This window comes from Gadus morhua, chromosome 17, assembly GCF_902167405.1.
Source record: "Gadus morhua chromosome 17, gadMor3.0, whole genome shotgun sequence".
NCBI lineage: Eukaryota > Metazoa > Chordata > Actinopteri > Gadiformes > Gadidae > Gadus > Gadus morhua.
This window is the reverse complement of record NC_044064.1, coordinates 20563106-20633782: the sequence shown is the minus strand read 5'-3', so window position 1 is coordinate 20633782 and position 70677 is coordinate 20563106. Positions and strand designations below refer to the sequence as shown.

At 46.9% G+C, this 70677-nt stretch overlaps 2 protein-coding genes, 1 long non-coding RNA gene, 5 other non-coding genes and 2 pseudogenes across 8 annotated transcripts; 2 read left to right on the top strand and 8 right to left on the bottom strand.

The window, feature by feature from the left end:
* Window positions 1-6048: 6048 nt before the first annotated feature.
* On the bottom strand, window positions 6049-7834 carry LOC115529191 (uncharacterized). The gene is made up of 4 exons (XR_003973481.1): window positions 7663-7834; window positions 6908-7254; window positions 6475-6609; window positions 6049-6335 (listed from the first exon to the last, which is right to left on the bottom strand). It is a non-coding gene; the product is annotated as an uncharacterized LOC115529191 (long non-coding RNA).
* Window positions 7835-14250: 6416 nt separating this feature from the next.
* LOC115530084 (U6 spliceosomal RNA) lies at window positions 14251-14356 on the bottom strand. Its single transcript, XR_003973722.1, has one exon. It is a non-coding gene; the product is annotated as a U6 spliceosomal RNA (small nuclear RNA).
* A 1976-nt stretch (window positions 14357-16332) lies between these two features.
* Window positions 16333-16438, bottom strand: LOC115530083 (U6 spliceosomal RNA). The gene has a single exon (XR_003973721.1). It is a non-coding gene; the product is annotated as a U6 spliceosomal RNA (small nuclear RNA).
* A 1977-nt stretch (window positions 16439-18415) lies between these two features.
* Window positions 18416-18521, bottom strand: LOC115530081 (U6 spliceosomal RNA). The gene has a single exon (XR_003973719.1). It is a non-coding gene; the product is annotated as a U6 spliceosomal RNA (small nuclear RNA).
* A 1976-nt stretch (window positions 18522-20497) lies between these two features.
* LOC115530080 (U6 spliceosomal RNA) lies at window positions 20498-20603 on the bottom strand. Its single transcript, XR_003973718.1, has one exon. It is a non-coding gene; the product is annotated as a U6 spliceosomal RNA (small nuclear RNA).
* A 1976-nt stretch (window positions 20604-22579) lies between these two features.
* Window positions 22580-22685, bottom strand: LOC115530079 (U6 spliceosomal RNA). The gene has a single exon (XR_003973717.1). It is a non-coding gene; the product is annotated as a U6 spliceosomal RNA (small nuclear RNA).
* A 3508-nt stretch (window positions 22686-26193) lies between these two features.
* On the top strand, window positions 26194-32979 carry LOC115529290 (uncharacterized). The gene is made up of 15 exons (XM_030337899.1): window positions 26194-26825; window positions 26926-27059; window positions 27157-27222; window positions 27300-27400; window positions 27519-27964; window positions 28053-28377; window positions 28471-29239; window positions 29328-29540; window positions 29665-29948; window positions 30039-30292; window positions 30385-30636; window positions 30764-31334; window positions 32015-32117; window positions 32232-32781; window positions 32871-32979. The coding sequence occupies exons 1-15, from the start codon at window positions 26296-26298 to the stop codon at window positions 32953-32955; spliced, it is 4683 nt and encodes a 1560-aa protein (XP_030193759.1). The 5' UTR covers window positions 26194-26295; the 3' UTR covers window positions 32956-32979.
* A 1137-nt stretch (window positions 32980-34116) lies between these two features.
* Window positions 34117-34191, bottom strand: LOC115530086 (uncharacterized; annotated as a pseudogene).
* A 4875-nt stretch (window positions 34192-39066) lies between these two features.
* On the top strand, window positions 39067-43283 carry LOC115529289 (uncharacterized). The gene is made up of 8 exons (XM_030337898.1): window positions 39067-39619; window positions 39691-40015; window positions 40145-40946; window positions 41057-41266; window positions 41360-41670; window positions 41769-42028; window positions 42122-42373; window positions 42467-43283. Exons 1-8 carry the CDS (start codon window positions 39399-39401, stop codon window positions 43281-43283), a joined length of 3198 nt encoding a protein of 1065 aa, XP_030193758.1. The 5' UTR covers window positions 39067-39398.
* Window positions 43284-44126: 843 nt separating this feature from the next.
* On the bottom strand, window positions 44127-44223 carry LOC115530087 (uncharacterized; annotated as a pseudogene).
* Window positions 44224-70677: the final 26454 nt, after the last annotated feature.

Genomic DNA, 70677 nt, shown 5'->3' with positions numbered 1-70677 from the left:
TTCAAAAAGTGCACAATTTTCATGGTTATCCGCTGTACTAATAAAACTGGAGACAAACATGTACTCTCAAACTACAGACCGATTTCATTGCTTCCCCAGTTCTCCAAAATACTGGAAAAAATATTCTATACAAGAATTAATGAATTCATTACCAAACATAACATACTGTATGAACAACAATATGGTTTTAGAGCAAAGAGAACTACTTCATTTGCAATCATAGAATTTGTAGACAAAATCACTAAGGCAATAGAAAATAAAGAATATGCAGTGGGGGTATTTCTGGATTTAAAAAAAGCATTCGACACTGTTGATCATGAGCTGTTAATAAAAAAACTACAAAGATATGGCATTAGAGGCATTGCACTGGCATGGTTATCCAGCTACCTACAGATCAGGAAACAATATGTCGAAATTCAAAATCATAAATCACAATTGCAACAGGTTAAATGTGGGGTGCCCCAGGGCTCAGTTTTGGGCCATTATTATTCAATCTTTACATCAATAATATATGTGAAGCATCAAAAACTGTCAACACTGTTCTTTTTGCTGATGACACAAATTTACTCTGCTGTGGAGATAACTTGGAAAAACTTCTGGATACTGTGGAAAAGGAATTGAACAGTATGAAGATCTGGTTTGATGAAAATAAACTCACATTGAATCTAAGTAAAACTAAATGTATAATTTTTGGGAATAGACCAACCAACACAGAAAAGAAACTCATGATAAATGGCATAGAACTAGAAAGAGTATCTGAAATAAAGTTTCTGGGAGTATTAATTGACAACAAATTAAGTTGGAAACCACACATTAATTATATTAAAGCAAAAATATCTAAATCAATAGCAATACTCAATAAAACCAAATACCTACTGAATAAAACCTCCCTGTATACATTGTACTGCTCCTTCATACTTCCTTACATGACCTACTGTGTGGAGATATGGGGGAACACATACAAAACAAATATACACCCGATCTTCATCCTTCAAAAAAGAGCTATACGAATTATACATAAAACCGCTTACAGAGAACCAACAAATCCATTATTTGTTCAACTAAAAACACTTACATTTCTAGATTTGATTGACTACAAAACTATTCAAATAATATTTAAAGCAAATAATCATCAATTGCCTCATGGCATCCAGGAGTTGTTCCAACTGAGAGAGAGCAAATACAATTTAAGAGGAACATGTATATTCAACAAACCATCTATAAGAACCAATACAAAACTGCACTGTATAACGACAATGGCTGTAAGTCTGTGGAACAACTGCAATGATGAGCTGAAAAAATGTACAACTATATCAAAATTTCAAAAACTCTTCAGAAGAAAAACATTGAATTGTTATGAGCTGGAGCAGTGAATTTCTGTTATGCTGTTTTCAATTTGATGGTTTTCGTTCATCTGTTCCATTATTTTATTTTGATATTGTCTTGTCGAAAAGTTTTGATTTGTTTAACCCACGAGCTAAACATAATAGACACTTACTGATTCATATTGAAGATTTATTTTTTGGAAAACAATTATAAAAAATAAGAGGGGGTAGGACCAGAAAAGTTTTTTTTTAACTTCTTCCTATCCCTTTTGAACATGAACTATGTTATTTGAGCTATGTAATTGTTGCTTAGGATCCTGAGGATCCCATTTGTTTGTTTTTAATTTATTTCTTTCGTTTTTTACTGCTCAATTGTTTTTGTTTGTATTATTTTATTGATTTATTTTAACCATGTACAATAAAAGACTTAAATTAAAAATCGAACACACAAATTGCATAACCCTCACATAGCCACTAGGAAGCGGGATCAAACACCATTAAACAGGCGAGGAGGGAGGAACCATTACGTCACGTTGGCCACGCCCACTTGACCCTATAAAAGTCGACAGAGAGATTGGAGGGCAGAACACATAGCCAGACCCGCAGAGAGCCTGCATCTCTACTATATTTCTCTCACACACGTTAGATACTATTCCCTCCCTTCGACTTCATAGTTATCATACCAAAATGACCAACGAAGGCAAAGGACAAATCTGGGGCAAGTTTTTCTTGCTTTATTTAAAACTAAACAATATTAAATTACCTGATGCTATGCTATGTATGAGGTGCAGGTTATTTTGTAATTGTTTTAACATTTCCTGGGGTTATGTAGTGTATGGAACTATTTTCTTTAGACTTTATCCCTACCACTTATCTAAATCTAAATCCTAACCCTTAGCCTTATTCCCTAACCTTAACCCGAGTGGCTATCCCTACCACTTATCTAAATCCTTACCTTAAAGGCCCACTATGCAACTTCGGGAATTTCTTCGCTGTTTTCTTTGTTTTGGCACGCACATTTCTCTACACAGCGCCCCCTTCAGCTTCGTAGTAGATATTTTACAAAACTGTCGTAACAACTCGTTGACGACCCTTCCCCATGCACTTCTACGCGAGCCATGTGCATTTGTTTTCAAAGAAGCCGGCGAATGCGTGGAGCCATGTCCGAAGTAGATGTTCATAAAGTGTAGGCAAGGTTATGCATTTTTAAAATTGTGTATTTGTATTGCAATAAACAAAGCCATCCTTTTTTATAGTTGACGGGGAGAATTTATATCCTAGATTATAATTGTTTTATCTTATGTTGAACAGAACAATCAGTGTGAGAGTGTTGGCCAACATAATAATCTAAATAAACAAGAACCTGGATTCGGGGATTCAGTCTGTATCTGGGGGACGAGACAGACGAACAGCAATGGAAACAAAGGTGTTTATATGGTTGCAACCAACAAGCAAGCTAGAAACATACAGGGCTCACAACAAAACGGTCGAGAAAACAATTTTTACAGGGCTCACAACAAAATGGTTGAGCAAACACATTTGTACAGAGACTATCAACATCAAGTATACCACGAGGACAAAGTTCACCCAAGGGTACTTTCAATTTCAAAAGCAACACGGCCAAATCGGAGTCTGATTTGCAGTCTTCTTTTTCTTTCAGTTCACGCTATTCCTGAAAAGCTTGCCCAACGTTTACTCGTGTCTGGCCTCTCTGTCGGTCAGTCTCCCTTTTCTCTTCTGTTCCTCCGACATTGGGTTTCTCTGTCTCTTTTTAGTCGGCTGATCTATGATGAATGTAACAATCCCTTAGTTACTTGTGTTTATATCGAGCCGGTTCCGTGTTTGGGGGTCTGTGCCGTAAAGCAATTCGTTACTTCGCGAGACCCGAGACTCCCGCGAGAGTGGGCGGCGGGTCGCCGGCAGAATCATATTCCTTTTCTCCGCCAAGATGCGCAAGGGGGAGTCGAAACAACGAACAATCGAACAAAAATGTATAATGGAACCATCGCAATGACTCCTAGCCTGTTATATTAAGGTAAATCAGGCCAAAAAAGTTGCATAGTTCCCCTTTCACTCGTGTCTGATCTATTTTCTGGTCCATTCTTCTTTTGTTCCACCGACAGTCGCCTCTTGGGTCCCTTATCAGTCGATTGATCCATGATGAATGCAACAATTGCCTCGCAACTGGCTGTTTATATCTAGCCGGTGCCATGTTTGGGTGTGTGTCTGTGCCGTAAAGCATTTTCGAAACTACAATCTGACTACATTTTCGAGGATACTTCCGCTGCGTCACATCCGGAATGTCCCGGTCCGAGCAGATCAAGTTGCATATGCGCTTTTTCACTGTAGAGGCGACATGGGAAAATGACACACCCACCAATCGACCCAGAAATCGATGCAGAACCATCAGCATAACTCTCAACCTGCATACTTAATGTAATTTTGGCTAAAAAAGTTGCATAATGGGCCTTTAACCTTTAGCCTTATTCCCTAACCTTAACCCGAGTGGCTATCCCCACCACTTATCTAAATCCTAACCTTTAGCCTTATACCCTAACCTTAACCCAAGTGGCTATCCCTACCACTTATCTAAATCCTAACCTTAACCTTTAGCCTTATTCCCTAACCTTAACCCGAGTGGCTATCCCTACCACTTATCTAAATCCTAACCTTAACCTTTAGCCTTATTCCCTAACCTTAACCCGAGTGGCTATCCCGACCCCTAACCTTAATCTTTAGCCTTATGAGGCACCAAATGTGGAGCACTAACGAGAAAATCTTTCCCATCTTAACACCAAACGAACAACGAGAAATCTATCCTATCTTAAAACTAACTGAGGAGCACGAACGAAAAATCTATCCCATCTTAACACCAACCGAACAACGAGAAATCTATCCTATCTTAAAACTAACCGAGGAGCACTAAGGAAAAATCTTTCCCATCTTAACACCAACCGAAAACAACGAGAAATCTATCCTATCTTAAAACTAACCGAGGAGCACTAAGGAAAAAACTATCCAATCTTAACACCAAACGGACAAGGAGAAATCTATCCTATCCTAAAACCAACCGAGGAGCACTAAGGAAAAATCTATCCCATTTTAACACCAACCGAACGAGGAGAAATCTATCCTATCTTAAAACCAACCGAGGAGCACTAACGAAAAATCTATCCCATCTTAACACCAAAAAACAAAGAACAGTAAACAACAAAACGGTAATAATGACAATTACTTAAACAACTATACAGCTAAACCAACCATAGAAACCCTATAAAAGGAAATAGTTCTTGATGGATTGTGGGACATTCCCGAGAGTTGATTGACCTCGGGGGGGCCACCCTCGGGTGAGAGTGTCTTGTGATAACGGCCGAAACACTCTATGATCCCGGGGACCACAACTGATGACATGTCCTGCAGTTCTTGAAGAGATTTTTCAAAATAATATAAACCAAACTTTAAAAGAAAAAGTAAAATCTTTTGCACAAAAACATTGAATAAAACCAAAAACAAATGCCAACATTAAAGAACCGAACTACAATATGAATAACGTACCAACCTGAAAAAAATCCAAACTGGAAACGAAAACTACTTCATTCGAAAGAACGGGTCAAAGTACACGAGGACATTAAGACCAAGAATAACATGCGCCGGCCAGTGCCTTGCCTTGGACCTCTATCCTAACTGCGAAGTCGTCGGATGACGTGGGGAGATCCATGAGATATTTTAATTTACCTAACCCTAACCTATCAGGTGCCGGAGGAGTACATCTCTCGTGAGCTGTTCGACACTGTGCAGTGTCCAAGCCAGAACTACAAAACAAACTCATCACTGTCACACCAACTTACTACGTGCAAGGTTCACAGTGGGCAGCCGCAGCCATTAGCAGCACATTCTCATCCTCACATCTTTGATGTGAAATCTCCGGATAGTGCAATCTGTCCCACTGAGTCAGTAGAATGGGTCTCATTTTGTAACGTGTATATTGACACTGTAAAGCTCTGGGTCTGGCGTTATTTTTTCACTCCCTCTGCGGGTGAGGTCTAAGTTATAGGGGATTATCACGCTGATACGTAGTACTTCCGCATTCGGTGTTCATTGTGCACTGTGACATCCGGTGAACCACTCATCACTCTGGCGAACTGATGATGGAGGACCGGCAGTTCACTTTCACGACATCCCTGGTAAATGTACCCAAAGTCACGTTTTCTGAAGTTCACAGACTTACCGAACAACACTCCATAACAGCCCGCTCCAAACTGGACAAGGGATTGTTTATTTTTCGAGAAATATAACGACTACTAATGCGAGTGTCTGCTAGCTAGCTTACGCTAGGTAGGTTGGCTTATGCTAACGTCGGTTTGGCGTCAGCTCAGTCTGGAGGGATGAAAGGATAAGAGATGAAAAATAAGGTAGACTGGTACTTCTTTGGTACATATATGAATGTGTATCTTCAGCAGAAAGTGAAATGAATGTGAAATGAACTGAATGAATAAAGGAACTGAAAGAATAAAAGGATTTAATTCATTCTCTTTTCCTGAGTACATCATTTACTACATTATATATTAACCTTATTTTGAATACTTTCAGGATGGACTGACTGGACTTTAAAATTGATTATAGATGAAAGACTTCTCATTCAATTACATTACATGTCATTCAATATATACAATGTTTTCAGTGTACAAAATTACAGCTCTGGAAAAAATGAAGGGACCACTCCAAATGTTCAGTGCCTCTCGTTTTAATATTTATATATTATATTTAATATTTATAGGTACATGTTTGAGTAGAAACACTATTCAACAGGGATGTAGCCTTTTAAATCAAGTGGTCCCTGGAAGTTGGTCATCACACAGCAGACGGTCCACAGCTGATTGACTGTCGCAGACAAGGTGAAAGGACAGTGCGTTCCCAGATGCGGTATTCCTTGACTCTGCCTATTGCTCTTTCTACGAGGATTCGAAGTCGAGCGATTGCTTGTGTTTTCAGAGCATCCTCTTCAGTGAACTGCGCAGTGGTTAGAGATAAATTAATTAGTAATATTATTGTGAGTGCTTCAGTCCATCTTAAACATTTGTCTGCATATCTTAATGGTCACATTTGGGTCAAAGTTTTAATTTGAAATGTTCATTCCTTTCATGCCTACCTGTCATCTTGAAGGGTGGTATAATCAGCGTTGCCCCACGATCAGCTAGTGGCTTCTCGATGGTGAAACCCTTGTCTGCCATGCAGCCATCTCCTGGCTCCAGTAAATCCAGCAGTCCACTTCGTTCAGTCAGCTCTGGGTCGGAGATGGAGCCGGTAAAGAGACTTGACACAAAAGTCACAGCACTACAAGGGGCAATCCCAATCAAGGCCTTAAAGGTTGTTGTGTTCTTGTAAGATGATGTTCGGGTAATCATCGACTGCACCTCGGTGCAGTCGATGATTACCCGAACATCTGGACTGTACTGCACAAATTATCTTGGCATGGTGTTCTTGACTTGCAGTTTACTCATCCAGATGGGGAGGGAGCCAAGGAGCAGGTAACGGTAGTTGGCCCACGGTATAACAACATGGGAGACAGTGGACACACTGACCTGAAACATGTCAGCCAGCACCTTCTCTTGCAGGCCTGCAGCAACCCGGCAGCAGAAGAGAAAAAACTCAACCAGTTGCAGTCTACACGTTGGACTGGGAGAAATGGGTTCAAATGTTTGTTTCTTTTCTGAGCTTTCGACCAATAAACCAACATGGAGGCAGATGGTTGAATAACCTCCCAGAAGTCACAAAAAACATCTCTTGACGTGAATCTGGTGTAAAAAAGGATGTCCGCGTCTGAGACACAGAATCTGTGAAAATGCACTTTCAGCTGTGACAGCTCTCATCAGCGCCTTGACTGTTTCTTCCAATTGCTGTATGTTTACAGCAGCAGCATCCAGTGCACCTGTATGAGATGAAATTAAAACATCTAACCCAGATTTTGGCTGTGACTTGCATATTGGAAGCAGTTTGGACCTCTAAAGAAATTGCTTTTTGTAGCTCAATATTGCTTTTAAATTTTGCTTTTTATAGCTCAATATTCACCTTTACAATTAATTAAGTAAGATATAAAATGCAACATTTGTACTTGTGATGAAGCTTTTCACATTGTGGTTTGGTCAAATGCTGGGACATTAATAAGACTAAACATGTTGTGCCTGAGTTCTGAAAAGTTGACCTCCTCGGTATAACCTACTAATAGCCCATTCTGTGATTAAACCATAGGTAGTACATCCTGTCAGGTAGGTGGTTTAAGAACAGTATGGGGTAATAGTAAGCCAATATTTCAGAACACTAACAAACACTGACAAACCTGGTTTAGGAGCAGAACCGAAATCATGTTCTGTCATCACCACCGAAGCTGAGATCTCCTCCATCGGCTCTTATTCACAGGGCAGCGGTTGCTCCAGAGGAAGGGATGGGTGAACGTCATGGCCTAAGCGAGTTGATGCTCTTTTATAAACAGACCCCTTTCTTGGCAGTCTCCAGTTGTTCCACTGGAAACGGGAGGGTAAAGACCCGATTTTCAGTCACTTGGTGTGACCCCGGTTGGTTGCTAGCTGTAGCGTTTGTAGTCTGATTCACTAAAGTGCCGGCTACAAACAAACATGCTACCTTGTTTTATTTTAAAGTTTGGCCCTTCATCCCGGCGAACCGCTTGAATCCACTTCTTCCTTAGACTCATTTCAGTCGGGAATCCATGAAAACTTAAGTAGGGTTGGTGTTGTTTATTAGATGTACAAAGTGGAACAGAGAGCAGTGACATCTCGCCTTTGTTTCAGCCATGGTGGAAGTGCGCCGGAAGTGTTCATGCACAACGAAGACAAATCCCGCCACCGGAACCAGGAAGCGTGATAATCCCCTATTGTGTTATTTGAAATTACTTGAATATCTTATGGGAGTTTGGTTTGTTCTAGTTTTGAATCAGATTGGTGAATCAAGAGGAAGCATTGGGAGGCATTGGAGGAATAGGCTATTTGAATGGCAGGTATTCATTCCTTGGTGCCTCTTAACTGTTGGTTACGGGGGACGATGGTAACGACGACGATAGTCTTCAGCTCTAGGCTCCTGTATAAGAGGGGTGAATAGGCTATTTGAATGGCAGGTATTCATTCCTGCCATTCAAATATGGCAGGAATGAATACCTGCATGAATACCAATGTTGGTTACGGGGGACGATGGTAACAAATTTGATTCAGGGGTCTAGGGTGACTTTACTCAAAGTTTAATTGAATTGTCTGTTAAGAATGAGTACTTTGTCAAATGTAATTACAATTTGTAACCTCACTCTTCTTATTAAGTTGATGAAAAATAGTTTTATCAGTGCAATTTAAAGGTACATGTTTTCTGTGCATCCTTGTGTATTTTTATTTTATAGGCTGTTCCTTAATACAGTAGTTATTCTAGCTATGTGACGAGGCAGTTTTGTTCTTTCGACAGGTAAATCTCATTTTCCATGCTTTGTTAAGCAAGCCTTTTCCTGTTGGATTATGTTTCCCATCTTCTCTCAGAGCTCTGAATATCTATATGACTGCAAAACCTGTTATTACTGTTATTACAAGAAGGAAGCGGCCAAGAAGAGCCCCCAAGAAGGCACCCAAGCCTATGTTGTGTGCCCTATCTTTGCAGCCAATTACAAAAGATCATGACTGAAAAAAAAATCTGGATTTAGCAAAACAAAATGAACACTTTGACTGCAGGCAAACACAACGCAGATTCAGCCGGTCACACTTGGATCTATAAATGCCCGTAACACAAAGAAAGCCTTGTGTCCGTACCTAACCCTAACCCAGAGAACGAAGATCACGGCCGAACATCGCAATATGGACACCAACAAGGCCACTCCTGATTTGAAACCCAGTGCGCAACCACCAAGCCCTGAAGACTTGATGGAAGCCCGTCGAGTGGATGAAGAAGGGAGCAAGGTGCCTGCTCGGGAATCTATATATACAGCGTATGTTCAACGGTGAGTTTGTCAGTGTCACCCAGATTCAGCCAGAACTTGCACTGCCCAATTTGGAATTTTTGTCAGAGTGTCACCATTGAACATATTTCGAGTTGGAAGTTGGAATTTGTCAGTGTCACCATTGAACATGTGTCGATTTGGAAGTTGGAAGTATGACCATTGAACATGTGTGGATTTGGAAGTTGGAAGTTGGAATTTGTCAGTGTCACCCAGATTCAGCCAGACCTTACACTGCCCAATTTGGAATTTTTGTCAGAGTGTCACCATTGAACATGTGTCGATTTGGAAGTTGGAAGATGGAATTTGTCAGTGTCACCATTGAACATATGTAGATTTGGAAGTTGGGATTTGGAAGTATCACCATTGAACATATGTAGATTTGGAAGTTGGGATTTGGAAGTATCACCATTGAACATATGTCGATTTGGAAGTTGGAACCTTCCCAATTCCGACTTTCGACTTCCAAATCGAAGTCACAACATGTGATAGTCACAACATGTTGTACTTTTATCCCCAATAACACAGCTCCGGATGTGTTGGTGGCCAGGGCACTGGCACGATTACAATCCCTCAGGTTCGAATAGGCAGAGAACTCCGGCATTATGACCCTTTGACAGGATGGATGGAGAATATGTTTGGGAGGTGGAAAGGCATGATCCAGTCAGTGCCGGGAATAATGGCAGTAACCGTGTTAATTGTAGCCGGCTGCCGTTGTATTCCCTGCGCACGAGGGCTACTGCATCGGCTGATCACCACAGCAGTGGGCGCTACAGAAGCGCCAAGTGCCATTCAGGCTTACATGGGGATCAGATATGATCCGGGGAAAGTGGACGAGACATCACCTGAGGGGCCCGACCCTATCCAGCTGTAATATGTAGAATAGTCAACACCTATACTATTCTAGTAGAAGCGCCTGTATATAAGATAATCAATATCCCGGATTTATTTGAATAATTAATTATTGAACCACCAAGACGAGTTGTTTGTTATTATATAGTATTGTTTGGTTGCAAGTGCAACCCGTTATTTCTGTATCGCTGCATTGATAATGGTACTGTTGATCTTCTTTGAGACGGTTGTTTACAGGCCACCTGTTGCTGACACGACGACGATGGAGAACCTGTTTGGAAGCTCCCATGATGTAAAATAAACCTCTTTGTGAGCTGAGCCCTTGACAAGGAGGGACGAGTCTTGGGTTCATGAATTACAGGCCCGACGGCGACAGAAGAAACAATGGCTACGATAATAACAACGCCCAAAACGCCCACATGCAATACACGAAGATCACCTGAACCACCCATATCCATGCTAGCCTATCAATCATTTAGAATTTTTAAAATTGTATTATGACTACCAATTTTTACTTTACTTTTGCACATGTTGAAAATTGTATGACCTTGTAGCACATAACCAAAAGTGTTAGCTCAGGATTTCTATGGATACTTTTGTTTGAGTGCTGTTTGACCATATGATTGTATGATAACAAGATATATGTTCATTGTTGTATTGTTAAATAATGACCTGTATTTCCAATGAGACCCACAATGTGAATACCGTTTCAGTATTATCGGGAACGCGTAGTGGTTTTTCTCTATTCGGTAGAGTTTCTCCCACACGGTTGATGGTGTTGATGATTTTTCCTACTTTGATTATGTTTTCGGTGTGGTAAATGGTGTTTATGATTTAAAATATTATTGTATGGTCATCTGAGATGACCAAGGAGGGATTGTTACGTATTTTAAGAATCTAAGCTACCCACACATAGACCCAATGAAGCAGGACCAAACATATAAGCCGTAAATACTATACATAGCCACAAGGGGAGCAAGACCTTATTGGAGGCTGCTCCAGCCACAGATAGCAGCACCTTTATATATATATATTGCAATGTTCTTCAGGGAAAGAGGGGTCGAATCCAAAGGAATAGCTTTAAAGAGACTTTATTTGTATAAAGTATTTTCGGTATGGTAAACTGATGCTCTGAAGTAAAGAGAGATTGAAGATGTGTTCTAAGCACGTGCGAGCGTATTCTCCTAGCTGATCACAGGCATAAACCCACCTATGTCTAGTCGCTGCCGAGAGAGTTCTGATCTGCCTCCACGAGCTGGAGGCTTCTTATGGACTCAGCGAGGACCGGAAGACTTGGAGAGGAACCGGTGTGACGTAATCCTCGGTTTTCCTCGCCTGGTCTGTGGTGCTGCCCTCTGTGGCTAAAGTATCTATTGCAGCCTTCAGTAATGTCCTGCTTTCCCTTGTGGCTATGTATAGTATTTACGGCTTATATGTTTGGTCCTACCCCCTATTGGTTAAGTGAGGGAAATACAGCTTGTGTTCCTAAAATGCGTAACAATATGAAGAAGCAAAAGCCTTTACTTCGCCCCGGCCACGCCCACTTGACGGACTCTACTTGTGCACACGAGGCGAAGAGCTTTAGAGATTTTCAGCGACACCCGCGAGGGGACATGGGCCTCTGCCCATGTCCCGTAGTAGCCAGAGTTATTATCTCTCACACGTGTTCGACACGATTCCTAGACTTTCGTTCAATAGTCACTTACCATGCCGAAACATGCCTACTTTAACAATAAACTCTCTTAAAAGCTATCCCGGATTTGAACCCTTTCCTTGAAGAACTACTCAGCACATGTAATATGTCTCCAACACGGTACAAACATTAGATCTAGACGGGAGTGGATACCTTCTATCTACAGTCCCATAAAAAACACACTTCTGGCCCCTTGCTCCTTGAATATAAGGCAGCTATTGCAGCCTTCATTAAGGTCCTGCTCCCCTTGTGGCTGTGTATAGTATTTATGGCTTATATGTTTGGTCCTGCTTCCTAGTGGTTCTGTGAGGGTAATACAGCTTGTGTGTTTTAATCTGCTTCCTAGAGGCTATGTGGAGGCAGCTTATGTTCTTAAAATACGTAACAGACACCAGGACGGTCACCATCTGCAAGCAATGTAACACGGGTTACATCTTGCCTCATGACGGCCATTTTGTATTTGGTGACCATTTTGTATTTGTTTAGAATGATATTGTTACGTATTTTAAGCACATAAGCTGCCCCCACATAGCCGCTGGGAAGCAGGATCGAACACACAAGCTGCACAACCCTCACATAGCCACTAGGAAGCAGGATCGAACACATCAGCTGCAATAACTACTCCAGCCACAGATGGCAGCACCTTTAGACAAGCGTGGAGGGAGGAACTATTACGTCGCACCGGCCATGCCCACTTGACCCTATCAAGCTCGACAAAGAGATTGGAGTGCAGAGCTGATAGCCAGACCCGCAGAGAGCCTGGGGCTCGAAGTAGCTCTACGGTATTTCTCTCACACGCGTTAGATACAATTCCCTCCCTTCTGCTTCATAGTTACCGTACCAAAATGAACCAACGAAGACGGAGGACTACTCTATGGTAAGTTTTTTCCTTTAATCAAAACTAAACAATGTTAAAATACCTGGTACTATGCTGTGTATGAGGTGCAGGTAATTTTGTAATTGTTTTAGCATTTCCTGGGGTTGTGCGGTGTATGGAACACAGGAATTTGCCAATTTCAAAAATATCGCCCAAATTAGGGACTAGGGCATGTAGAGGGGCCCCAGGGCTACCACGGGCACTATTCAGAATTCCAACGCTCCGCTGTTCCTTTAAATCGCTTCACTTCAAATTTTTAAAATCAAGATTGCAGTACCCAAAAAAGTCCGCTGGGGCTAGAGCTATCCGAGGGTGGTCTCGGAATTCCCACGCCCCGCTGTTTGCCCGAGCTAGGTCCAAAAAAACGTTTTTGAAAGGTGGTAAGTTGCCCTTAACCTAACCCTAACCCATTAACAAACGACTCAAAATGGCCTAAAACGTGCTCCTAGACACTTTCTGTGTGAACTTTTTTGACTCCGCACTTGGTCAGATTTTCACAAAATTGTACATGGGGGGGGGGGTCAACGGCAGCTATATGAAGGAAGTTAGCTAGAACTCCAAAACTTCGCACACCTGTCTAAGGAGCCTAGAGCACCTTCCACACCAAATATCGTTAATACCCCTTTTTCCCTCGCCGAGTGGCACAAATTTTTCCCTTGCCGAGTGGCACAAATTTGAACATTTCAAATTCAATTTTCTATACCAAACCAAGCCACCAGGTGGCCAGAACTTGGCACAGACGTAGCCCTGATCCATAGCTACCACCCCATAGGGTTCATGTTCCCACGCCCCTCTCCCTGTTCCCATGGCAACGCTTTTAGGTGTTTTCCAATGTTAAAAAAAGTTGCCACTAGGGGCGCCAAATTCCCTCCCTTCTGCTTCATAGTTACCGTACCAAAATGAACCAACGAAGACGGAGGACTACTCTAAGGTAAGTTTTTTGCTTTATTCAAAACGAAACAATGTTAAAATACATGGTACTATGCTGTGTATGAGGTGCAGGTTATTTTGTAATTGTTTCAGCATTTCCTGGGGTTGTGCGGTGTATGGAACACAGGAATTTGCCAATTTCAAAAATATCGCCCACAATAGGGACTAGGGCATGTAGAGGGGCCCCAGAGCTACCACGGGCACTATTCAGAATTCCCACGCTCCGCTGTTCCTTTAAATCGCTTCACTTCAAATTTTTAAAATCAAGATTGCAGTACCCAAAAAACTCCGCTGGGGCTAGAGCTATCCGAGAGTGGTCTCGGAATTCCCACGCCCCGCTGTTTGCCCGAGCTAGGTCCAAAAAAACGTTTTTGAAAAGTGGTAAGTTGCCCTTAACCTAACCCTAACCCATTAGCAAACGACTCAAAATGGCCTAAAACGTGCTCCTAGACACTTTCTGTGTGAACTTTTTTGACTCCACACGTGCTCAAATTTTCACAAGATTTTACAATGGGGGGGGGGGGGGGGGTCAATGGCAGCTATATGAAGGAAGTTGGCTAGAACTCCAAAACTTTGAATTAAAACTTAAAAGATAGAACGCTTCACGAATTTGCGTGTCATCCTTGCGCAGGGGCCATGCTAATCTTCTCTGTATCGTTCCAATTTTAGTAGATGTGATACCGAAGTAACACAATTACTGCCTAATCCTCAGTTAGCTATGTACCTCTGCTCAGACACCAAACGCTATCTGCTGGTGGAGCTACAACAGACGATTCATACGTTGGGCGATTTGCGGTTGCTGAGAAACAGAAAGCTTCGATGGACCGATAGCGCAAAAGATAACGTGGCTGAGGAACGTTCTTCTCTTTATTTATCCGACAGAAAAGAGGAAAAAACCCACCTCACTCGTCGCGTCGATAAAGAACTTCTTTTTTTTTACGACCCAGCAATCAGCGAACGACAACAGAGACACCCATAGCGTCGGATCGAATCCCCGTGAAATCAACGCTTTTGACCGGCCGTTCTCGTCGTAAATGAAGACGAGAACCCTTTGTTATGTTATAATTATTATTACATTACAATATGCAAAATATGACAGACCAAAAGCCCTTATTGTGAATTTTATTTTCTTGTCTTGTTACTTATAGACCTGAATTGCATCCTTGTCCAATAGGTGGCGCTCTCGAATAATGTCTGTAGAGTGTGGTGTGGGGAGGGGGGTCTTGACCTTGGTAACCGTTTTGTATTTATTTAGAATGAGATCGTATTTACTTAACGGTTGCTAAGTTATACTTTATGTCCAATAGGGGGCGCTCTCGAATAATGTTTGTAGAGTGTGGTGTGGGGAGGGTGGCCTTGACCTTGGTGACCATTTTGTATTTGTTTAGAATGATATTGTTACGTATTTTAAAATCAAGATTGCAGTACCCAAAAAAGTCCGCTGGGGCTAGAGCTATCCGAGGGTGGTCTCGGAATTCCCACGCCCCGCTGTTTGCCCGAGCTAGGTCCAAAAAAACGTTTTTGAAAGGTGGTAAGTTGCCCTTAACCTAACCCTAACCCATTAACAAACGACTCAAAATGGCCTAAAACGTGCTCCTAGACACTTTCTGTGTGAACTTTTTTGACTCCGCACTTGGTCAGATTTTCACAAAATTGTACATGGGGGGGGGGGTCAACGGCAGCTATATGAAGGAAGTTAGCTAGAACTCCAAAACTTCGCACACCTGTCTAAGGAGCCTAGAGCACCTTCCACACCAAATATCGTTAATACCCCTTTTTCCCTCGCCGAGTGGCACAAATTTTTCCCTTGCCGAGTGGCACAAATTTGAACATTTCAAATTCAATTTTCTATACCAAACCAAGCCACCAGGTGGCCAGAACTTGGCACAGACGTAGCCCTGATCCATAGCTACCACCCCATAGGGTTCATGTTCCCACGCCCCTCTCCCTGTTCCCATGGCAACGCTTTTAGGTGTTTTCCAATGTTAAAAAAAGTTGCCACTAGGGGCGCCAAATTCCCTCCCTTCTGCTTCATAGTTACCGTACCAAAATGAACCAACGAAGACGGAGGACTACTCTAAGGTAAGTTTTTTGCTTTATTCAAAACGAAACAATGTTAAAATACATGGTACTATGCTGTGTATGAGGTGCAGGTTATTTTGTAATTGTTTCAGCATTTCCTGGGGTTGTGCGGTGTATGGAACACAGGAATTTGCCAATTTCAAAAATATCGCCCACAATAGGGACTAGGGCATGTAGAGGGGCCCCAGAGCTACCACGGGCACTATTCAGAATTCCCACGCTCCGCTGTTCCTTTAAATCGCTTCACTTCAAATTTTTAAAATCAAGATTGCAGTACCCAAAAAACTCCGCTGGGGCTAGAGCTATCCGAGAGTGGTCTCGGAATTCCCACGCCCCGCTGTTTGCCCGAGCTAGGTCCAAAAAAACGTTTTTGAAAAGTGGTAAGTTGCCCTTAACCTAACCCTAACCCATTAGCAAACGACTCAAAATGGCCTAAAACGTGCTCCTAGACACTTTCTGTGTGAACTTTTTTGACTCCACACGTGCTCAAATTTTCACAAGATTTTACAATGGGGGGGGGGGGGGGGGGTCAATGGCAGCTATATGAAGGAAGTTGGCTAGAACTCCAAAACTTTGAATTAAAACTTAAAAGATAGAACGCTTCACGAATTTGCGTGTCATCCTTGCGCAGGGGCCATGCTAATCTTCTCTGTATCGTTCCAATTTTAGTAGATGTGATACCGAAGTAACACAATTACTGCCTAATCCTCAGTTAGCTATGTACCTCTGCTCAGACACCAAACGCTATCTGCTGGTGGAGCTACAACAGACGATTCATACGTTGGGCGATTTGCGGTTGCTGAGAAACAGAAAGCTTCGATGGACCGATAGCGCAAAAGATAACGTGGCTGAGGAACGTTCTTCTCTTTATTTATCCGACAGAAAAGAGGAAAAAACCCACCTCACTCGTCGCGTCGATAAAGAACTTCTTTTTTTTACGACCCAGCAATCAGCGAACGACAACAGAGACACCCATAGCGTCGGATCGAATCCCCGTGAAATCAACGCTTTTGACCGGCCGTTCTCGTCGTAAATGAAGACGAGAACCCTTTGTTATGTTATAATTATTATTACATTACAATATGCAAAATATGACAGACCAAAAGCCCTTATTGTGAATTTTATTTTCTTGCCTTGTTACTTATAGACCTGAATTGCATCCTTGTCCAATAGGTGGCGCTCTCGAATAATGTCTGTAGAGTGTGGTGTGGGGAGGGGGGTCTTGACCTTGGTAACCGTTTTGTATTTATTTAGAATGAGATCGTATTTACTTAACGGTTGCTAAGTTATACTTTATGTCCAATAGGGGGCGCTCTCGAATAATGTTTGTAGAGTGTGGTGTGGGGAGGGTGGCCTTGACCTTGGTGACCATTTTGTATTTGTTTAGAATGATATTGTTACGTATTTTAAAATCAAGATTGCAGTACCCAAAAAAGTCCGCTGGGGCTAGAGCTATCCGAGGGTGGTCTCGGAATTCCCACGCCCCGCTGTTTGCCCGAGCTAGGTCCAAAAAAACGTTTTTGAAAGGTGGTAAGTTGCCCTTAACCTAACCCTAACCCATTAACAAACGACTCAAAATGGCCTAAAACGTGCTCCTAGACACTTTCTGTGTGAACTTTTTTGACTCCGCACTTGGTCAGATTTTCACAAAATTGTACATGGGGGGGGGGGTCAACGGCAGCTATATGAAGGAAGTTAGCTAGAACTCCAAAACTTCGCACACCTGTCTAAGGAGCCTAGAGCACCTTCCACACCAAATATCGTTAATACCCCTTTTTCCCTCGCCGAGTGGCACAAATTTTTCCCTTGCCGAGTGGCACAAATTTGAACATTTCAAATTCAATTTTCTATACCAAACCAAGCCACCAGGTGGCCAGAACTTGGCACAGACGTAGCCCTGATCCATAGCTACCACCCCATAGGGTTCATGTTCCCACGCCCCTCTCCCTGTTCCCATGGCAACGCTTTTAGGTGTTTTCCAATGTTAAAAAAAGTTGCCACTAGGGGCGCCAAATTCCCTCCCTTCTGCTTCATAGTTACCGTACCAAAATGAACCAACGAAGACGGAGGACTACTCTAAGGTAAGTTTTTTGCTTTATTCAAAACGAAACAATGTTAAAATACATGGTACTATGCTGTGTATGAGGTGCAGGTTATTTTGTAATTGTTTCAGCATTTCCTGGGGTTGTGCGGTGTATGGAACACAGGAATTTGCCAATTTCAAAAATATCGCCCACAATAGGGACTAGGGCATGTAGAGGGGCCCCAGAGCTACCACGGGCACTATTCAGAATTCCCACGCTCCGCTGTTCCTTTAAATCGCTTCACTTCAAATTTTTAAAATCAAGATTGCAGTACCCAAAAAACTCCGCTGGGGCTAGAGCTATCCGAGAGTGGTCTCGGAATTCCCACGCCCCGCTGTTTGCCCGAGCTAGGTCCAAAAAAACGTTTTTGAAAAGTGGTAAGTTGCCCTTAACCTAACCCTAACCCATTAGCAAACGACTCAAAATGGCCTAAAACGTGCTCCTAGACACTTTCTGTGTGAACTTTTTTGACTCCACACGTGCTCAAATTTTCACAAGATTTTACAATGGGGGGGGGGGGGGGGGGGGGCAATGGCAGCTATATGAAGGAAGTTGGCTAGAACTCCAAAACTTTGAATTAAAACTTAAAAGATAGAACGCTTCACGAATTTGCGTGTCATCCTTGCGCAGGGGCCATGCTAATCTTCTCTGTATCGTTCCAATTTTAGTAGATGTGATACCGAAGTAACACAATTACTGCCTAATCCTCAGTTAGCTATGTACCTCTGCTCAGACACCAAACGCTATCTGCTGGTGGAGCTACAACAGACGATTCATACGTTGGGCGATTTGCGGTTGCTGAGAAACAGAAAGCTTCGATGGACCGATAGCGCAAAAGATAACGTGGCTGAGGAACGTTCTTCTCTTTATTTATCCGACAGAAAAGAGGAAAAAACCCACCTCACTCGTCGCGTCGATAAAGAACTTCTTTTTTTTTACGACCCAGCAATCAGCGAACGACAACAGAGACACCCATAGCGTCGGATCGAATCCCCGTGAAATCAACGCTTTTGACCGGCCGTTCTCGTCGTAAATGAAGACGAGAACCCTTTGTTATGTTATAATTATTATTACATTACAATATGCAAAATATGACAGACCAAAAGCCCTTATTGTGAATTTTATTTTCTTGTCTTGTTACTTATAGACCTGAATTGCATCCTTGTCCAATAGGTGGCGCTCTCGAATAATGTCTGTAGAGTGTGGTGTGGGGAGGGGGGTCTTGACCTTGGTAACCGTTTTGTATTTATTTAGAATGAGATCGTATTTACTTAACGGTTGCTAAGTTATACTTTATGTCCAATAGGGGGCGCTCTCGAATAATGTTTGTAGAGTGTGGTGTGGGGAGGGTGGCCTTGACCTTGGTGACCATTTTGTATTTGTTTAGAATGATATTGTTACGTATTTTAAAATCAAGATTGCAGTACCCAAAAAAGTCCGCTGGGGCTAGAGCTATCCGAGGGTGGTCTCGGAATTCCCACGCCCCGCTGTTTGCCCGAGCTAGGTCCAAAAAAACGTTTTTGAAAGGTGGTAAGTTGCCCTTAACCTAACCCTAACCCATTAACAAACGACTCAAAATGGCCTAAAACGTGCTCCTAGACACTTTCTGTGTGAACTTTTTTGACTCCGCACTTGGTCAGATTTTCACAAAATTGTACATGGGGGGGGGGGTCAACGGCAGCTATATGAAGGAAGTTAGCTAGAACTCCAAAACTTCGCACACCTGTCTAAGGAGCCTAGAGCACCTTCCACACCAAATATCGTTAATACCCCTTTTTCCCTCGCCGAGTGGCACAAATTTTTCCCTTGCCGAGTGGCACAAATTTGAACATTTCAAATTCAATTTTCTATACCAAACCAAGCCACCAGGTGGCCAGAACTTGGCACAGACGTAGCCCTGATCCATAGCTACCACCCCATAGGGTTCATGTTCCCACGCCCCTCTCCCTGTTCCCATGGCAACGCTTTTAGGTGTTTTCCAATGTTAAAAAAAGTTGCCACTAGGGGCGCCAAATTCCCTCCCTTCTGCTTCATAGTTACCGTACCAAAATGAACCAACGAAGACGGAGGACTACTCTAAGGTAAGTTTTTTGCTTTATTCAAAACGAAACAATGTTAAAATACATGGTACTATGCTGTGTATGAGGTGCAGGTTATTTTGTAATTGTTTCAGCATTTCCTGGGGTTGTGCGGTGTATGGAACACAGGAATTTGCCAATTTCAAAAATATCGCCCACAATAGGGACTAGGGCATGTAGAGGGGCCCCAGAGCTACCACGGGCACTATTCAGAATTCCCACGCTCCGCTGTTCCTTTAAATCGCTTCACTTCAAATTTTTAAAATCAAGATTGCAGTACCCAAAAAACTCCGCTGGGGCTAGAGCTATCCGAGAGTGGTCTCGGAATTCCCACGCCCCGCTGTTTGCCCGAGCTAGGTCCAAAAAAACGTTTTTGAAAAGTGGTAAGTTGCCCTTAACCTAACCCTAACCCATTAGCAAACGACTCAAAATGGCCTAAAACGTGCTCCTAGACACTTTCTGTGTGAACTTTTTTGACTCCACACGTGCTCAAATTTTCACAAGATTTTACAATGGGGGGGGGGGGGGGGGGTCAATGGCAGCTATATGAAGGAAGTTGGCTAGAACTCCAAAACTTTGAATTAAAACTTAAAAGATAGAACGCTTCACGAATTTGCGTGTCATCCTTGCGCAGGGGCCATGCTAATCTTCTCTGTATCGTTCCAATTTTAGTAGATGTGATACCGAAGTAACACAATTACTGCCTAATCCTCAGTTAGCTATGTACCTCTGCTCAGACACCAAACGCTATCTGCTGGTGGAGCTACAACAGACGATTCATACGTTGGGCGATTTGCGGTTGCTGAGAAACAGAAAGCTTCGATGGACCGATAGCGCAAAAGATAACGTGGCTGAGGAACGTTCTTCTCTTTATTTATCCGACAGAAAAGAGGAAAAAACCCACCTCACTCGTCGCGTCGATAAAGAACTTCTTTTTTTACGACCCAGCAATCAGCGAACGACAACAGAGACACCCATAGCGTCGGATCGAATCCCCGTGAAATCAACGCTTTTGACCGGCCGTTCTCGTCGTAAATGAAGACGAGAACCCTTTGTTATGTTATAATTATTATTACATTACAATATGCAAAATATGACAGACCAAAAGCCCTTATTGTGAATTTTATTTTCTTGCCTTGTTACTTATAGACCTGAATTGCATCCTTGTCCAATAGGTGGCGCTCTCGAATAATGTCTGTAGAGTGTGGTGTGGGGAGGGGGGTCTTGACCTTGGTAACCGTTTTGTATTTATTTAGAATGAGATCGTATTTACTTAACGGTTGCTAAGTTATACTTTATGTCCAATAGGGGGCGCTCTCGAATAATGTTTGTAGAGTGTGGTGTGGGGAGGGTGGCCTTGACCTTGGTGACCATTTTGTATTTGTTTAGAATGATATTGTTACGTATTTTAAAATCAAGATTGCAGTACCCAAAAAAGTCCGCTGGGGCTAGAGCTATCCGAGGGTGGTCTCGGAATTCCCACGCCCCGCTGTTTGCCCGAGCTAGGTCCAAAAAAACGTTTTTGAAAGGTGGTAAGTTGCCCTTAACCTAACCCTAACCCATTAACAAACGACTCAAAATGGCCTAAAACGTGCTCCTAGACACTTTCTGTGTGAACTTTTTTGACTCCGCACTTGGTCAGATTTTCACAAAATTGTACATGGGGGGGGGGGTCAACGGCAGCTATATGAAGGAAGTTAGCTAGAACTCCAAAACTTCGCACACCTGTCTAAGGAGCCTAGAGCACCTTCCACACCAAATATCGTTAATACCCCTTTTTCCCTCGCCGAGTGGCACAAATTTTTCCCTTGCCGAGTGGCACAAATTTGAACATTTCAAATTCAATTTTCTATACCAAACCAAGCCACCAGGTGGCCAGAACTTGGCACAGACGTAGCCCTGATCCATAGCTACCACCCCATAGGGTTCATGTTCCCACGCCCCTCTCCCTGTTCCCATGGCAACGCTTTTAGGTGTTTTCCAATGTTAAAAAAAGTTGCCACTAGGGGCGCCAAATTCCCTCCCTTCTGCTTCATAGTTACCGTACCAAAATGAACCAACGAAGACGGAGGACTACTCTAAGGTAAGTTTTTTGCTTTATTCAAAACGAAACAATGTTAAAATACATGGTACTATGCTGTGTATGAGGTGCAGGTTATTTTGTAATTGTTTCAGCATTTCCTGGGGTTGTGCGGTGTATGGAACACAGGAATTTGCCAATTTCAAAAATATCGCCCACAATAGGGACTAGGGCATGTAGAGGGGCCCCAGAGCTACCACGGGCACTATTCAGAATTCCCACGCTCCGCTGTTCCTTTAAATCGCTTCACTTCAAATTTTTAAAATCAAGATTGCAGTACCCAAAAAACTCCGCTGGGGCTAGAGCTATCCGAGAGTGGTCTCGGAATTCCCACGCCCCGCTGTTTGCCCGAGCTAGGTCCAAAAAAACGTTTTTGAAAAGTGGTAAGTTGCCCTTAACCTAACCCTAACCCATTAGCAAACGACTCAAAATGGCCTAAAACGTGCTCCTAGACACTTTCTGTGTGAACTTTTTTGACTCCACACGTGCTCAAATTTTCACAAGATTTTACAATGGGGGGGGGGGGGGGGGGGGTCAATGGCAGCTATATGAAGGAAGTTGGCTAGAACTCCAAAACTTTGAATTAAAACTTAAAAGATAGAACGCTTCACGAATTTGCGTGTCATCCTTGCGCAGGGGCCATGCTAATCTTCTCTGTATCGTTCCAATTTTAGTAGATGTGATACCGAAGTAACACAATTACTGCCTAATCCTCAGTTAGCTATGTACCTCTGCTCAGACACCAAACGCTATCTGCTGGTGGAGCTACAACAGACGATTCATACGTTGGGCGATTTGCGGTTGCTGAGAAACAGAAAGCTTCGATGGACCGATAGCGCAAAAGATAACGTGGCTGAGGAACGTTCTTCTCTTTATTTATCCGACAGAAAAGAGGAAAAAACCCACCTCACTCGTCGCGTCGATAAAGAACTTCTTTTTTTTTTACGACCCAGCAATCAGCGAACGACAACAGAGACACCCATAGCGTCGGATCGAATCCCCGTGAAATCAACGCTTTTGACCGGCCGTTCTCGTCGTAAATGAAGACGAGAACCCTTTGTTATGTTATAATTATTATTACATTACAATATGCAAAATATGACAGACCAAAAGCCCTTATTGTGAATTTTATTTTCTTGTCTTGTTACTTATAGACCTGAATTGCATCCTTGTCCAATAGGTGGCGCTCTCGAATAATGTCTGTAGAGTGTGGTGTGGGGAGGGGGGTCTTGACCTTGGTAACCGTTTTGTATTTATTTAGAATGAGATCGTATTTACTTAACGGTTGCTAAGTTATACTTTATGTCCAATAGGGGGCGCTCTCGAATAATGTTTGTAGAGTGTGGTGTGGGGAGGGTGGCCTTGACCTTGGTGACCATTTTGTATTTGTTTAGAATGATATTGTTACGTATTTTAAAATCAAGATTGCAGTACCCAAAAAAGTCCGCTGGGGCTAGAGCTATCCGAGGGTGGTCTCGGAATTCCCACGCCCCGCTGTTTGCCCGAGCTAGGTCCAAAAAAACGTTTTTGAAAGGTGGTAAGTTGCCCTTAACCTAACCCTAACCCATTAACAAACGACTCAAAATGGCCTAAAACGTGCTCCTAGACACTTTCTGTGTGAACTTTTTTGACTCCGCACTTGGTCAGATTTTCACAAAATTGTACATGGGGGGGGGGGTCAACGGCAGCTATATGAAGGAAGTTAGCTAGAACTCCAAAACTTCGCACACCTGTCTAAGGAGCCTAGAGCACCTTCCACACCAAATATCGTTAATACCCCTTTTTCCCTCGCCGAGTGGCACAAATTTTTCCCTTGCCGAGTGGCACAAATTTGAACATTTCAAATTCAATTTTCTATACCAAACCAAGCCACCAGGTGGCCAGAACTTGGCACAGACGTAGCCCTGATCCATAGCTACCACCCCATAGGGTTCATGTTCCCACGCCCCTCTCCCTGTTCCCATGGCAACGCTTTTAGGTGTTTTCCAATGTTAAAAAAAGTTGCCACTAGGGGCGCCAAATTCCCTCCCTTCTGCTTCATAGTTACCGTACCAAAATGAACCAACGAAGACGGAGGACTACTCTAAGGTAAGTTTTTTGCTTTATTCAAAACGAAACAATGTTAAAATACATGGTACTATGCTGTGTATGAGGTGCAGGTTATTTTGTAATTGTTTCAGCATTTCCTGGGGTTGTGCGGTGTATGGAACACAGGAATTTGCCAATTTCAAAAATATCGCCCACAATAGGGACTAGGGCATGTAGAGGGGCCCCAGAGCTACCACGGGCACTATTCAGAATTCCCACGCTCCGCTGTTCCTTTAAATCGCTTCACTTCAAATTTTTAAAATCAAGATTGCAGTACCCAAAAAACTCCGCTGGGGCTAGAGCTATCCGAGAGTGGTCTCGGAATTCCCACGCCCCGCTGTTTGCCCGAGCTAGGTCCAAAAAAACGTTTTTGAAAAGTGGTAAGTTGCCCTTAACCTAACCCTAACCCATTAGCAAACGACTCAAAATGGCCTAAAACGTGCTCCTAGACACTTTCTGTGTGAACTTTTTTGACTCCACACGTGCTCAAATTTTCACAAGATTTTACAATGGGGGGGGGGGGGGGGGGGGTCAATGGCAGCTATATGAAGGAAGTTGGCTAGAACTCCAAAACTTTGAATTAAAACTTAAAAGATAGAACGCTTCACGAATTTGCGTGTCATCCTTGCGCCACCGGAATGTCGTTGTGCTCTACACTTGTGTTTCACTTGTTTCACTTGCTCCCCCGCCCTCCCCCGCCCTGGCGGAAAAACCACTCCTGTCTGATTGGTCTGTTTCATTTACTGGGCCAAAACCACGCATGGTTTGATTGGACTGTTTCATTTACGTCATGAGCCGTGATTGGCTGCCGGCGGGGAGCGCAAGTTATCATAAGCTCCTCCAGCCGAAAAAATGTCATTACTTTGACAGTTTTCAACCGTCACTAGTTTTCGTTCACTACCATCACGTAAGTAAATGACTAGAATCGTGGAAACTGCATTAAAACGTGAATAGACGACTCTGTTATATGTGGTATAAAGGCTGGGACTAATTCCGAATTATAAATATTGTTGAAAGTACGGTGCTTCGCGCTTCCCATTCAAACGAATGGCGCGGCGAATGCTTCTGGTAAATCGTGAAAAATGCATAAAAATGCGAACAGACGACTCGGTTATATTCTATAGACCATAGTGTGTATGTGGTATAAAGGCTGGGACGAATTTCGAATTATAAATGAGTAAAACGAATTGTTGAAAGTACGGAGCTTCCCGCTTCCCATTCAAACGCATTGCGCGACGGTTAGCCTTCTCAACGAGTGCTGCTGGTAAATCGTGAAAAATGCATAAAAATGCGAACAGACGACTCGGTTATATTCTATAGACCATAGTGTGTATGTGGTATAAAGGCTGGGACGAATTTCGAATTATAAATGAGTAAAACGAATTGTTGAAAGTACGGAGCTTCCCGCTTCCCATTCAAACGCATTGCGCGACGGTTAGCCTTCTCAACGAGTGCTGCTGGTAAATCGTGAAAAATGCATAAAAATGCGAACAGACGACTCGGTTATATGCTATAGAGTCCATAGTGTGTATGTGGTATAAAGGCTGGGACGAATTTCGAATTATAAATAAGTAAAACGGATTGTTGAAAGTAGGCCTACGGAGCTCGCGCTTCCCATTCAAACGCATTGCGAGTGCTGCTGGTAAATCGTGAAAAATGCATTAGTGTAATTGTGATATAAAGGCTGGCCTAAATGTGAAATTATTAATGTGTGATTTCGGTGTTTGAAACGCAACCGCGATTTGCATAGGAGAGGTGTTAATAGTGGGGGGGGAGAGCAACAGGTTAAAGGCTAAACCTAATGGTCTCTTGACATTAACGTTGACAGTATTAGCATAACACCCCTAATGGTTATAGGCCTCTTTTTGTATATTGGGTAAAAAAAACCTCTAATTTGCCAAAATTGAGTGATAGGTTATACAATTAAGAATAAACAACGGTGGGCCTCTTCATGACTAATTTATATATATTTTTAATTCAATAATGTAATTGTTATTATTTATTTATTTTAATAAACCTTAATTCTTGGCGCCGCCCCCCCCCCCAGGTACTTGGTCCGCTAAGCACTATGCGTACTATGCGTATAGGGAGCGGCGGGCCTGCCTAATGGGCTGATCTCCTGACATTAACATTGTTATCAACATTGTTATCTTAACACCCAATTAGTACATTGTAATACACTTCACTGACTTGTTTTGTTTCTTCTTGTCTTTCAGAAAATGTCTTTTGCTCCCCTTTTCCGGTTCGAACCCTCTTCCTCCGAGCTCACCCTTCGCCCCTCTGATGCCGCTGACGCAGTGGCAAGCAAACGCCAGGCCTCTACCACTGGGTCTCAGGTGAAGAGGGGTGATGTGGTTCGAGCCGAGGCGAGGGCCAGAGCCCTGCAGAAGGGTGGCATGTCGGGCGAGTTTGTGCTGGCGGAGAGCGAGGTGCAGTTTGGCCTGTACCGCGGCCAAACTTTCCAGTGGCTGCTGGGAAATGCGGTGGGGTACGCCGTCACCATCTTGGTGTCCCACCAGATGGAGAGAGAGGGAGGAGACACCAGCAAGTCGCCCCTCATGGAGAACAAGGACGCCCTCGCCTCCTACGCCGGGCTGTTCCCACCCATGGTGACGGCCGTCGCCAGGCGTAGGTTGTGCGAGGGCTCCGCGTCTTCCAGGGGGCTGGACGACGCGCTGGTGGGGTTCGGGGTGCATTCACACCGGACCTACAAGTCCCTGTATGGCGCGCGGGACCAAGAGAGTCGAACGTAAGTAGTGTGTGTGCGTGTTGATTTTATGTGTGTGTGTGTGTGTGTGTGTGTGTGTGTGTGTGCTGATTTTGTGTGTTTTTTCTTTGCTCTACTACAGCTATGTGGCTTGGGTCAGGACGCAGAAGGTGGGAGCTACTGCGTCAAGGATGGGAACCCTGAAGCAGTATGTGCTGGCCCGGGACGCTGAGCCCACAGCAGCACCGGAGCCAGGACATGTCCTCCCACGGCCAGGTAACTGCACCGTCTACAAAACAGCCTGGGAGGTGCTTTAAACAACACAACAGTGCTTCATCAGTTCATGTTGTCGTCTCGTTGTCGTTCTTTGCAGGAGTCTCCTACTCTGACCCGACCGACGCCGAACTGCTCGCCGCTGCCGACGAGGTCGACCCTCCCAGTGAGTATACGTTTTGATGTGAATACACTTGTACCACACGTGTAACGCACCGCCCTAACGCTCATATGGGTTCTCAGGCATGTCCAGGGACGCCCCGCCAGCCGCGGCCCCGCTGGAAGGACCAGCACCAGGTCCAGGACCAGGACCGATGGCCACGAGGCCTGCCTCCGGCAAAGAGGTTTGTATAATGTGTGTGTGTGTGTGTGTGTGTGTATATGATGTGTGTGTTTATGTGTGCCTGTCTGCTGAACATTCACACCCGCTAACTGTGTGTGTCTGCTGCGTGTGTGTTCCAGCTGCTTCCCCTCAGCTGGAGGAAGACGCTGCCTGTGGAGCAGCAGGAGTGGGTGGGCCGGGCGCTGTTCCGCAGGGACCCCAGCAGCGGGAAGGCTGTGCTCACCACACCGCCCCGACTGTGGTGGTACCCGCCAGGCGCCCGGCTCCTCTACACTCAGCCCCCCGCCACTGCCCACGCCTTCTTCCAGCGCCCCTTCTTCCTCTGGCTTCCGTATCGGATGTGGGCGTACCACCTCAAGTGCCCCGCCGATGGGGGTAAGCTGATGGGCGCTGGCCTATACAAGACCGTGCGGAGGGTCTTGGACAGGAGTGGGTGGTACTATATGGCCACAGAGTGCCTTCAGTGCCCCTCCTGCGGCAAGAAGGTGGCGGGCTGGTCCCAGGACATCCTGGAGCAGCTGGACGTTGCTCACCGTGAGGAATTCCCGGCCGTTCTTACCTACAAGTATGTCACTTTTAGTCATTCTGCGTTTACCCAGCGTATTGTCGCTCGTGGTTAACTACGGTTAACTGTCTGTGTTCTCTGTTTCCAGGTTGTCCTGCGACAGAGCGGTGATAGCCATGCTCAAGGAGCGCACCTTGGGCAACGGCGTCTCTCGCCTCCGTGCCTCCCTGGTGGAGCAGCACTCCAGGGACTGGATGCAGCGCTCCATCGCCTACCTCTCTGTGCTCCGCAAGCTGAGGGGACCCGGAGCGACCCAGAAGGACGACGTGTCCCTGCCGACCTTCGTCAAGGTGCCCGGGCTCACCTGGTTTGGTCGGGTGTACGTGCTGGAGGCCGTGACCAGGCTGGACGAGACCAAGGCCAGGGTGACGTCGATCTTCGGCGACATCCTAAAGATGGACTCCACCAAGAAGGTGAGGTTTCTCTCTCCGTGTGCCGTCGCCTCGTATGACGTCTGTGTGCCGTCCGTCCGTCCGTGTGTCTAAACGTGTGTTTGTGTCTTGCAGATCGCCAAAAAGCTCGCGGGCGCCGCCGCCGGGTCTGCCGCCTGGATGACCAACGTTGGCAACGAGTACGGGCAGGTGCTCGTGTCCGTTCTCACCTCGGCCGAGGGGGAGGGACTGACCAACATGGCGGTCGGCCTCATGCGGCGGTACCGTGATGCCGGGAAGGCCCCTCCGAGGGTCCTGTATGTCGACCGGGACTGCTGTGCCGCCGTGGGCAATTCTGCCACACACGGCATGTACCACGAGTGGCAAGAGCTGGTGGTGCGGCTGGACGTGTGGCACCTCATGCGGCGCTTCGCGAGGGGCGTCACCACCGACAGCCACCAGCTCTACGGCCTCTTCATGGCCAGGCTGTCCTTCGCCATCTTCGAGTGGGACGGCGAGGACGTGCGGCGCCTGAAGGAGGCCAAGCAGTCCTCGGAGGGGAGGGACGCCCAGGTCACGCTGTCCGCCAAGGAGCTGGCTCGCCACTGTCGCCGCCGTACGAGGGGTGTGGCGGAGACGGAGCGGCTCATCCAGGAGGTGCTGGACGCCTTCTGGCATGTGACGGACACCATGGGCGTCGCTTTGATTGACCGCGCCCGCATGGAGGACATCTGGGGCACGCAGCGCCGCCACCTCGACTGCGTCCAGGACCCAGAGGGGGTGGAGCTGTACACCAAGACGGGAGAGATCACCAAGGGTGGTGTGAGGCTCCCCGTCTTCCGGTGCGCTCGCGGCTCCACCTCCCTCGAGTCCTTCCACCTGCACCAGTGCCGCTTCGTTCCGGGTAAATCTATTTCCACCGCGTTGACAAAGTTCTGCTTGTTTGTTTTCCTTTTTCACTAACTCTTCTCCCCCTCGTGTTTTATGTACAGGTACCACCTCGAGTGACGTCCACTATCAGGTGTACCTGCTGGAGGGCCTGGCTCGGTGGAACGAGGACCGCGGCAGGGCGGCAGTCGAGGGAGGACCGCGAGAGGCGCTGCGGTGCTACAGCGCCCGGCTGCAGCACAGCTTCAACGAGCTGGCCTCTGAGGTCAACGGGGTCCAGCCGGTCGACGACTTCACCCAGCCCAGAGAGTACACAGGTACATGGAGATTAGCGACAGAGAGTGTTTGCTGCGGCTGTTCTTGTGGCATCTGCTAATGTGTGTGTGTGTGTGTGTGTGTGTGTGTGTGTGTGTGTGTGTGTGTGTCTCTCTCTCTCTGCAGGGGAACTCTTAGGGGTGGAGTACTTGTACTCCCAGTCGGGCGCTGTGCTGCAGCCGGATCCCGAACCTCTGGATGGGGCAGAGGAGGAGGAAGAGGCCGCCGCCGATGACGGCTTCGAGGAGGAGGAGGAGCACCCGGAGGAGGAGCCAGAGGAGATCCGTCTCCTGGCACACCACAGCGCCCTGCTCCAGGAGCCCTGCGGTGTGCTCCAGGTCGATGCCACCTTGGGATCGCCCCATTCCGAGGTGGAGGAGGAGATGGAGGAGGAGGAGGAGGAGGAGGAAGTGAGTGGCAGTCGCCTGTCCACATTTCATATCGGCCGCGGTGTTTGCGTGCGGCGTCTCATCGTGTGCCGTGTGTGCGTTTTCTTTCAGGACGTCGTCGGGCCGGACGGTCAGCCCGGGTACCACCACGCGGTGGCCCTGGCCCACGGCCTCGTGGAGCTGCGTCACCACGCCTTCGTCACCGCCCGTCAGACCAGAGGCATCATCGCTCTCTGGGAGAGGCTGACGGAGCGGGACAAGGCGCCGGTGACCTTCACCCCCCGCCACCAGGACCGGCTGGCTAAAGGGCGGTTCAAGACCAGCAACCGCCACGCCCACATCCCGGGAGTGGACAGTGTGAAGCGGTAAGCAGTGCATTAACAATTTCCTTCAATCTTTTTTTTTTTAACAGCCCCCTATAATCAGTAACTAACACGCTCTCTCTCTCTCTCTACAGTGTCGTCGTGGGTAAGGGTGCGGGAGCGGCACAGTACCCAAGCCTCAGCAGGGTCGTCGAGGCCATCATGTTGGAGCTGTGCCGCGTCCACAGCGGCGACGCCAAGACCATCGCCGGGGCACGCCTCAACCGCTGGGGTGCCGTCATGAGGGATTACAAATTGATCCAGGACAACGTGGTCAACTGTCCTGCCCTCATGGCGAGCACCCGCATCATGCTGTTTGACGTGAACCAGCGGACCCTGTCCATGTGGTAAGTCCATATACTTTGGCTCGCAGAACTGAGTGTGTGTGTGTGTGTGTGTGTGTGTGTGTGTGTTTGTCGTCGTGATTGATATCTTTGTCGTCATAATTAACACATTGTTTCTATTTCTTGAAAGGCAAAACACCAGGGAAAAAAATAAGATGAGGGACACCCTCTCCCTCGCAGTCCCGGGGCCCAGCGCTCCCCAGACTGCAGCGGAGCCCCTGTCGGCCCCACGGACTCTGCTGCAGCAGCCCCAGCAGCCAGACCAGCCCCTCCAGCACCACCTGCCCGCGGATGCCTCTGGTCTGGCGGCAACGATCAGAGGGCCGCTGGCCCCGGAGCTCTACGACCTCGTGGTGAAGCAGCAGAGTGCCGCCGCCGCCACCCCCCCGGACCTCAGCCCGCTCTCAGCCGCGGCCACCGCTCCAGCCATTGCCGCTCCGGCCGTCGCCATTGCTGGAGCCATGCCCCGCTCCACTGTCTGGAGGCACAGGGTCCAGGAGGAGAAGGAGCGTCGTGCCCGGGAGCTAGGGGTCTACCTCAAGCCCCCTAAAAAGGTCTCGGGCTTTACCTGCAGCCGCTGTGGCCAGCACAAGACCAGGGAGAACGGCCACAGCCGCTACAAGCGGGAGACCTTTTGCGCCCGGGCCGACGGGGGAACGGTGGAGCAGTGGCGCAGTGATCGGCTGGCCAGAGACCGCGAGGCCCCCCCCCCCCCCCCCCCCTGACATTCTCTCTCCCCCCCCCCCCCCCCCCCCCCCCCACAGCAGTGTGGAGCTGGCTGTGTAGAGGGACCACCAGCCATTCATTGTAAATGATGTATATATATATATATAAACAGCCTACCGTTACCGAAAGACTCTGTGTCGTTTGTGTGGAAGAAAGAACGATTTTTGCTCAAATCACATCACAAAAAGAAAACACACCTTAAAAGCTGGTTGAAAAAAAGCCATTCTTTGTTAAACAATGTATAAATTAACAACACATAAAAGAGGGTTGCTAAAAGTCATTCTTTTTTCCAGATCATGCATGCGCATCCATTAATTTCTGCTACCTTTTTGGCTGTCCGAGTATTTTCCTTAAATCATGTCTTTAACTGCCACACACATACACACACACACACACACACAACACTTCAAACAGCATGATGGACACACACACATCACACACATCTATCATGACAGTAGCAGTGGGAATTAGAAGTGAAGCGCAGAGAGCCCCCCCCCCCCCGACACCCTGAGTTCATTTCACACCTCCAACTTGGACTCTTTTGTCTATCAGGATGACTGATCAAGCTAAGACAAAAGATCAGACAGGGCAGCTGGCCTCGGGAAAGTCTCCCGTGTGCAGGTGAAGGTGAAGGTCCACCCCTTTCTCGTACAAGGTTCAAATAGGGCTGCAGGAGATGCCTCTAAACCACACTACGATGGAAGCCACTAACAGCAACCTCGGAGCGCAGCCTGAGCCAGAGGCCGTGGAACCAGAAGGTGTGTATCTAACTTGCTAAATTGTTGTGTGTGTGTGTGTGTGTGTGTGTGTGCGCACATCCATCCATTTAATTTGACCTAGACTAAAAGTGTTCTATATTGCCTTGTGTTCAGAGTCCGACAGCGCTGCTGCTGCTGCTCCTCCTCCTCCATCAAAGAGGAAAAGGAAGCACAGGTGGACGCCAAGCAGGGTTACCATTTGCCGCCACAAATCGCAACTGAGGCAGGACACCAGGGTGTTAAATGAGCAAAAGGGGAAGCCCCAATGCCAGCCGGGGGACCCCTGCCCCACGTGCGCCCAACCTAGGACCCTGGACACGGGGCACGCGCTGTACAAGAGCAGTGCGTACTGCGAGTCAGAGGCGGGCCCTGGGGGCCTCACCGCTCGTGAGTGGCTAATCAGCCAACAGGCCCCGGAGGACGCCGGGAAGGTGCCCAGGACCACCCTCTGGAACATCGCCCGCAGGAAGGAGGTCGGCGACTCCTCTTCCCCTCGACGAAAAACGCACAAGCTGCGGATCTGCCAGCGGTGCCTCCAGCCGGCGCAGAAAGATTTTGGCCACAGCCGGTTCGACGGGGAGAACTTCTGCTCCCTCTACGCCGGCAAAGGCGTAGACCTGTGGCTGGCCGAGAAGAGGGACCGCAAGAGGCGAAAGCCAAAGAGGTGAATTGATTGTTTCTGAATGCGTTTCGAAGTAAACTGCTTGCATTTACCTAAAGAACTAAAATTCGATGTTGAAATCCGTTCACCAGGAAGCAGAGGAAGCAGCGGGAGGAGAGGAGGGCGAAGGGCCCGGTGTCAGCCCCTGGAGAGGAACACAGCCCCGGCAGAGTGTGAGGCTGCTCCTCCCCGGGAACCCCCCTCCTGTGTTGTGCATGTTTTTAATTTAATAAATCTATTTGAATTACACACGCTTGTCCCTTCTTTTTACTTTAAGCAACAAGTCCACAACAACAATGATAACAAACGTTTTTAGTTTAATAATAAAAAAGCAATACATTAGAAACAGTGTAAAAGCGTCTCGAAATAAAGCCATTCTTTAAGAAACAATCACATTGAAAATAAAGCCTTTAATAAACACATTGAAAATAAAGCCATTCTTTAAGAAACAATCACATTGAAAATAAAGCCTTTAATAAACACATTGGAAATAAAGCCATTCTTTAATAAACAAGCAATATATTGAAAATAAAGCCGCTCTTTGATAAACAATCAATACATTGAAAATAACGCCATTCTTTAATAAGCAATCACATTGAAAATAAAGCCTTCTTTGATAAACAATTGTGGCAACCCGGCGGCGGCGGCCCCAAACCCCTGAAGCCGAGGGGGAGGCGGTGGATGGCGTATACCGCCGATATCCACCAGCCGGAGCCCAAGAGGCCTCACCGACGGGAGTGACCTCCCCCTCCAGGGACGAGACCGGCCCGGCCGGAGAGACAATTCCCCTGGACGCCACCGTGGCTCACGGAGTCACACGTATGATTTCTGATTTTCCCCTTTATTTAATGAATAAACGCCCTACCGGGCTTTGAACGACTTGGCGTGTGTTGATTTCGCCCGTGAGAGACGTTCCACACAATCGATGCATTGAAAATAAAGCCGTTCTTTAACAAACAAGCAATGCGTTGAAAATAAAGCCTCTCTTTGATAAACAAGCGACGCGTTGCAATAACGGACACGGGTCGAATCAGACGAACGCTTGTTTATAAAGGCACCGGTCCCTCGACATGGGCGTTTCCACCCGTGTCCCGACCCGACCCTGTGCGTTCCGTTTCGTTCCGATCGTTCCGATTTCGGCCTCTGCTCAAAGCAGACGGTGCGTTCCAATTTCGACCCCGAACCGTCGGTTCGACCGGTCGGACCGAACTTATTCTCGGTCCGAGGTGCCCGCGGGGGCCGGGACGGGCCAGAGGTGCGGTGGCCGGAAGGGGGCGCCAAAGCGGTCCGTCCCGCGGCTGCGCCGCGGGCCGGACCCCGATAGTGAAGAACGGTAAGCTTCCTTTGCGCAGGGGCCATGCTAATCTTCTCTGTATCGTTCCGATTTTAGTAGATGTGATACCGAAGTAACACAATTACTGCCTAATCCTCAGTTAGCTATGTACCTCTGCTCAGACACCAAACGCTATCTGCTGGTGGAGCTACAACAGACGATTCATACGTTGGGCGATTTGCGGTTGCTGAGAAACAGAAAGCTTCGATGGACCGATAGCGCAAAAGATAACGTGGCTGAGGAACGTTCTTCTCTTTATTTATCCGACAGAAAAGAGGAAAAAACCCACCTCACTCGTCGCGTCGATAAAGAACTTCTTTTTTTTTACGACCCAGCAATCAGCGAACGACAACAGAGACACCCATAGCGTCGGATCGAATCCCCGTGAAATCAACGCTTTTGACCGGCCGTTCTCGTCGTAAATGAAGACGAGAACCCTTTGTTATGTTATAATTATTATTACATTACAATATGCAAAATATGACAGACCAAAAGCCCTTATTGTGAATTTTATTTTCTTGTCTTGTTACTTATAGACCTGAATTGCATCCTTGTCCAATAGGTGGCGCTCTCGAATAATGTCTGTAGAGTGTGGTGTGGGGAGGGGGGTCTTGACCTTGGTAACCGTTTTGTATTTATTTAGAATGAGATCGTATTTACTTAACGGTTGCTAAGTTATACTTTATGTCCAATAGGGGGCGCTCTCGAATAATGTTTGTAGAGTGTGGTGTGGGGAGGGTGGCCTTGACCTTGGTGACCATTTTGTATTTGTTTAGAATGATATTGTTACGTATTTTAAAATCAAGATTGCAGTACCCAAAAAAGTCCGCTGGGGCTAGAGCTATCCGAGGGTGGTCTCGGAATTCCCACGCCCCGCTGTTTGCCCGAGCTAGGTCCAAAAAAACGTTTTTGAAAAGTGGTAAGTTGCCCTTAACCTAACCCTAACCCATTAACAAACGACTCAAAATGGCCTAAAACGTGCTCCTAGACACTTTCTGTGTGAACTTTTTTGACTCCGCACTTGGTCAGATTTTCACAAAATTGTACATGGGGGGGGGGGTCAACGGCAGCTATATGAAGGAAGTTAGCTAGAACTCCAAAACTTCGCACACCTGTCTAAGGAGCCTAGAGCACCTTCCACACCAAATATCGTTAATACCCCTTTTTCCCTCGCCGAGTGGCACAAATTTTTCCCTTGCCGAGTGGCACAAATTTGAACATTTCAAATTCAATTTTCTATACCAAACCAAGCCACCAGGTGGCCAGAACTTGGCACAGACGTAGCCCTGATCCATAGCTACCACCCCATAGGGTTCATGTTCCCACGCCCCTCTCCCTGTTCCCATGGCAACGCTTTTAGGTGTTTTCCAATGTTAAAAAAAGTTGCCACTAGGGGCGCCAAATTCCCTCCCTTCTGCTTCATAGTTACCGTACCAAAATGAACCAACGAAGACGGAGGACTACTCTAAGGTAAGTTTTTTGCTTTATTCAAAACGAAACAATGTTAAAATACATGGTACTATGCTGTGTATGAGGTGCAGGTTATTTTGTAATTGTTTCAGCATTTCCTGGGGTTGTGCGGTGTATGGAACACAGGAATTTGCCAATTTCAAAAATATCGCCCACAATAGGGACTAGGGCATGTAGAGGGGCCCCAGAGCTACCACGGGCACTATTCAGAATTCCCACGCTCCGCTGTTCCTTTAAATCGCTTCACTTCAAATTTTTAAAATCAAGATTGCAGTACCCAAAAAACTCCGCTGGGGCTAGAGCTATCCGAGAGTGGTCTCGGAATTCCCACGCCCCGCTGTTTGCCCGAGCTAGGTCCAAAAAAACGTTTTTGAAAAGTGGTAAGTTGCCCTTAACCTAACCCTAACCCATTAGCAAACGACTCAAAATGGCCTAAAACGTGCTCCTAGACACTTTCTGTGTGAACTTTTTTGACTCCACACGTGCTCAAATTTTCACAAGATTTTACAATGGGGGGGGGGGGGGGGGGGGGGTCAATGGCAGCTATATGAAGGAAGTTGGCTAGAACTCCAAAACTTTGAATTAAAACTTAAAAGATAGAACGCTTCACGAATTTGCGTGTCATCCTTGCGCTATCTGTCCAGCGATGCTCTCTGTTTCTCAGCCAATCGGCAACTCCGCATCGGCTCGAGGGGACCTCAGCTCGAGGGACGCCCCGATCAATCAGCAACCCGCATCGACTCCAGCTCGAGGGTGCGGACCTCAGCTCGAGGGGCGCCCCGCCCCGCTCAGCATCAGCTCGAGGAAAACCTTCCACGTGTGTCAGCCATTATCCCTGCATTCGGTGATAAGGTAGGATGTGGCGATTAGCCTTGAAAACGAGAGCTGGTAAACCGTGAAAAATGCGTTAAAATGTTAGAGGACGACTCGGTTATATGCTATAGACCCTATTGTGTATGTGGTATAAATGCTGGGACGAATTTCGAATTATAAATATGTTATAATTAATGTTGAAATTACGGAGAGTCGCGATTCCCATTGAAACGGATTGCGCGGGAGTTAGCCTTGAAAACGAGTACTGGTAAATCGTGAAAAATGCATTAAAATGTGAGAGGACGACTCGGTTATATGCTATAGACTATAGTGTGTATGTGGTATAAAGGCTGGGACGAATTTCGAATTATAAATATGTTAAAATTAATGTTGAAATTACGGAGAGTCGCGATTCCCATTGAAACGGATTGCGCGGGAGTTAGCCTTGAAAACGAGTACTGGTAAATCGTGAAAAATGCATTAAAATGTGAGAGGACGACTCGGTTATATGCTATAGACTATAGTGTGTATGTGGTATAAAGGCTGGGACGAATTTCGAATTATAAATATGTTAAAATTAATGTTGAAATTACGGAGAGTCGCGATTCCCATTGAAACGGATTGCGCGGCGATTAGCATTCCAACCTGTCAAACCATCTGTTATCTTTCCTGTAAGCATCCATGAACATAAAAGTCACTTTAAGGGAGTAAACTGTAATGCTCGTTTAATGCAATGCTCGTTTAATGCTGTGTCGTGTCATTTGTTGTCATTGTAGATGTCTTTTGCAAATTTGAGAATGACGCCGTCGCATCAGTTGGTCCTGCGGGCCTCTGATGCGGCGGCAGCCTTCACCGCCGCCATGGAGCCACGCGGGACCCAGGCTCCCGCCAGGGCCAAGAAGCCGGGGGAGGTGGAGAAGGAGGCCCAAGCCCGCGTCGTCTCCGGGGGCGGTGACCCTGGGAACCCCATGCTGGTGCTGGGCTGCCACAGCATCCAGCTGGGGAAGTACCAGGGTCAGACCTTCCGGTGGCTCCTGGAGAACGACGCGGGCTACACCTGTCACCTGGTCGCCAGTCACCAGCGGGAGCGGGAGACTAGTGCCTCGGACAGCCCGTTCATGGCCAACAAGGACAGCCTCGCCCGCTACTCCTGCGCCCACCCCGCTTTTGCGGAGCACCTCCAGTTCCGCCGGGCGCAGGAGGAGGCCCGGGCTCGTTCCACTCTGCCCGGGCGGGGGGGCGAGGCGCTTGTTGGCTTCGGGCTGTTCAAGGAGGACACCCTGAAGGACCTGTACGACTCCAATGACAAGGAGCGTCAGAAGTAAGCGGTGAAGGGCAGTGGACTGTTGACAAGGTGCTGTGACATGTTGCTATGCGTGTCAACTCTTGGATTGTTGTCTTGCAGCTACGTCAAGTGGCTACGGCGGAAGACCCCGCAGCCTTGGAGCTCCATGGACGTCTTCATAAAGTACATTCTGGGCCGAGACAAGGAGCGGTCGGCGGAGGCGGCTGCTACACCCCCTCCGCCCGCCAGCAGCAGCACCAGCAGCGGCCTCAGCACCACCACCAGCAAGGCCGCTGCTTCCACCGTGCTGCCGCCCCGCAAGCCGACCGCTCCCAATTTCTCGGCCCTTGTGCGGGGGCGTCCGATGGGCCCAGGGGAGCTGCAGGCCCGGATCAGGAAACTGATGACCCCAGCACGGCCTGCAGCTCCAGGTCGGTAGCTCTTTCTTTCTGTTTCACACAACAGAGGTTGAGTGTATACGATTTACTAACCGTTGCCCTCCCCCCCCCCATAGCGGTGTCTTCCGTCAGAGACCAGCGTCCCTCGGTTCCGCCGCCCCCCACCACAGAGGTGACGGACGAGGAGCTGGTCCGGATGGTCACTGACGTGGAAATGGGTAACTGGCACCGCATACATACATACATACACACCACAACTGATATCTATTCTTGAGTCAGTATGTTTGTATTAACTGTAACTTTTTAATTTGCCGGTCGCTAAAGCTGATGCCTGAAGGACAAAGGTAGGTTTATCAGGTGATGTAGCCGTCTTTGTTGGTGGTAGACGCGCCGTCCTCACTCACGTGGTGGTAATGTGGATTTGATTAAACTCCCAGTCTAGCAAACCTCGCCTTGTAACTAACATTCGCCTTGTAGCACACCTCTTAACGGTCGCCTTGTAGCACACCTCTTAACAGTCGCCTTGTAGCACTAAACCATTTTATCTAATCAACGGCATGCTGCACGTCATGAATGCTCAGACTCACTTAGTCTCGCTTGCCTGTGTGTTGTGTGTGCCCCGTCACTATCATTGTGCTGATGCCATTTGGTTGTGTGTGACCGTGTCTGAAGCTGGCGTACAGGTCCTTCAGGCCCTCCCGCTCCCGCTGGAGACGCCTCCGTCTCCACCTCCCCCGGCACCGTCCTCCACCCCACCACCACCACCACCACCACCACAGGTTGCGGCTGCTCCGCCGACGGTCGGGTTTCCTGCTCGGGCTCCGGCGCAGACCAGGGTGGAGCCTCGTGGCGTCTCCGTGGAGGAGACGCCGTGCGGGGAGGCCACCCTGGCACCGGAGCCCAAGAAGAAGAGGAGGAGGGTGACGACGGGCGATGCGGAGCAGCCGGCAACGCCCACTCCTGCTCGGGCTGAGGTACAGACACACGCCCGTCGTACTCACAGACACACGACTCGGTGGAGACGACCGTCAGACTGCGTATGTAGCAGCGACTCGGCCTCCTCACGGTGTGTTTGTCTGTGTTGTCTTCATCCTCCTCACAGACCCGGTTGCCTGAGGGCTGGCGGACAGCCCTCACCGGGGAAGAGCAGGAGTGGATCGGCCGGGCGCTGTTTCAGCAGACCAGCGGGGGGTCCCTCAAGCTCACCACGGACCTCAAGCTGTGGTGGGACCCCCCCCAGCCCCGGCTGAACTATTCTCAGCCACCCGCCTCGGCGGCTACCTTCTTCGCGTGTCGGTTGTTCCTCTGGGCGCCCCTGCACATGTGGGGTCCCCGGCCGACATGCTGCGAGAAGCATCTCACCAAGTGTGGGATGTACAAGACCATCCGGAAGGTCTTGGACATCGACGGCTGGTACTTGATGGCCACCGAGTACCTGGAGTGCCGTCGGTGTCGGAGGAAGGTAGCCGCCTGGTCGCAGGAGGTCGTGAGGCAGCTGGGAGAGGGGCATCGCGCCCTCTTCCCGGCGATCCTCACCTACAAGTAAGTAGCTGTCTGAAAACTGTCGGTGTGTCTGTGTGTGGCTCTTCTGTAACACGTGCGCTCCCCTGTAGGCTTGCCTGCGACCGGCGGGTCATCATCCAGCTGCGTGAGCGTACTCGGGGGAACAGCGCCACGCAGCTGCAAAAAAAACTCTGTGAGGCACACACAGAGGCCTGGATGCGGCGGTCCATACACTACCTCAGCGTCATGGAGCCCTTCACGTCGACGGGTGTCGTGCGCCAGTGCACCCCACCGCCGAAACCATCGCCAGACGTGCCGCAGTACGGCTGGCTGTTGGTGGTGTACTGCCACGACATCCTGTCTCGCCTGGAGGACGTGAAGGCCCGGGTCACCTCAGTCTTCGGATCCATCCTAAAGATGGATTCGACCAAGAAGGTGAATGTGGTGTCGGAGCACGAGCGTTACACTCTTGCGACGTGCGTGCAGCCTTATTGACTTGTGTGTTTGTGTGTGTCTGTGTCTGTGTCTGTGTCTGTGTCTGTCTGTCGCCTCGCCGTCAAACAGGTGACCCGGAAGCTCGCCGGTGCCGCCGCCCATACCGCAGCCTGGGCGACCAACGTGGGCAACGAGCACGGGCAGGTGCTAATGTCCGTGCTCACGGCCACCGAGGGGGGTGGCCTGTTGCCCATGGCTGCGGGGTTAATGAGGCGGTACCGGGACGCTGGGGTAGCGCAGCCTCGCGTCCTCTATGTCGACCGGGACTGCTGTTCGTCCCACGGGGGGTCCAAGGCAGCTGCTGCGTTCCAGGAGTGGGACAAGCTGGTGGTCCGGTTGGACATTTGGCACCTGATGCGACGCTACGCATCAGGTGTCACAACCGAGAGCCACCAGCTGTACAAGCCCTTCCTGCAGCAGCTGTCTGCCAGTATCTTCCTGTGGGACCCAGAGGACACAGCCCGGTTGCTCAACGCCAAGAGGAGGACGCTAGAGGCGCAGGGGATGACCTTCTCGTCCGACGCCGGAGTGTGGAGGCACGTCAGCCGCAGGGAGATGGCTCTCCATTGCCGTCGCCGCACGCGTGGAGCTGCGGCGACCGAGCGGCTGATCGATGACCTCCTGCAAACCTTCGGCGGTGCCAACGGGCGAGACACCATGGGGATTCCCCTGCTGGACCGAGACCGCATCCAGGCAATCCGTGCGGAGCAGCGACGGCACCTCGAGTGCATCCAGGACCCGCCGGGCGTGGAGCTGTACACGGAGACAGGCAGGCTGACCAAGGGGGGGATCAGCCTGCCGACGTACCGTTGTGCGCGCGGCTCCACGTCCCTGGAGTCGTTCCATCTCCACCTCAACCGCTTCATTCCAGGTAAACCACGGGTTTCACCGTCGTGTCTATCTTTCACTGCCGCCGCCCTCGTTGTCGTTCACGTTGTGCGTGCTGACTAAACCGCTAAACGCGTCTGTGTTCCTCCTCAGGAGAAAGTGCCAACCCTTGGCACTTCCAGGCTTTTCTCCTGGAGGGGTTGATGAGATGGAACGAGGACAGGGCGGCGTCCGCGGCACAGGAGGGTCGTCCGCTGCTCCGCACCTACAGTGGCCCCCTGCAGCACTCCCTTGACCAGCTCAGCCAACGGGTGCTTGGCTCGAGTTTGGTCAGGGACTACACCAAGCCCAGGGAGTACACGGGTAAGAACGTTTGAGCCGCCGTCACCACGCTTACACGTGTCCGCGCCGAGCGATGTTTGTACCAGATTGAGTGACGATGCCGTTGTGCTTCAGGGGAACTCATCGGCATCGAGTACCTGTACTCCCAGACGGGCAGAGTGCTGCAGGACGTCAGCTTGGACCCTGACGTTCCGGACGCGGGTCCACCGCCTACCGAGGAGGACGACGAGCTCGCCGAAGGCCGGCATGAGTTGGAGGACCTCACACTCCACGTGCCTGGCGAGTTCACCGCTCCTCGGACGGACCCGCGGTCAGGGCAACCAGCTGACGCACCCGCGCCCGAGCCATCCCGTCCGACCGATCCCCCCGAGCCCGCGCCCCACTCCCCCGGCCGGTCCTCACCAGAGCCTCAGCAGGCCGCTGAGGTGAGTGCGACAGCGGTGCGACTCACTGGCTCGATCAAACGCAGCGCTCTGTGGCGTCCGTCTGACTTGTTGTTTTCTGTATCCGCTTGTGTTCGCAGGAGTACCGAGGACCAGACGACCAGCCGGGGTACCTGGCCGTGGTCCGCTTGGCCACGGCCTTAGTGGGGCTGCGCCACGAACAGGCCCTGTCCGAGGGGAGGGTAGACGAGCTCATCGGGCTCTACGAGGCCCTGTCCCCGTTCGACAGGGCCCGAGTAGTTTACCCTCCCCGCTACACGGACGGGGCAGCTCGGGGGGGTCGATTCATGGCAGCGAAGCCAGGCCGCACCAGTATCCCTGGTGTGGAGAGCCTGCGACGGTGAGGAGGCTAAGCTTTGGTCGTACATTTCCCCGACGTACACGCAGGCCGCTTTACGTAACGTCCGTCGTTGTTTTTGTCCCTCGTCCGCAGCTGCCTGGTCGGACAGACCTCTGGACCCGCCAGCAGTCCCAGCACAAGCCGGCTGGTAGAAGCAGTGTGCGTCCAGCTCTGCAACCTGTACCCCACGGGCACCCGTGTGCAAGGCGGCGCCCGGGGTACACGGTGGGACAGCGCACTGCTTCGTTACCGCCACATCCGGGAGCTTGTGCTGGGACACCAGAGGTTGATGGCTCGGGCGCCCGTTCAGCTCTTTGAGCTGAACGCTAGGACCCTCTCGCTGTGGTGCGTTGGATGCTTTGGGCAGTGACACGCTTGAACTACACGCTCTCGATGGTGTTACTGTAACTAAAACACTATGTCGCCACCCGCTCTCAGGTTTACCCGGACGCAGCGAGAGAAGGAGAGGGCTGTGCTGACTCCAGGCGTTGCAGCAGACGGAGGACGACCACCGGCGGCGGCCGCGGCGACAGCGCCGGGCCCGGCCTCAGCGGCGGCGGTGGATCGTCCGGCGGCAGCAGCAACAGCGACGTCGGCGGTGCCTCAAGGCCGGGTGACGCCAGCGGCAGCGAGGGGGGCGGCGGTAGCCCCGGCAGCGGCACCGGCTGTGGCAGCACCGGTGCCCGCTCTGCAGGCGCCAGTGGTGCACAGACGGCTACTGGCGCCACGACCGCCCGCCCCCTCAGCTGCTTACCCGGCCTTCCTGCCGACGGCTGCTGCCGCAGCTGCAACTGGACCTTTAAGAGCAGCACAGCCTCTCCTTGTGGACCTCTCACTGCCCCGGCAGAGTGTGTGGGTGCTCCCCGTCCCCCCCCCCCTCCTGACGCTCCCTCAGACATTGCCAGCTCCACACGTCCTCCCTCCGCCGCTGGCCGCCGCACAGCACGCCGGCCCTGAGCTGCCTGTAGCCCTGCCCGCCGCACAGCCCGCCGGCCCTGAGCTTCCTGTAGCCCTAAAAACGGTAGAACGGAGGAGGCTGAACGCCAAGCGGCGGGCGGAGGCACAGCCGGGCACCTTCTCCCACCGGGCCGGCGTGCCACAGGTGCATAAGTGCAGCAAATGCGGCCAGCCGAGGCGGAGGGAGACCGGACACTCCCGCCACGGCAGAGAATACTTCTGTTCTGTCGCGGCGGGTAAGAGTGTGGAGGACTGGCTGAGGGAGAAGAAGCGGGACCAGGGTGGAGCCCCGCACTGATGCACACTCTGGCCGGGGATGGTGTTGTACATAGTTCTTTTGTATATAGTTGTTTTACTGTTGTGTATATAGTTATTTTGCAGTGTTAGTGTATATAGTTATTTTGCAGTGTTGTTTAGTGTGTGTATAGTTCTGTTTTGTTGGTTAATTACTAAGTGCATACACACACTGCCATATTTATTCATATAGCATATAACATAACATAGCATATAACATATAACATAGCATATAACTTCGCGGAGGACGGTTCACGACTCATTAATTCCTGATAATGGACACCTCGTCGGGGAGTCCAGTCTACTCCCATTTTGTTTTGTTTTTTTGTTTTTTCATATATATATACTGTATATGAATGAATAATAAAATAAGTTCTCTTTCTACGGTACATGCTTGTCCCTTGTTTGTTTTTCTTTAGCAAAAAGTCCACAAGAATAATAATTAATGGTTTATTTCAATAAAGTCATAACACTGACAGCAAATGGGCAATAAGTTGACAATAAATTATGTTCTTTTAATATAATACTCCCAAGAATAATAATAAATGTTTTTTTTATTTCAATAAACTCAACACTGACAGCAAATGGATTATAAAAAGATATCATTGAAAGCAATAAGTTGACAATAACAAATGGCATTATTTTTATATAAAAATCACAAGAATAAAAGGTTTGTTTAATTCAATGAAAGCAAGTAATATAAGCGTTGGTTTGACGGGGGTTCGATCCGATGCTTTGGGCTTCTCCGTCGTCGTCGTCGACCTCGTCGCTGATTGGTGGGTCGTCCAAAAAACCTTTCTTTATCGGCCGCGAGGGGGAGGGCTTTTTCGTCTTTTTCTGCAGGATCAAAACAGAGAGGAATGCGGGGTGTCCTCTGCACGAGGGCCATGCTAATTTTCTCTGTATCGTTCCAATTTTAGTATATGTGAAACACGAGGTAACACAATTATGGAATGATCCTGGTCTTTATATATACCTCTACTCACACAATGAATCTCTCTCTAATGGTTCGGTTTAATAAAAAAACACTGCAATACAATAAAATACATAGCAATAATAGATCAATACACCGGTCCAGTTATGGTGTCATTAGGATATTATGTACAAGAAATGCTCCGTTAAAAACATCCCAATCTTAACCCAACTGCTGGTTTAATATAGGACCGACCAAGCGTTGAGTTAGGATAACCCAACCAAATGGGTCGACGTTTTAACCAAACATGTTGGGTTACCCGTTTACCCAGACTGCTGGGTTATTTTAACAAAGCTTTTGGTTAAATTTACACCACAGTTGAGTTACTTTGCTAACCCAGTATTTTTGTTGTATTGACTACAGAATTGGGTTAACTAGTCAACAAGGTTGGGTTAAATTAATTTAATTTATGAGTTAAAACAAATTGGCTATTTCTTCATTATTTAATGTTATCACAATTCAGTGATGATCCTGAATACACTTATTTAGTTGACCAAATATGAAATATATTCTTAATATTTCATATTATTTTTTAATCTGGCCTATGCACAGGTATGGATCAATGAATAATGATCAGACCAAAAGATGGGGAAAACATTTTTGTGCAATGATCATGTGCAAATCGCAATAGTAACAATAGCAATATCAATAGCAACAATAACTGAACAAATATAGCTGCGAGCAGTAATGTGGGTGTCGAGCATAATGGGACTCGATAAACGAATTCTGCCGGACGGACGTAATCGGCAGAGGTGGGGGTAAGTCATTCATGTGCAAGTCACAAGCAAGTCTCAAGTCATAACCTTCAAGTCTCAAGCAAGTACAAGTCACTGTGGTGAGAATCAAGCAAGTCACAAGTCAAGTCATTGCTCAGGTCAAGCAAGTCACAAGTCAAGTCATACAAAAATCTGATGATCTAACCCAGTTTCCACATTTAAAAATCGGTAAAGAGAGTGGTTCATAAGTTGAGTTTTATTTCAACATTAACAATAACAATGTCTTAACAATAACAATAACTTAAACTATTCAAAACATTCCAAAACCATTATTTGCATAGTTTGAAAATGTTTTTTATGATCATTACCTCCAACCTATGAACAGAATCAAATATAACCTCTAGGTAGCTGTATACGACAACAGTTCAAGTCAATCACTCAATCTCCCTACATGTTGTAGAATATTATTTGCAACACATGGCATCAGACATGAAAAAAAATAATATTTCAAAAGTAATATCACATACACATACTGTAGGAAGGGGAAATAGTAATACACAAGCCTGAAAGCTGGTAGCAATCTTGCTGCCTCGCAACATACATCGACTTACAATGCATTGCATTTGCAAAAAAAATAATTTGACAGTACTTTGTCACTGAGTTCTGAATGATGCGGTCACATTATCACCCCACCATGGCTGAACACACGTTCAACAGGTGCACTTGATGCAGGGACTGCTATAACTCGTACCTCCACCTTGAACAAAAAGACACTTAAAACCACTGAGTTAGAAGTAGCCTACTGACATGAAAATTAAACAAGTTAATCATCTGTGGAACGGGCAGGGCTCGAAAAACTCCTGCCAATGATTTTCAGAAACACTGAGTGGCATTGGACAGTAAGTACGTCAATCAAACGGTCGTACTGCACTCCCCCTCCCCCCGCGCGTGACCTCTTCGTGCACGTACTCAAAGCTCGTGACCCAGAGCAAGCTTCTGTTTGTTGTTATCCTGCGGTAGCTACTGGAGCTAGTTTACTAGCTAATCCACATTTGGACCTAGCGCTAGAATACAACCCTAAACACCAACCTAGCTAGCCTGCCCTGGCCCACTCTCGCGCATCTGTGTTCGCGCTCTTGTGTGATTGCGCGTCCATGTACTTGGAATGGGTGGAGTCAGAGTCAGCGTTGAAGGAGAGGGGGTAGGACCATTTGAGTTGCGTCTTTTCAAAATCTGCTGGCGTATCGCAAATCACATATCCAACCTATAATCTAACTTTAGAAAAGTCATTTCGAGTCATCTGTCTCAAGTCTAAGTCAAGTCTCAAGTCATGAAGACCAAGTCAAAGTCAAGTCGAGTCTTTTATCAGTGTTTGTCAAGCAAGTCTCAAGTCCTCAAATTTGCGACTCGAGTCTGACTCGAGTCAAGTCATGTGACTCGAGTCCCCCATGTCTGGTAATCGGCCAGGGGGCAACATGACGACCGTCTCGGTAATCGGTAATACCGACAGCTGGTGGGATGAGCATTATGCGAGTACGCGTCAATGCTTACCAAATGGGAAAATGACCCCCCCCTAGAGGTAAGGGCGCAATACAGTCTGGCTGACAGAACAAATGTCACAAATACATAGGGGTATTCGGAACAATATCCCTAAAAGAGACACAATATAAACAAGCATCCGTTCTGGAGGTGGTTCGTGAAGCATCTTATCCAGTGGGAATTGCAGTTTATATTGTAAGTGGGCGGAATGGTAAATATAGTCATTGTTGCATTATACATCAAGTACCGCTTATCGCCACACGAGTGCAGTGTCTACCCATTAATGAGCACCGTCATGTTTGATTGGCTGTCTCGGCCAAACGGTTTTGAATTTGAGAAATCTGTTTGAAACATTTGTTCAACTTGGTCTGAAGATCATATATGCCAAGTTTCATGAAGATTGGACATAATTTGTGGCCTGTGGAAATGTACAACTGATTTTGACAACTTTCAACATGGTGGCCAAGTTCTGATGTTGCCATGAGAAATAATTTATAAGCTATATGGGGAGGTCTGACAGTATCATCAGACATTGAAAATAAGTTTGAAATGTACTCATGTGAAGAGAGAGGAGTTAAAACACGTCTTCATTAATTATAGCGCCCCCTAGAGGTCAATGGTCACCAAATTCATTGAGTGTCCCCATGATGATGTTATGGGTCTATTTATCAAGTCTGGTTATGATATGTCAAAGGGCTGCAGAGATATTGGTGTGTTTCCGGTTTGGCGGCTTCGCGGTCGATTATCATTGGCTGTCGCAGATATTTCTGCAGGAAATAATATACTAGCTATATGGGGAGGTCTGATAGTATCACCTGACATTGAAAATACGTTTTAAATATACTCATGTGAAGAGAGAGGAGTCAAAACACATCGACATTAATAACAGCGCCCCCTAGAGGTCAAAGGTCACCAGATTCATTCAGTGTCACCATGATGGGGTCATGGGTCTATGTACCAAGGTTGTTTATGATATGGCAAAGGGCTGCTGAGATATGGGCTTACTTCCTGTTTGGCGACTTTGCGGTTAAATTTGATTGGCTTTAGCGGGCAAACGGTTTTGAATTTGAAAAGTCGGTAACACTTTATAATAAGGTGCCATAATAAATAGCAAACTAGTCATTACCTAACCCTTTGTTAATATTTGTTGATTGTTACTAAAATATCTATTTGGCACAAGTTAATAGTTTTTTCATCATTAATTAAATATTAGTTGTTTGCATACAATCTGTATGTTAATGTTTTAACAAATAGAAAACTATCTATTAACTAATATTGTATTAATATTCATTAATAGTTAACTAAATGTATTTTTGGCACTAATTAAGTTATTTCTTACATTATTTAAATGTTTATTTACAAACTATATGTTAATATAACAGTTAATGACATATTATTATTTAACTAATTGTTTAATTGTATTAATCTGTGCTTCTGCCTGTCCCAATATGAAACACTCCTCATAGGACTCTTACAATGAAGTTGGTTAAGCTTAATTAATATATTAGTAATATATAACTATCAGTATGGGGGACCCTTATAATAAAGTTGGTTAAGCTTAATTAATATATTAGTAATATATAGCTATTAGTATGGGGGACCCTTATAATAAAGTTGGTTAAGCTTAATTAATATATTAGTAATATATAACTATTAGTACTGGGGACCCTTATAATAAAGTTGGAACAGTAATCATTAATTATTAACAAATATTTATTCTAACATTTATTAACGATAGCAAATATTTTAACTCTCACACTGGAAATGAATTATCTCAGCACACACTGTTGGGAAGGGGGATGAAAATACTTTATTTATAACTCTCTTACAAAGAACTAGCTTTTTGTTTTCTACTGGAACACTGAGCACTGATGGTTAACCTGATGGTCTACTGGAACACTGACCACTGATGGTTAACCTGATGGTCTACTGGAACACTGACCACTGATGGTTAACCAGATGGTCTACTGGAACACTGATCATTAAACTGATCAAAAAAGAGGATCAAACTAGAATGCCAACAGAATGTATAAAATGGTAAATCAAATAAACAGAGAAAGAGAGAGGGGTTCAACCAGAGCGTGAGGAAAAGAGAGAAAGACAGTGAGACAGAGCACAAGAAAGTGAGGGAAAGACAGAGTGAGAGACAGGCAATATTTCTTAACCACTCTTGAAAAAAAAACAACACGAACGGGTAAAAAAATTATAATTATGCTCTCTTTGCATACGGGATTAATTTGCATTGACTTTTTAAGTCATCTATTTTTGTCTGAACCTGAGCATCACCTTTAATGTAGTTTTCGCATAAATTTGCTACATCTTTCAGCTTTGCCTGTTTTGTTTTATCGGGGAGCTTTGTGAACTTGGCAGGTGACGCTGTTGTCAACTCTGCAATGCTTGCCGTGGACCTGACTGTGAGTTCGTTCACCCCTGCGTATGCACAGGAAGCCGACAATTTCAAGCCCTGATTGTATGCTTTCAGGACCTTCTTGTATCTTCTTATCACTTCAAAAGGGCCACAGGCTGCAAGGAGCAAATCATAAAGAAAAACTACATTATGGACGGTACATAAAAATGTGTGTTCACAACGGTGCTATGAGTTGAAATGCTTATTGTATTATTATGTGGCAGCATACAAGACAAGACAGTATTCCACCTAGTTCCTTTAAATAGTTTGTCCACTTTGTTAGGGTAGAATTAAAGGGATACGTCACCATTTGGGGAATTACACAAATTTTCCACTTTCCCTGGAGTTAAGTAGCCTAATTGAGATTTACCTTTCTCCAGTTCATCCAGCCGTTTTGAGTCTGACGGTAGCATTTTTGGCTCCAGCCAAGCATAGATCATTGAATCAGATTAGACCATTATCTCGCCCATTAGCATCTTGCTCAAACGTAACTAAGAAATCTGATATTTTCCCTATGTAATACTTCAGTAATTACAAAGTGTACCAACAGAGAATGAACATGGTGATCAGTGCCGTGGCTTGCACAACTTGACTTAAAGGGATTTTGTGGAGTGAATCAACCTGTAGCCCTGTTGTTTCACATTGCCTAGTGCTGTCGATAGGCATGAAAACGACAGAATTCCATGCACGGTAGACCAAATAGCGAAACGGCAGCCAACACTAACTGCTGAGGGCATGTGAGTTTCGTTTTCATATGCCCGCATCTGGTCTACATTGTAACTATTGCTGTCGTTCTGATACCTATTGACAGCACTCGGCAGCCTCAAACAACAGGGCTACGGGTTGATTCACTCCTGATAATCCTTTTAACACATGGAGGGACTATTTTCAGATGTGTCAGCAAATGTCCTAATTTACTATGCTGGAATGAGAGTATAGTTCCATGTTTTATCAGAATATACAATCGCCACATTTCACTATCCACTGATTTTTTTTTTGAATTCTTAGTCACTTTTGAGCAAGATACTAATAGGCGAGATTCTAATGGCCTAATCTGATTCAATAATCTATGCTAGGCTGGAGCTAAAAGTACTACCGTCAGACCAAAGTTACTGACCAAGGTAGAGCAACATAATACATTACAATGGGAGTAGTCTCGCAAAGCCAGACCAAACTACAGCAAGTAGAATGGTCTGGAACCACGCTATTTAGAGCCGTCTATCCGGGGGGAAACTGGGCTGGCCTGTTTTTATTTCTTTAAACCAATCACAATCGTAGGGCGGGGCTAACCCCGGGAAGCAGCAGCGGTGCGCAATACGGGAAAGCCAGCAACCGGAAGGGGAGGAGTAGCGGTGGAATCCGACGCTAGCGCAATAGACGCTGTCCATTTCCGCTCAGCCAGACTACAATGGGAGTAATCGTGAATAGTTCCAGTCTGCATAAGTGGGAGTGTCACATAACGTCACAATGTAAACTTTTCAATTAACTTCTGTATGAGGTATGAGGGCTCGACTCCGGGATTTCCCCCCCTCCCCCTTCTGAAAATAGAACACAGAATTTAACAGACATTTGTGCTTCTCGCTTCACTTTTAACCCCTCTAACCCTCTGGTCAAACTCAGAGAAAGGCTGAATGACCTGGAGAAAGGTAAATCTCAAATGTTGAAGACAAGGGGAGGTGGAAAATGAATTTGCTCCATAAAGGATAGATTCAACGTTTTACTAGAGTTGTACCTCTTTTGCGGACATCAGTCACTTTGTGGTGCTTCCTGGCCTTCTTTATTTTGTTCTTTGTCTTCGAAAGTCTGAGTTTTCCCTTGCCCTTTCGTTTCATCTTCTCATCTGAGGAGGAGGAGGAAGAACAGGAGGAGGACCAGCTCATTGACGACAATGATGAGCAGGAGGCAGTGTCTTCCTCTGAAGATTGTTCTTCTCTGAGAGCTTTAGACAGGTCTAGACAGTACAAAAAAACAAAGATTATACTGATGTTGCTGATGCCTTATACAGAATACCATTTCTTCCTTTTTGTTCCAAAAAAGGTAATATTTTGTGGAAACATGATGTCACATGTTTGAGCGGAGGCGGAGGGGAGCATTTTGTTGTCCTTCGCTGAAGTTGTGTTCTTTCTTAAAACTTTCCCAGATCTGGTGCCTGCCGACATTACGTACACTTCCAAATAAACTAGCGAGCCTGACTTGCGCAATCAAAAGAGCATCAATGTGAACTTCAGCCAAGTGTCTCTGCTTGTTGAGCTCTGCGAAGTGACTTCCAACAGGAGGAGTCAGATGTATGCAGACCACTGTGATTGGCGCATTTGAAAAAAAAAATGATGCATATTTATTTATTTAGTTGTTTATAATTTTAAAGTTTAAAGAATGACATAATACATAATTACGGTAATAAAAAAAAGATCTCGTAATTACGAGATCCTGAGTGTGCTAACGGCTACATTAGCTGTGAAACTTTTTTTTATTTGGTAAATGCTCAGCGCCACCGTACATTAACCTATAACCCCAAGGAAGAATTGGAGGGAAAGAGCCATTATGTACATTGGGCTAACAGCGCTCTCAGTCAAGCATAGATGGGTCTGAAGACATGCTGTGTACACAATGACAGGCTTAGCTAGGAAATTTAGAATCCTTATTGAAGGTCGCCGATCAACTAAAAAACATTTAAAATGAATTAAGTGGCTACAGAAAAAACAAATCCTCAAGCAGAAGATGAAATGCAAAACCTGCAGAGGCAAAATGAAAATGACAAAGAAGTCTTGTGGAGACTACTATGAATGGTAAGTTGGTCTTCTTCTTAAGTTTACTGTCAAATTTACTCTTGACTTTTTTGTTAAAGAAATATATTCATATTTTAATCCACAGGATGTGCAGAGGGGGCTTCAATCACAGGAACAGAGTGAAGCCGTCTATAAGGCACAAGGAGGAGCCCAGATGCCCATTTTTTTGTTTGTTTGACTGTTGCTATGTATTTGTAGTTTTGTTACTACTTTTACTGTATTTGAGTGATGATTAATTGTTTGTATGTTCAGATTTTAATTGGACCCCAGGAAGACTAGTCTGCCGCTTCTGCGACAACTAATGGGGATCCATAATAAAAAATAAACAATAAACAAGTCAATTTTCAGCCAGTCCAAGTTATCTCTTTTTGATTGGTCACGGTTCATTTACAGGTAAGATTATGACACAATAAGGTAGGCTAAGGATAGATGAGTGGAGTGTTTTCATTGTGCGCCTGCATGTAGCCTTTGGTAATGTTATTTTAACGTATAGCTTGAGAATGAAAGGAAAGGTGAGAATGAAGTGAACGGCTCTTCTGCCAAAGTGCACCACATACACCAGCAGCCAAAATGTGACATTAAAATAGCCTGTAGCCAAATAAACACTGTCATGCTCTTACACAATTTCAAATGTGATGTGAAGCCTTGCAATGTGATGTGAAGCCCTACGCATACCGGCTCTGTTACTAATGTGTTACACGTGTCCTTTCTATTTTCTGAATATTATTACAGTCTATGTATGTGTGTGTGTGTGTGTGTGTGTGTGTGTGTGTGTGTGTGTGTGTGTGTGTGTGTGTGTGTGTGTGTGTGTGTGTGTGTGTTTGTGTGTGTGTGTGTGTGTGTGTGTGTGTGTGTGTGTGTGTGTGGAAGGGGGGGGGGGGGGGGGGGGGGGGGGGGGGGGTCTGCTGAAGAAATGCTAATAATTTGTGATGCTTTGTTTCAGGTTTTCACAAGGACTGCGTTTAAGACAGATTGACATGATGATGGATGAGATATCAAGGAGTCCGACCTCTCTTTTAAAGATGGCAAAGAAGCTACGAGAAGTATGTATTTGGGCACTTAATAGAAGAAGGAGAAGGAAGGGACAGCGATTGGGTGGAAGACACGAGTATGTGGTGATCGACGAAAGCCACTTCAGACATAAGAGAAAGGTGAGAAAATATTGTTTGAATTTTCATAACATTTACATAAAATATCAGAGTAACAACTACCATAATTAAAATATGCTGGAAAATTAAGTGGTAGACATCACTGACAACAACACACATTGATAATAGTAAAGTACATACACACGCATTGTGCACCCATTCCCCTACACACTGCATTCGGCCAAGTGTCATTCTTCACATTCAGCCCCAACCTACACACACTCATTTACCCACATGTGCCCACTACTCTACCCCGACAGCTCTGCCCCTAGCTCTGCCCATCATCAAAAAAAACCTCCACTGATGTATTCTGTATATTGTAAGGCCCCCCCCGCCTCCCCCCTAACGCCTGCTACCACCCCCCACTCCACACACCCCATAGCCCATCACCAGAAAGCCCCCCGCCCCTCCTGCCTGCAAACCCCACCCAGCACTTGCCCATTCGTCATACCACTTCATCACCTTATGCCTAGTACACAACATCATACGAGTTCAGCCTCTGATTTGGAGGGTGCCGACACCCCTGCTAACTCTCCATTGTCAGATTACATGGTGACGTCATGTTTAATCCCTTTCAAAGTGTTAACATTAGATCAGGGGCAAGTTCAACCGATGCACCGGTTCTCGCAAATTAATTGCCGATTGATTTACGAGGCAAGTTCTTTATCTGTGATGTCCAAGCCGACCCTACAATCCCTCAATAATCCCTCCCCAATGTCCAACATGCACTTTACATCTTTACAAACTCAGTTTCATTGCATTTCTTACACCAGTAACTATGTGCATGTGACAATAAAACGTTGTTGTATCCTTGTGTAATGCATCCCTCATACACAGAATGTGTTATGCTTTGCTGCGACTTGCTTGCCTTCATGATCATTTTCTCTTTTCTTTTGTTTTAATACAGTATGGGAGAGGCAGAGCGGCGGGGGGGGGGGGAAAGACAAAAGTGGGTTTTTGGAATGTTGGGTGTGAAGAAAAGTGATGGGAAGAGTCAGAGACCAATCCTGCGCCTGGTGGGCCGGCGAACCAGACAAGAACTTGTCCCTTTGCTATGCCGACATGTAAAAATGGGCTCTTACATCATTAGTGATGAATGGCGGTCATACCGCGTAATTAATGATCTGGGGTTCAGACACTTGACTGTAAACCACAGTATGTGGTATATGGATCCTATTACAGGAAACCATACACAGCACATTGAACGTGCTTGGCGAACTGTTAAGGAGCAGGTCTGGAGACAAAGGGGCAACCGGACAGAAGAACTGTTGTCAGACCACCTAAATGTGATTGAGTGGCATGAATGGATTGCAAAAAAGTACCACAGTGGTCCATTGGGTAGGATTTTGCATGACATAGCAGAGATGTACAAACATCTCTGAAACACATACACAGTCTTTCATTAAAGGCACACCAGGCAACATTTATAGGTTAATTTAACAGCTTCTTAGTCACTGATGATTAAATTGCTAATTACCGGGTGAATGGAGCGTCTCTCACCCATCTCTAAAAACATTGCCTTGTGTGCCTTTAAGAAACCTATTAAATCTTAAAAAAAAGCTATTGGAGAGTTCTTTGTTAGAGAGTTATAACTAAAGTATTTTCATCCCCCTTCCCAACAGTGTGTGCTGATATCATTCATTTCCAGTGGGAGAGTTAAAATATTTGCTATCGTCAATAAATGTTATAATAAATATTTGTAAATAATTAATAATTACTATTCCAACTTTATTATAAGGGTCCCCAATACTAATAGTTATATATTACTAATATATGAATTAAGCTTAACCAACTTTATTATAAGGGTCCCCCATACTAATAGTTATATATTACTAATATATAAATTAAGCTTAACCAACTTTATTATAAGGGTCCCCCATACTGATAGTTACAAATTACTAATATATTAATTAAGCTTAACCAACTTCATTGTAAGAGTCCTATGAGGAGTGGTTCATATTGGGATAGGCAGAAGCACAGTTTAATAACAATTAGTTAAATAATAATGTCATTAACTTTTATATTAACATATAGTTTGTAAATAAACATTTAACATTTAAATAATTAAGAAATAACTGTTAATTAGTGCCAAAAATACATTTAGTTAACTATTAATAAATATTAATACAATATTAGTTAATATATTGTTTTCTATTTGTTAAAACATTAACATACAGATTGTATGCAAATAACTAATATTTAATTAATGATGGAAAAACTATTAACTTGTGCCAAATAGATATTCTAGTAACAATTAACGAATATTAACAAAGGGTTAAGTAATGACTAGTTTGCTATTTATTATGGCACCTTATTATAAAGTGTTACCAAATTATTAATAGAACAACAAATGTTTTTCCGATATTATTGGACCTTGGACCTCCTCCCTGGGTTTTGGTTGGGTGTTTCTGTGTCAGTTGTAGAAAGAAACCACAGACAGACGCCCGGATACACTCTCACTACATCCATGATAGGGAACGATTTCGAACACAGCTAATGTCTCTCTCTCTCCCCGGCTCTCTCTCTCTCTCTCTCTCTCTCTCTCTCTCTCTCTCTCTCTCTCTCTCTCTCTCTCTCTCCCTCTCTCTCTCTCCCTCTCCCTCTCCCTCTCTCTCTCTCTCTCTCTCTCTCTCTCTCTCTCTCTCTCTCTCTCTCTCTCTCTCTCTCTCTCTCTCTCTCTCCCCTCTTTCTCTCTCTCTCTCTCTCTCTCTCTTCTTTAAAGTATAGCATGATAAACCATGAAAAGGCTTTTAAGATCTCCCATAGTTAGATAAGCACATTTATTATTTAAAATGTATATAAAATACCTATTGATGGTCAATCTTTATATATTTTCAGGCTTCACCAGTTTAAGTCTTAAGGGCTCTTATATCATCATTTTTGTCATAATCCTGATTTGCGACCTGATTTAAAGCAGATGTTATTTTTTATTCATAATAACCAAGACGTCTATGGGATAATATTGCATGTTGTAAATGACTTTAAACTGAATCTTGATTTTTTGTTTTCTGTTGGGAAGCAAGCGGCCACAGAACATGTTCAGTTATTAAAGATACGTGCTCACCTGTTGATGATTTGTAAAGTCTGCTGCTTCTATTGTTTTAGTCCTCGTGTTAATTGTGTACATGTAAGGGACTATTTTTCTGTCTTATTTGTTAATGAAGCATAATTGTAACAAACAACTCAGTGGATCCAACTGAATGTTCTCGTGTGTTCAGCCGATGATTTCTTGTTTTATTAGTGAATAATGCTTCCATAAGGTATTAATCAGAAATGATAAATAACACAATAAATGTTATTCCGATTTTATTCTGGGACCTCCTCCCTGGGTTTTGGTTGGGGAGGGGGGGGAGTGCCTCATTGTCTCTGTGTCGGTTGTAGAAAGAAACCACAGACAGACGGCCGGACACACTTTCTCTCTCTGTCTGTCTGTCTGTCTGTCTGTCTGTCTGTCTGTCTGTCTGTCTGTCTGTCTGTCTGTCTGTCTGTCTGTCTCTCTCTCTCTCTCTCTCTCTCTCTCTCTCTCTCTCTCTCTCTCTCTCTCTCTCCCCCTCTCTCTCCATCTCTCTCTCTCTCTCTCTCTCTCTCCATCTCTCTCTCTCTCTCTCTCTCTCTCTCTCTCTCTCTCTCTCTCTCTCTCTCTCTCTCTCTCTCTCTCTCTCTCTCTCTCTATTCCCTCTCTCTCTCTCTCTCTCTCCCCCCCCCTCACAAATACCATTTCGATATGCTATTACTATTTATTTAGATTCATAATATCGTCTGGAGGCGCACACAGCTTTTGACTGTGATAACATACATTATGAGATTGACGTTATAGCCTCGGCCTACTAGCCACCTGACAGTGATAAAAAAAAATTAAAGGAGTCACGTTGAACACAAAAGAAACGTATTAATTACAAGTCTAAACTGTGGGAAATAGAACGATATGGGGGGCGAGAGCGTGCACCTCGCAGCCCTTCTGAAGTCGAAAACAATCTCCCGATTGAAATGCATTGGTTTAATATTTAATTAATTTAATATTAATATATAGATATATATTATATATATAAACATACAAGTATCTTGTTAGCCTCTAATATTTAGACCATGTAGCTTTTATTCAATTCTTGTTATATAATAATATAATAAATTATCTGTAGCCTAATTGACCGTTGAAAATCCACTTCCACCAATTTGTAAGTGTGGTTCGGGTATACCAGAAATTATTAAACTATTCATAATTTAAAAACGATGGAAAAAAATAAGGTTATGGGCCGAATTCGGTTAAAATTCAGCATCTGCTGGCCCACATCTAGATCGTCTCATTTCCCTGCACATGCTTTAATTTAATCATTTTTTAATTATTATGACCATGGTGCCTTTATTTGCATGGGTTTACATTTCGTTCTGTGTAGCATGGAAAAATCAGAGAAACACTCCCATTCAGAATGCATTAGTTTACATTTTGTTATTCGGAGCACCGTTATTTTTATTTATTTGCTTTCAGTTTTTGAGGAGGTCTTTTTGGCCATGGATCCAGATCTGTTTCGGAGCCAGTGGCGCTGGGTCAATAGAGGGTGCTAGGGCGCCGCCCCTCCGCGAAATATTCACTTGAATATATCTGCCAACTATTAACCAACTTTTATCAACACAAAATAAATTTTAAAAAATACATAGCGTTTAACCTCGTTTAATTCTGTGATATACTTGTCACTGCCAGTAACCATTTAAATGCATCTGAACGTCAATGATTTGGGCTAGGTTAGTTACAAAAGAGAAAAGCGATACCATTGGCCTGGGGCGCACACTGGTGCGACCCAAGGGCGAATTTTCTTGCGCCAATGAAAAGCTGTCTCTGCTTGATAGACAGCAAAAAGTTAGCGAGTTTACATTGTTACGTATTTTAAGAACATGAGCTGCCTCCACATAGCCTCTAGGAAGCAGATTCAAACACACAAGCTGTATTACCCTCACTTAACCACTAGGAAGCAGGGCCAAACATATAAGCCGTAAATACTATACATAGCCACAAGGGGAGCAAGGCCTTATTGAAGGCTGCTCCATCCACAGACGCCATCACCTTTAGTTAGGTGAAGAAGCCGAAGCCATTACGTCACCCCGGCCACGCCCACTACATAGGACACGCCCACCTGACGTCCACTAGCGGGTGATTCAAAGGAAACAGGGCAGAAACTCTCGGCAGCCCATACGATAGGGTTAATATAGCTTTGGTCAGCTGGGAGTCGCTCAGCACGTGCAAAGACACGCTTCAACCTCCTTTTGCTCCATAGTATTAGTTTACCATACCGAAATACTTGACCAAATAAAGTAACTGTTAAAAGCTATCTCTGGATTTGACGACTTTCCTTGAAGAACTTCTGCAACATTGACTTCAGCGTGATCGGCGCCCCTGACTTGGATGAGGGCTTTATTTCGAATGACCAATACAGGATAATTTCCTTGTTACCGAGTCGGACGGTTTGGGAATGCTCACTTCATTACAGCAGTGAGAAGACCCAGGTAATTTACTCCACTCTGATCCGGGATTCATCATAAATTTCTGTAACTTATCGATCATATCAATAGGAAAGGTACTATTTTACTATCATAAGGTATGGGTTGAAATCGTTAGTGAATATGTTGAGTACTCTCACCTGTCACTGCTCACTTCTGTTAGTCAAAACAAAACTACTGATTGGCTACTACCTCCATTTTACCATTGTTGTATACATTATAAATGATTTAACTTTATTTAACAATGGTTTTCTAGGAATGGCCTCTGCGACATCGTGGTCTGAGGAGGACTTTTCATGTTCCATCTGTCTGGATGTGTTCAACAGCCCAGTTTTCACACCATGTGGACACAACTTCTGCAGAGGCTGTATTACAGTGTTCTGGGATGACATAGTCCAGTTCAAATGTCCTGTCTGCAACAAGCTGTTCCACACAAGACCTGTTTTACGGGTTAATACCCTCATATCAGGGATGGTTGATCAGTTTAGAAGTTCTGTACGAGTCAAAGAGCAGCCTTGCGTTGAACCCGGAGAAGTTCCTTGTGACGTCTGTACTGGGACCCAGCTGAAGGCAGTGAAGTCCTGCCTGGTGTGTCTTATCTCTTACTGCAAAACCCACCTGGAGCCACATCAGAGAGTCGCAGGCCTGAAGAAACATCGAATGGTCGAGCCTTTGGACCGTCTGGAAGACAGGATGTGTAAGAAACACAATCAACTTCTGGAGCTCTTCTGCCAGACTGACCAGGTGTGTGTGTGTGTGTGTGTTGTGCACAATGACAGACCACAAGTCACATCCTGTTGTACCTCTGAAGGAGGAATATGAAGTGAAGACGGCCCAGCTGGGGAAGATAGAGGCTGAACTTCAGCAGATGATCAAGGAGAAACAACGAAAGATTAAAGACATCATAGACAGGGTGGACCACAGCAAAGCAGACGCAGACAGAGAGATAATCGATGGTGTGCAGGTCCTCACTGCTCTGAGGCGCTCTGTTGAAAAGCGTCTGGATGATCACAACAAAACGGTTCAAGAGAAACTGAAATCCACAGAGAAAGAAGCTGAAGGCCTCATCAAAGAGCTGGAGCAGGAAATAAAAGATCTGACAAATAGAAGCTCAGAGGTGAAGCAGTTCACCCAAACTGAAGACCACCTCCACCTCCTCCAGACCTTCAGATCCCTGAAGGATCCTCCACCCACCAGGGACTGGACCACGGTGGAGGTCCGTCCTCCATCATACGTTGGGACTTTGAGGAGAGCCCTGGATCAGCTGGAGGAGACACTGAACATGGAGATGAAGAAGGTGCCTTACCTGAGATCAGCTCTACACAAGTGTAAGTGTCTGTTTGGTTTGATTTAGGGCTGTTTAATGTACATTCAATATTAAAATATTCTTCAAATATAAAGAAATATTTTACATTCAAACTAAATTCAACATGTCAGATGTTTTTCCCTTAAGATATGAGTGCCACCGTGTAAAATAAGGTTGAGAAGATAACCTTACATTAAAAAATGCAATGCAAAGAAACACATAGCATGCTTGGACACTCACATCCATATGTGTGTGTGTGTGTGTGTGTGTGTGTGTGTGTGTGTGTGTGTGTGTGTGTGTGTGTGTGTGTGTGTGTGTGTGTGTGTGTGTGTGTGTGTGTGTGTGTGTGTGTGTGTGTTGAAGCCCAGAGAAGCAGGAGAGAACAGACTCCCCTGGACCAAGCTGTGTCTTGTTACGTATTTTAGGAACACAAGCTGTATTTCCCTCACTTAACCAATAGGGGGTAGGACCAAACATATAAGCCGTAAATACTACACATAGCCACAAGGGAAAGCAGGACATTACTGAAGGCTGCAATAGATACTTTAGCCACAGAGGTCAGCACCACAGACCAGGCGAGGAAAACCGAGGATTACGTCACACCGGTTCCTCTCCAAGTCTTCCGGACCTCGCTGAGTCCATAAGAAGCCTCCAGCTCGTGGAGGCTGGCGAGAACTCTCCCGGCAGCGACTAGACATAGGTGGGTTTATGACTTTGATCAGCTAGGAGAATACTCTCGCACGTGCTTAGAACACATCTTCAATCTCTCTTTACTTCAGAGCATCAGTTTACCATACCGAAAATACTTTATACAAATAAAGTCTCTTTAAAGCTATTCCTTTGGATTCGACCCCTCTTTCCTGGAAGAACATTGCAGTCTCCATGAAGAGTAACCGCTCTATGGGACATCCTGTTACCTTTAAAGATGGAAATCAGTCTATTGAGAAGTGGTGAGGATTTATCAGAGATCATGAAGATACAGCTTCTATCAAACGTCCATAAATCCTTGTTTTGTTTTTCTCGAAGAGTCCAGCAGGAGTGAGCAGACTCTTGTTATCAGACTTTACTGATACTGTAAACTACCCAAGCCGAGGTAACAGAGCACAAATGTGACAGCACAAAAACAAGGAGGATAAACAGCTTTGAGATTTGAATTGGGGCAATAGGGAGGTTGAATTTTCAAATGTAATTGTGCAATAATGCAACAATGTAGCATAATTTTGTCACCAGCAGGTGGAGTGAGGAGGACCATGGTGCCTGCACCTTCCGGAGCCGCCAGCAGTGGTCGCTGATTGTCCCTAAACCGGGTGGTGTTGGACTGACAGCTCGGGACAGAATTTAATAAAAACATAATCAAATGACCCTTTTGCATTAAATTATTGCAGTGGAGGACAAAAAACACATAACAGAAAAGAATAAAAACAAAAGATCGAACGTGCCCCGAATAATAAAATGTGTAATAATGTGACCGTAAATACGGTTCAAACATTAGAAGCATCCTTATTTGCATTATATATACATTTTAAATTACATATATACAATAGGGAAGAGGAAGCAGCAGGTGAGTAGGGGATGGGAGATGAATGAGAGGGGACTGGGGGACACGGGATGGTGGAGAACGATAAAAAACGAATAAAATAAATTAAATTGAGGGCCTAGATAAAGGGGGAAGTCGCAGGAAGGGTCAATGGGGAGCCGGGAGGGTAAATGAATAAATTGGTGAAAGTAGGGGGGCCGATCGTAAGGTCGAATTAAACCGCAATAAAAACATAGCGTGTAAACAATGTTATTTTTGTACGTTGTACTACCATCAAACATCCAGGAGATGGAGCATGGAGAACCGTGGTGTTATAATGAATTTGGGTCACCAACAGGGGGTGCTAAGTGACTCCAAACCATATTAATATTGGAGATCCAAGATGGCGGCCTCCGTGGGCAGAAACGTAAACAAAACATTAAATAAGAGCGGTATTAGGGGTCACAAAAATCCAAATGTGTGACGATAAATAGTAAAAGTAGAACACGAGACGAACCAGCGGAGAACAAAACACAAAAAGCTACAAATTGAGCCGAAAAACTTAAAAGAGTTCGGACCAAAATGGCCGCAGTGTTTTCGTTCCCCGTGGTCAGCAGGTGTCGCCAAATAGACCAAAACCATGCGTTCCTATTAAAACAGTGGGTCAATCAATGTACTGTCGAGGTTTGAAGAGTACATTAAAGCACTTTTAAGGAATGATGTGGTAACGTGATCGCTTGAATAAATAAGAATGGCAGGGAAGGGGGGGGCACAGGACATCAATAGAATAATTACACAGGGTGCATTTGGAAACCATATTAAAAATAATATTGTTTGTAAATAGGAATGTATGAAAAATAAAAAAAATAGGGGGACGAAGGGGGGCTGGGGCAGGGGGGTAGAATAAACACAAACACATGGTAAGAAAAATAAGAAAGGGGGATCCTTTGTGGGGGGCCGGGGGCTGGGGTGGAGGTCATGTGAGGGGGCCTTTGGGGGGTAGGGAAGGGAGAGGTTGGGGTTAGGGTCAGGGGTGGGAGAGGTTAGGTTTAGGGCCAGGGGGCGGGGTCAGGGTAAGGGCTAGGTAAGGGAGGGGGTTGGGGTTAGGGTCAGGTGTGGGAAGGGTTAGGTTTAGGACCGGGAGAGGGTCGGGGTTAGGGTTAGGGTCAGGTGAGGGAGAGGGTTAGGGTTAGGACAGTCAGCAATTAACAACGCCACGGTGGCGTCGCTGGCACGGGCCATCATCAGGCGGCTCCCCAGGGGTCCCCGACCCACCCCAACGTCGTTTCTCTCCGCGTCGGCCCGGGCTAACCCATGCGGGGGTGTCGAGCCGGAGGGCGGTGGAGAAGGAGGAGGGGGAGGAAGAGGAGAAGAGGAAGGTCCGGGAGCGGGCATGGCTGCGACTCGTCGGCGGAGGCGGCTGGACGCGAGCCTGGTCCTTTGAGCCAACGGTGTGGTGCTCTGGAAGTCCCAGGGCTGCAGGCCGTGGAGGAGAGGGGGTAAGGGCAACGGGAGAGGAAGAGGAGGCGGGGGGGATGGGGGGGCACAGGGGCGGAGAAGAAGGAGAGGAGGAGAAGGCCAGCGAAAAGGTAGGCGACGGCAGCCTGGCCGGGGAGCGCCGTTCAGCAGGTCCTACCCCCACGTCGAGGGCCTCCGGACCGGGTCCAGGGGACCGGAGGCCGGGGGCAGGAGGCGGTGGTCCAGCAGGTAGGGTGAAGCGTGGCAGCACGGCTCCAGGGGCGGGTTGCGGGAACAGCTGGACCAGAGGGACCGGAACGTCCAGAACCTCTCTGAGGCGAGAGCGCAGCGCGCTCACCGTCTCCGGGCGCAGGCGTTGGCCGAAGTGGCGTTGAGCCCAGGCCAGGGCCACGGTGAAGTTCGGGCGCCAGATGGGGTCTGGAAGGACAAGGAGAGCACCCACCTTCTCGTCCACCGCAGCCTTGTAGTGGTCCTGGAGCAGCAGCATGCTGGTGTACCGCCAGTTGCGCGCGTCACCGTCAATCAGCTGCGCGGTCGCGGCGTTGGGGACAGCAGGGCGAATGGAGACCCTCAGGGACTCAGCTAGCCTGGCGACGACGGGAAGGGGCTCCGGGCCCTCGGCGTTGGCGAGGTGGTGAGAGGCCTTCAGGGCCGCCAGGAGTCCGGGTCGTCAGAGAGCTGAGCAGCCGGGGCACGCGGCGCCCGCCTGGGTGGAGGCGGACGCGCAGACCCAGTGTGCGCCGCGGTGGTGACCGGAGGTCGGGGCCGGTCGCGGGGTCGTGGGTCGGGACGCGGAGGTGGAGGTCTCACCTGCGGGGTCCGGCGGGGGAGCTCGGAGCTCGGGCGGGATGGCGAGGAGCCCGACGCTTCTCAGGAGCACGGCGATGGAGAGGCTCCTGCGCCTCACGGCGAGGAGGCGAGTAGGCCGGTCTGCGAGGAGGTGGGTAGGCCGGTCGGCGTGGAGGCGAGTAGGCCGGTCCGTGGGCCTCGGACCAACCCTCGTGGTGGTGACGGGTAGGCCCGTAGGGAGACCAGTCCCTGACGGGCCTCGCGTGTTGCTCCCAACGTCTGGGAGACGGGTGGCGTGGGGCCCAGAGACGTTCGTGTCCGTGGTCGAAGTGATGGAAGCGGGCCTCCGGAGCAGGTGCAGCCCACGCGGAGAAATCCATCAGCGGTGGGGGGTAGTGGGGGTCCCGAGGAGTCCGCCTGCGACGTCCCCGTTGGACCAGGGTCCACTCACCGTCATCTTGAAGGTGGTTCGGTTGCATGTTTCTTTTCGAATAGTTCAATTCGAATTAAAACGGAAAGTATCTAAGCTATACTGAAATAAACTAAACTGAACTGTAAGGTAATGAGACAAGTGCGATCCAGCCAATAACCGATTTATTTGGAAATTAGGCTGCTGTGGGCATAGTACTATGTTTCGTCAATACAATGACTTCATCAGGTACAAATAGATAGCATAGAAACAGACCATATAATGGAGAATCCAGACAAGCCGTGGTTACAGAGCATAAATGAGAGACAACGAAAACAAATACTTTTATACAGACATGTAGGAGGGAGGGGGGACTTGAGGTCTGGGGCAGAGACATCCAATAGGGGGCCAGGGCATCAAAACAATTTCAAATTTAAACATGAAAAGCCAATGGGGGGGTCAGGTGAAGAGCCAATGAGAGGTCAGGAGGGTAAACAACTTTAAAGTTTGAATTTGGGCCAATCAGGGGGTCGAATTTCAAAAGTAATGCTGAAGGAATGCAACATTATATCACTTTTGCTGTGTTTCTCCAGGTCACCAGCAGGTGGAGCCCGGAGGATCGTGGTGTCTGCACCAACCGGAGCCGCCAGCAGGGGCTGCTAAGTCGCCTTAAACCGGGTGGTGTTAAGGAAGCAGAGATGACGGCCGTAATAGAAATAATTAAAAACACAATAAAATAATACCGTTGTATCGAATTATTGCAGTGTGGGGGTCAAGGTGATACAATCCAAGGGTAAAAAAATATACAAAAACATGAAAGGCAAACTGTACATTAATACGACCGTGATGCGGGTTCATACATTAAAAACATTGATTTTTACATGTATATATGCATTTGAAAAAAATTATATAAACATAAAAGAAGAGGGAGCAGCAGGTAAGTGGGGGAAAGGGGATAAGTGAGAAGGAGGCATGGAATGGGGGGCACGGGACACTGATAAAGGATAAAAATAAATAAAAATATGGGCCTGGATGGAAGAAGTAGCCGAGGGAAAGGTCAAAGGGGAGTCGGGAGGGTGAATCAAATTGTAAATACAAGTGGGGACGGTAATAAGGTCAAATTAGACCGTTATAAAACCGTTTTGATAATGTTGTATTTTTCCGTTGCAATACCATCAAACAAACAGGAGATGAAGCATGGAAAGCCGTGGCGTTGGTGTTAGTCTGGGTCACCGACAGGGGGTGCAAAGTGACGCAAAACAATAATGGAATGGGGGACACGGGACATGAAAACTAATGAAATTAAATAAAAGCAAGGGCCTGGATGAAGGGAGGAGTCGAGGGAAAGTGCAATGGGGAGCTGGGAGGGTGAATGAAAATATAATTACAAGTGGGGCCGATAATAAGGTCGAATTAGATCGTTATAAAAACGTTTTGATGTTATTGTACTTTAACGTTGCAATACCACCAAACATCCAGGAGATGGAGCATGGAAATATATTTCATATATATATATATATATATATATGAAAAATAAAAAATAGGGGGACGGAGGGGGGGCCCTGGGGCTGGGGTGGGGGGGCAGAATAAACACACATGTTCTGAAAAATAAAAAAAGGGGGGACGGAGGGGGGGCCCTGGGGCTGGGGCGGGGCCAGAGTAAAAACACACACACATGTGGTATGAAAAAAAAAATGGGGGATCCTTTGTGGGGGGGCGGGGGCTGGGATGGGGATCAGATGGGGGAGGGGGGTTAGGGTCAGGGGTGGGAGGGGTTATGTTTAGGATCAGGGGGGGACCCGGGTTAGGGTTAGGGTCAGGTGAGGGAGGAGGTTAGGGTTAGGATAAGGGGTGGGAGAGGTTATGTTTAGGGCCAGAGGGGGTGGGGTTAGGGTGAGGGCTAGGTAAGGGAGGGGGTTGGGGTTAGGGTGGGAGGTGGGAGGGGTTAGGTTTAGGGCCAGGGGGGGCGGGGTTAGGGTAAGGGCTAGGTGAGGGAGGGGGTTGGGGTGGGAGGTGGGAGGGGTTAGGTTTAGGACCAGGGGGGGCGGGGTTAGGGTGAGGGCCAGGTGAGGGAGAGGTTAGGATGGGGGCTAGGGGAAGAGGATAAAAACCATGATGAGGGCCCGGTCTGTGGTGGAGGCAGAAGGGGGACGGGGCCAGGTAGGCTTGTGACGGCCCAGCTAACCCCGCCCACGGGCAGATTGGATTATTGGTGTTCTCCTTGTCTCTGCTCAGGGGCGTGTGATTGGCTGGAGGATAAAAGGCTATACGGATCCAACATGGGGGGTTCTCTCCTCCTTGCGGGTTTTGGCTTCTGCTGTGTTTAGTAGAATGCTCCTATACTGATCCACACCCCATCTTGAGTTCTTCCATTACACTGACTTACACCACACTTATATAAGGTTAATGATCTGGCAGCCGTTGGCAGCCGTTGTTGTCTAGTTGTTTAATAAATGTCTTTATTATGATTGAAATTTGCGTGGTCTCCCCTTCTATGTGGCGTACCTAGAGCCAGTACGTTACAGTTTTGAAATACCCAAGAAAACCTTGACCCGCGCCTTTGAGGTTTACACCCGCAAATCCGTTTTTAAAACAACCCGTGAAGCTCGCAACCCTGCATCACCGTCACCTTCGCCGTACTGGCAGTGATGGGAAGTTGTCAAATAATTATAATTCATGTATTGTAGGCTATATAACAAGGAATTTATGTATTTTATAACCTTGTTGGTTGTTCAATAAAACGTATTCACGGCCAAGATACGTGTTTCAGACTAAATACGTTAGATGAAACGTTCCCCGAAAGGGAAATATGCCTTAATGACAATAATGTGCTATACGTTGACATTCAACATATCTGGGATACGTTTCAAGCAAACATAATCCTAGAAGTAAATAAATGGCAAAAAATAGGCTGACCGAACGTATTTGCGATACGTTCAATAAAACGTAATCACGGACAAAATACGTTTTTTGCCAAACGTAATTGAGAATGCCGAATAGTTCTCTGGGAACGTAATTTTGATGAGACAGGGTTGATCAGTTTGAACCGACTTATCTTCAACTGGATCAACCTCCGCAGTGGCCATGAGTCATTAGCACGTCGTCGCCATTTGTGTGTAAGGTAATGACATAATTAGACAGAGAGAGCAGGAGGAGGAGGAGGAGGAAGAGGAAGAGGAAGAGGAAGAAGAGGAGGAGGAGGAGGTAGAGGAGGAGGAGGAGGAGGAGCAGGAGGAGGAAGAAGGGCAGGAGGAGGAGGAGGAGGGGCAGGAGCAGAAGGAGGAGGAGCAGGAGGAAGAGGAGGGGCAGGAGGAGGAGGAGCAGGGGGAGCAGGAGGGGCAGGAGGAGGAGGAGGAGGAGGAGGAAGAGGAAGAAGAGGAGGAGGAGGAGGAGGAGGAGGTGGAGGAGGAGGAGCAGCAGGAGGTAGAGGAGGAGGAGGAGGAGCAGGAGGAGGAAGAAGGGCAGGAGGAGGAGGAGGAGCAGGAGGAGGAAGAAGGGCAGGAGGAGGAGGAGGAGGAGGAGGAGGGGCAGGAGCAGAAGGAGGAGGAGCAGGAGGAAGAGGAGGGGCAGGAGGAGGAGGAGCAGGGGGAGAAGGAGGAGGGGGAGCAGGAGGAGGAGGAGGGGGAGCAGGAGGAGGAGGAGGAGGAGGGGGAGCAGGAGGAGGAGGAGGAGGAGAAGGTGGAGGAGTTGTGTGCATAGTTCCATCTTTTGTGTGTTTTGAGGAAAACTGTAAGACCTGGGACAACCGGGGAGCAGTGATTACCCCCCCTCAGCCTCACCCCCCTCCCCCGCCCCCCTTCCCCCGCCCTCAGACCCCCACCAAACCTCACCCCCCCCCCCTCCCCCTTACCCCCCGTCAACCTCATCCCCCTCCCCCTCAATCCCCACCCTCCTCTGAACCTCACCCCCCTCACACTCACTCCCCCTCCCTCCCCCAGCCCACCTCACGCACCCTTCATGTTTGTGTGTGTGTGTGTGTATGTGTGTATGTGTGTGTGTGTGTTTGTGTGTCTACAACCGACACAGAGATGCTTATGCCACGTTTCCACTGCAGGGTGCGGAACGGATCGGTTCCGCACGGGTTGCGTTTCCACCGCCAAAAGTGGGCGTACCCGTTTAGGCCTCGTTTTCAGTACTCCACCGTTGGGGTACTGAAAACGAGACGAGACGCCTGAAAGGGTCCCGGGAAATTCTAGCTAAATACCCCCTCCGTTGATTGGTCGACAGAATCATCACTTCCGGGCGATGTGGGGATAAAAACAAACAAACCGTAGCCTCGAGGTATTATTCTTTACAATTAACATGTCGCGTAAAACGCTTGCTTGGGCGAACAAGGAAGTGGAGACGTTCGTCTGCATTCTTGGGGAGGAAGACGTTGTTTACGATGTTTACGTAGCTGCCGCGGCGATCGACATCCGGCCTACCACAAAGGGTACTGTCGGCGGTGGAAACGCAACCTCGGAACTGAGCTGGGCTATACCGCCCCCTCCCTACCGGACTGAGGCGAACCGAACCGTTCCGCACCCTGCAGTGGAAACGCGGCATTAGTCACCCTCCCTCCATGACACCCTCCCATCAGCCCCCTCCTTCACCCTTCCCCCCCGCACCCCCACCCCATCACCCTCACCCCCCCTCACCCTCCCTCCATCACACCCCCACCCCATCACCCTCACCCCCCCTCGTCGCCCCCCTCATCCTCCCTCCATCACACCCCCCCCTCATCACCCCCCCTCACTCTCCCTCCATCACACCCCCACCCCATCACCCTCACCCCCCCTCGTCGCCCCCCTCATCCTCCCTCCATCACAACCCCCCCTCACCCCCACCCGATCACCCTCACCCCCCCCTCGTCACCCCCCCTCACCCTCCCAGCCCACCCTTCATGTGTGTGTGTGTGTGTGTGTGTGTGAGTGTGTGTGTGTGTGTGTCCAACCGTCACAGAGACGCTGAGGCGGTCAACAGGTGGTCACCCTTCCCCAGCCCCAGAGTCCAATCAGACCCAGCCCAGGTGTGCAGCCTCAGCAAGTCACTCATAAGATGGAATAACAGTAATTCACATTCTGAAAGACTTTCTATCTATTTATTTTCATTTCTATAAAAAAACTTTTTTAAAACCTGTCTTTTCCTGTGTTTTAGTGACATCAGAAGTGGGCGTGTCCTCCTATATGTGCTCTGGATAGATCAGTCTACCAGCCTACCCAGCGGACTGTAGGAAACGCTGCTCATCTATCCGTTACACATCTAGGGGGACACGCCCACCTGTGATGAGAGAGAGAGAGCGAGAGAGAGAGAGAGAGCGAGAGAGCGAGAGAGCGAGAGAGCGAGAGAGAGAGAGAAGCCTTTCCCCAATACTTTTATGGCCTCTTAAGTGATACTTCCCAGGCAGGGTCCACCTGACGACTCCAAACACACACACACACACACACACACACACACACACACACACACACACACACACACACACACACACACACACACACACACACACACACACACACACACACACAGTGTTGCTGGTGAGTAGTGCCAGCACTGCGGTGTACTTCCATTTAAACTTTGCACAATATACAAACCCCCCCCGAAGGCTTTTTGTTGTGGTGTGTCGTAACCCGAATGAGCCCCAAAGCGCTCCCACCGGCGCCTCCATTAAGCCGTATATATATATACATATATATATATATATATATATATATATATATATATATATATATATATATATACATATCAGAATCAGAATCAGAATCAGAAATACTTTATTGATCCCCGGGGGGAAATTGTTGTTCCAGGTGCTCTATACAATATAAATATAAATATAAATACCCTACAAGCTAACCCTACAAGCATAGAAGATAATATAAGATTATAAATAAATAAATAAAATACAATAAAAATAAAATAAAAGTCAGAAGTGGACATCTCTTAGTGGGTATATATATATTCTTATTTTACTTGATTAAGGAGGATGATGGTGGACATTTTGGGTCAAAGGTCGGGTTTGGTGCCACCTTAATATTCGTACACTTTAAAAAGGGGATTAGGATCTGCATTTTGAGTATTAACTAGACACATTGACATTGTACACATTCAGTATTGATTATGCCATAACGATGTTATCCTTTCAAAGTCCAGTCAGAGAAACTGCAGTGTAAATAATCCAACAAATGTGTGTGCTTCTTTGTGTGTGCGTGCATGCATGTACGTTAGAGCATGTGTTTGTGATTGTGTGTGTGCAAGACATTTAAAGAGAGTGCTTTTTAGTTTCCGGCTCTGTTAAAAGGCCACTTTAACATCCCATAAGGGGGGGGGGGGGATGCATGAAATCAGCTTCTACACACACACACACAGCATGTGTGTGTGTGTTTGTGTGTGTGCGCTCCCTTACCTGAAGTCGTTTCACGGCCGTTGAAGAAACAGGCCATACGAATACTGCCTCCGAGGTCCGAGGCCGCCCCGATCACGGCCCGGCCCACAGCGGGCGGCCTTCTGCCCCTGACGGGGGACACTCACCGCAGGGGAGGGCTGCTTCTTACTGGAGACTTCATCTCTGCTGCATGTAACAGTGGTCGAGGAGCGCCCAGGCTGCCTCCATCCCCGGGTCACGCATGTGCAGGATCCCTTTAGGGGGGCACGCTTTAGTGTGTGTGCGTGTGTCAAGAGTAGGGTTTAGAGTGTGTGTGTGTGTGTGTGTGTGTGTGTGTGTGTGTGTGTGTGTCTGTCAAGTAGGCTTTAGAGTGTGTGTGTGTGTGTGTGTGTGTGTGTGTGTGTCAAGAGTAGGCTTTAGAGTGTGTGTGTGTGTGTGTGTGTGTGTGTGTGTGTGTGTGTGTGTGTGTGTCAAGT

Coding starts and splice junctions, on each gene's coding strand:
- LOC115529290 (XM_030337899.1), top strand. CDS start 26,296: ATGTCTTTTGCTCCCCTTTTCCGGTTCGAACCCTCTTCCTCCGAGCTC. Junction 28,378..28,470: donor AGATGGACTCCACCAAGAAG/GTGAGGTTTCTC, acceptor TGTGTCTTGCAG/ATCGCCAAAAAGCTCGCGGG. Junction 30,637..30,763: donor CAGCGGACCCTGTCCATGTG/GTAAGTCCATAT, acceptor ATTTCTTGAAAG/GCAAAACACCAGGGAAAAAA.
- LOC115529289 (XM_030337898.1), top strand. CDS start 39,399: ATGTGGGGTCCCCGGCCGACATGCTGCGAGAAGCATCTCACCAAGTGT. Junction 39,620..39,690: donor CCGGCGATCCTCACCTACAA/GTAAGTAGCTGT, acceptor GCTCCCCTGTAG/GCTTGCCTGCGACCGGCGGG. Junction 42,374..42,466: donor GCTAGGACCCTCTCGCTGTG/GTGCGTTGGATG, acceptor ACCCGCTCTCAG/GTTTACCCGGACGCAGCGAG.